This window comes from Ceratotherium simum, chromosome 17 (genome assembly GCF_057802395.1).
Source record: "Ceratotherium simum simum isolate JZ-2026a chromosome 17, ASM5780239v1, whole genome shotgun sequence".
Lineage (NCBI taxonomy): Eukaryota > Metazoa > Chordata > Mammalia > Perissodactyla > Rhinocerotidae > Ceratotherium > Ceratotherium simum.
This window is the reverse complement of record NC_141916.1, coordinates 47,560,237-47,632,325: the sequence shown is the minus strand read 5'-3', so window position 1 is coordinate 47,632,325 and position 72,089 is coordinate 47,560,237. Positions and strand designations below refer to the sequence as shown.

Below are 72,089 nucleotides of genomic sequence, written 5' to 3'. Positions count from 1 at the left end.
AATTCCTCCACCCAGAGGGCGCCTTTTTTTAAATGTGCAAAACAATGGTGTGCTGCAGCGGGCTTATTGCTGGCTTCCCAGAGGAAAGCGAACTGTGTGCATCTCTCCCCAGCGCCACACTGAGTGACATCAGGTTATAGTTTTTAATTGGCAATGATGGAAGTGTTTACACCATAGAAATCAGTAAATGCTACAAATCAGGAATTCCCCCCCGGCCCCAGTCGGTTTCCAGTTCCTGAAAAAGGCCTAGTGTAGGCTAGAATGGCCCTGACCAGAGCAGGCGCATTTGAGGCCCCCAAAAATATATGATTGGAGGACACATGGAGCTGGAAAGACTCTGTAAGTGTGTCGGCAGCTTGGAGCTGTCCACATCAAATTTCAGAGTGCTTCACAAGACAGATGATGATAATTGTGACTCAGAAACTGTTATGGGTTGCAGAGAAATACCCAGCCCAACTCTAGGAATGTCGAGGAGGTAAATCAGCTGAATTCTTAAAGCGAGCCCTGGGGTCGGAGTGGACACAACTCATTCACCTGTTGTGTAATGACACAGTGCCACGGACACTCCTGGGCTGGGAGTTGGGTTAGAGTTCAACAGTGAGCTCTAACAGGCCATTTTGACTTGGCAGTAAGATAAATATTTGAGCAGGAAAAATTTCCTGTGATCCAACAGAACCCGATCCAATCCTGCCATGCCTCAGTGCTCTGTTCGTGAGAAGGAAGCAACGCCTGAACAGCACTTTACAGCCAAACCCAACATGGAGTCAAGTCAGCAGGCTGGAAATGACAACTCCTGTGCCGACACTAGGTAGGCTTGGATAGCCCAGAACCAAACAGGCCAAAAGGCCATCCCAAGCAGACCCTGAGTTTTGGATCTTACCACTTCAAGGAACGAAGACCATACCTGCCAACACCACAAGAAAAGAAGGTATAGGATTTATGGCAAAAAAAAAATAATGCTCTTCAAACCTCAGGCGAGAACAGCCCTGGGCCCCAGCTGCCACATAAAGAGGAGAAAGAGAGCACTGAAAAAGTAAGGAAGGAAGGAAGGAAGAAAGCCCCAAAAAAGATGGCCAAGCTTTCTCGCAGAAGGAGGAATTCACACATAGGGGTCAAATACAAAATGAAAGCTGCCAATGCCTCCTCCCTTGTGAGAGCAGCCCCACCTTTTTACCACTCCAGACCAAAACAGGAAAACCCACGTATGTGCCCATGAGCCTTCTCCATGGGGCAGAGTAAGAACTCCACCTAGCACTAACCAATAAAATGTCTTTAGAGCTGAGCTATAGTAGCATCACTCCTATTCCTGGAGTGGGGCAGGGTGAAGGGGGTTAGAAGTGGTGGGGAGAAGGGAGCCTTGAGTACAAATCAGAAGCACAGAAACTAGTATAAGAAACAAACCCAAACACAACTGGGCTCTGGAGACACTGACTCATTTTGATGATAAAGGGGTACCCAGCCTGACACACATGAAGTATGAAATAGAAGAAGGTTTGTTTCAAATACAAAGGACTCATCACCGAGTTCCTTTAAATTAGTGAAATTTAGTGTTTTATAGATCATTAACCACATCATTATGTACCTGGAGTGACAGAAAAACATCAAGCTGAAGTATGCTCATCCATTTGTTACCAGATACATAAAGTGAAAATACAGTATCTCTACAAGTTAATACGTACCAATGGCGTTTTGAGTAACCATGGCTTTTTAGGAACGTTTCATTGAGTAAAAAGAGTTGTGTGCTAGTAGATGTTTAACAACTGACTCTTGGTTGGGGGAGGCCTGATTTGTAGTATTTGTCAATTTCTGAGGTGGAAATATTCCCACCATGGTTGATTTCAAGCTACTGTGTTGTCAACCAGCAGCCAAAATTCTGTAAAATTTAGAAATTGGCTCTTGCAAGCATGTATGAGCTGACTTCACACCACTGGATGACTTATCTAGTATGAGAATGGGCTATCAGGAGCCTTTTAGGTGCAAATAAAGAAGACCCAGCTAAAATTGGCATAAACAATAAAGACATGTACCATCTCACATAATAAGAGGGAAAGCTACAGTGGCTTAACAGTGTCATTCAAGACCCAGGATATTTCCTTCCTTCTGCTCTACCGTCCTCAGCAGCCTGGCTCTGCCCCTCGGCTTATCCTCTCATGGTTGTAAGATGACTGGCACAGCTCCAGGCATCACTCTGTGAGCGGGGGAGATTGCTGTTAGGAAGTCAGCCAACGAGATCTCCCACATCAAATGGAAGCGGTTAACTATACCTGGAAGAAAGCAAGGGATCATCAGTAAACAAATCACTGAGCTTTGGGAGAACTCGCTAATTCCAATCAAGGTGATGTTGGTAGAATCTTAAGAAAGCAAACCTGAATGTTATATAATTTATTAAGCAAACCAATCATACCCTCTTTGGAGAACATATGACTAGATGGAGGATGATCAGAGCATAGACAATGGAAGCCCAAGGAGTCAGAAAGTGGCAGAGCTCATTCAGCATGCTTCAGGAGAAAGACAATAGGACTGGGTGGACAAAAATCTAGTCGTCAGAGAGCTTTATGCAAATGCGGGGCCGGGATGGTTGGTTAGGTCTTTCCAAGCCCTCCATGAAATATATTTCAAAATACTTTAGTACTGTAGAGGCTGATTCTAAAGTTTATATGGGAACATAAACTTGTAAGAATAGCCGGACAAATTCTGTAAAAGAAAAATAAGGCGGAGGAATGAACAACCCTACCAGATATTAAAACATTGTACAACTACAGTAATTGAAGGAGTTAGGTACTAGTCCATGAATAGGTGGATCAAGGAAACAAAAGACAGTCCACAAATTGTTGTAAATACACTCGGGAATTTAATGTATGATTAAGGTTGCACTTTAAACCAGTGGAGAAAAAAATGTATTACTTTTAAATACACTGGGACAACTGGCTAGCCTTATGGAAAAGATAAGCTCTATCTCCCAGTTTTAATAAAATACTTCTTTCCTTTGACAAAATAAATTCTAGATGACCCAAGATTTAAACAGTCTACAAAGGAACTGTAAAATATTAAAGAAAACATGGGAAGTGGAAAAAAAAAATCAGAGTGGGGAGGGGATTTTAGGCAGAACCTACAAGACTGATAAATTTGACTACACAGAATAACAATGTCTGTTCGTAAAAAAATACCATAACTAAGCTTTAAAAAACAAATGGTAAAATGGAAGATATCTGTTTCGCAATGACAGACAAAGGGCTAATTTTCTTAAATAGAGCATTGTGGTTTCCAGGTGGCAGGACTGGTTTAGGGAGGGAAACATGATCCAATCAGGCCAGTCAGAATCAAGGAGACTCAATTCTGCAACTTTTGTGAGCTCTCTAGGAAGCGAATTTGCTCTTTCCTGCTGGACTCTAAATATGAAAAGCTAGCTATTAAATAAGGGCTAGGGCTGCTGCTCCCATTTGCTCCCACTAAAGTTAAGCCAGTGCAAGGCAGAGCACGGAGAGAGAACCATCTCTCTCATTACATTGTTTGAGTCTCAAATCCAGTTATGCCTGAAGCTCTGACCCAAGATTCTTAGTTACGGGAGCCAGTTCATTCCTTTTTTGCTTAAGCCAATTGGAGTCTGTTACTTAAGATAAAATGTGACCTAATATAAAATTCAGTACTAAAACAGGCAAAAGACATAAAAAAAGAATTGCTTTCAAACATAAAAAAAATTATTTGACCTCACTCATAAGTAAAGAAATGTATATTAAAACATGAAGATACCTTATATCTATTGGTGAAGATCAAGTTAATAAAGGTTGAACTGGTAAGTATGGGGAACAGTTATGCACATATGCTATTGGTTAGAGTATGAATCCAGCTGCCATTCTGGACGTGCAACATTTTTTATTGATGTCTTAGTCGTTTATAACATTGTGAAATTTTGGCTGTGCATTTTTGTTTGTCCATCACCATATACATGTCTCCCTTCACCCCTTGTGCCCACCCCCCCACCCCCACCCATTGCCTCTGGTAACCACAGTACAGTTTTCTCTGTCCATGTGTTGGTTTATATTCCACATATGAGTGAGATCATACGGTGTTTATCTTTCTCTTTCTGGCTTATTTCACTTGACATAATATCCTCCAGGTCCATCCATGTTGTTGCAAATGGGACGATTTTGTCTTTTTATATGGCTGAGTAGTATTCCATTGTGTGTATGTATATATATATATATATACCACATCTTCTTGATCCAATCATCAGTCAAGGGACACTTGGGTTGCTTCCACTTCTTGGCTATAGTGAATAATGCTGCAGTGAACATAGGGGTGCATAAGCCTCTTTGGATTGTTGATTTCAGGTTCGTTGGATAGATTCCCAGTAGTGGGATAGCTGGATCATAGGGTATTTCTATTTTTAGTTTTTTGAGGAATCTCCATACCTTTTTCCATAGAGGCTGCACCAGTTTGCATTGCCACCAGCTGTGTATGAGGGTTCCTGTTTCTCTACATCCTCTCCAACATTTTTTATTTTTTGTCTTGGCGATTATAGCCATTCTAACGGGCGTGAGGTGATATCTTAGTGTTGCTTTGATTTGCATTTCCCTGATGATTAGTGATGTTGAACATCTTTTCATGTGCCTATTGGCCATCTGTACATCTTCTTTGGAGAAGTGTCTGTTCATTTCCTCTGCTCATTTTTTGATTGGGTTGTTTGTTTTTCTGTTGTTCAGTTGTGTGAGTTCTTTATATATTATGAAGATTAACCCCTTGTCAGATATATGTTTTGCAAATATTTTCTCCCAGCTTGTGGGTTGCCTATTCCTTTTGATCCTGGTTTCACTTATCTTGTAGAAGCTCTTTAATCTGATGAAGTCTCACTTGCTTATTTTTTCTTGAGTTTCCCTAGTCTGAGTAGGTATGGCATCTGAAAAGGCACCTTTATGACCAATGTCAAATAGTGTGTTGCCTATATTTTCTTCTATGAGTTTTATAGTTTCAGGTCTCATGGAGGTGCAACATTTTTGAAAGCAAATTTGAATAACATCTATCAAAATACAAATGCACATAACACTTTGACCTGGCAACTCCACTTTTACAGATTTAGCCATAAGATATACTAGCCCTTGTGTGCAAAGATATATGTATAAGATGTTTATTGCAGCATTATCTGTAAGAGCAGAAGAGTGGTTACAACTTAAATGACCACTAATAAGGGACTGAATAATTATGGTACATCCTTATAATGGAATATAATGGAATAATGGATTAAATTATGGTACATCCTTATACTTTAATCCCAGTCATTAAAAAGAATATCCTGGGGCTGGCCCCATGGCTTAGCGGTTAAGTGTGCGCACTCCACTGCTGGTGGCCCGGGTTCGGATCGCGGGCGCGCACCAACACACCGCTTCTCTGGCCATGCTGAGGCTGCGTCCCACATACAGCAACTAGAAGGATGTGTAACTATGACATACAACTATCTACTGGGGCTTTGGGGGAAAAAATAAATAAATAAATAAAATTATATTAAAAAAAGAATATCCTAACAAGGAAAGATCCTTAAGATATATCAAGTAATCAAAGCAAAGCACCAAATAGTTTGTATATGTTCTTCATTGCATTTTTTAAAGGTTGTAGTATGTGTATATATATATTCCTGTATATGCTTTTATATCTGTAGACTATTTCTAGATTCATAAGGATTTATTTTTTTAAAAAACTAAATAACCTTTACTTCTGGAGAGGGGGACCAGGAGACAAGAGGCTTAATATAAGAGAGAGATCTACTTTCACCACATGTCATTTTGTTGGCATGGTAGACAGCTCCTCAAATGCTTCCTGCCTTGTGTAATCCCCTCCCCTTGAGTGTGGGCAGGACTTGTAACTTGCTTCTGACCACTGGAATGCAGTACACTAGTAGTAATGGGCTGTCACTTCTTTTTTTTTTTTTTTCCTTTTGTGAGGAAGATCAGCCCTGAGCTAACATCCATGCTAATCCTCCTCTTTTTGCAGAGGAAGACCGGCTCTGAGCTAACATCTATTGCTAATCCTCCTCCTTTTTTTCCCCAAAGCCCCAGTAGATAGTTGTATGTCATAGTTGCACATCCTTCTAGTTGCTGTATGTGGGACATGGCCTCAGCATGGCCGGAGAAGCGGTGCGTTGGTGCGCGCCCAGGATCCAAACCCGGGCCACCAGTAGTGGAGCGCGTGCATTTAACCGCTAAGCCACGGGGCAGCCCTGGGCTGTCACTTCTATGACTAAGTTACATAAGAGAGTGACTTCTGTCTTGCTAGGAGACTCTGTCCCTTGATGGCTTTATGATGCAAGCTGCCATACTAGAGAGGCCTGTGTAGGAAGGAGCTTAGGGTGCCCTCCAGCCAACAGCCAGCAAAGAACTGGGGCCCTCAGTACAATAGCCCTTGATGAATTGAATTCTGACAACAACCACATAAGCTCTGAAGCAGATCCTAACTCAGTTGAACCTTCAGATGAGACCCCAGCCCTGGCTGACACCTTGACTGCAGCCTTGTGAATTAAAGGACTTAGTTAAGCTGTGTCGATTCCCGACCCACAGAAATTAGGAGATTAAAAAATGTGTGTTGTGGGGGTGGCCCCGTGGCATGGTGGTTAGGTTTGGTGCACTCTGCTGTGGTAGCCCAGGTTTGCGAGTTCAGATCCTGAGTGCAGACCTACCTCACTCATCAGCCACGCTGTGGTGGCAACCCACATACAAGGTAGAGGAAGACTGGCAATAGATGTCAGCTCAGGGTGAATCTTCTTCAGCAAAAAAAAAAAGTATGTTGTTTTAAGGAGATGTAATTTGTTATGAAACAATAGATAACTGATACAACCGTTTCATTTTTTCCTTAAATATAGATTTCATATTCAATTTATAAAAATAAATCAGTTTAAAATATCTTTGAAAATAACACCAATGAGAGCAATAGCGACCTACATTCCTTTTTTTCAGATTCCATATTCACCAGGCAACTTCCAGATTAATCCTCCAGGTTCCCAATGATGATTCCAATACTAGTAAGAATGTGCCCTGAATAAGTCCTCTAAGCATTCTGGTCATTGGGAAGGAATATGCCCTCTTGTAAATCAACACATGGGCCCTCGGGTTAACATACTCCAGTCTCCTATGAGGGTGACTAGGGGGAGGAGAGTCCACCGTGGTCTCTCAGATCAACTCTGCGACAGGTGAGGCCAGTTTGGGATCCTCCACTAAGATCATTAGCAGTTCCCCGAGGCTGGGTGATGAATGCCCGTCCATCCATCCTGGGGCAACCTTAGTTGCCAGGGGGCAGGACCTCCCTCTCACCTTCCACGAGCTGTAACAGCTTATATAAACCAAAAAAACTGAAACAGGTGTTCTTCAGAGCTCCACCTAGTCTATTAAATTGAGTTTTAATGTGTGGCCTTCTTTTGTTGAGGGTTTCTTTAAACCACAAAACCCATAATCCTCTTAAATATAAGCAGTATTTTTCCCCATTGTCCTCCAAACAGTATACTCATATGTCTTCTCTTAAAAAAAAAAAAAAGCCATAGAGCATTCTGTTAGTCTAAGTTTTTCATCAAAATAAACTTAAAAGTTCCTGACAGTGTTTGTGGTCATAAGTTTGAGTCTTTGTTTGGCTTTTCACTGTGTTTCTTTCCCCTTCCACTCCAATTACCAAAGATTTTTTTTTTTTTTTTTTTAACACTTTGACTTCAGTTTCACTTAGATCTGTTTCCAGGTTAGTATAATTCACTTATGGTTTAACTGAAAATATACAATTGGTACATGTTTTTAGCTACATAGTTGCCTAGAATTAACTATGGCCAAATTAAATCCCATTTCATTGGTTTTTCATATTCTACTAGAATGAATAGTTGAATTAAGTCAAAACTGATTTTTTCCCCCATCAGTTCTCTCTATTGTATAAGTGAAAATTCCAACAGAAAAGTGCTAATAAAATCTACATTCTCAAGCATTTTGTGTATCCTGATTTTAGACCATTCCTTCTTAAGAAATATTTCAATGGGGGGAGAAATTACCTTTGGGACTCTGCTACCTACCTCCCTTCCATTCACGTTCCTGCTCCCCACTGTTCCTTCCACCTTGAGTCTGCAGAATCTTAGCAGAAGTAAGAAGCTAAAGCAGAAACACCATGCCACAATTTGAGAGTGATATTAACAACCTGTTTCTACTCGAGTTAGCACATGGCAATAGGTGCTAAGTAACTCAAAAGGTGCAAACATTCATTGGATTAGCAATGACTAAATTAATAAAATAACAATAGATAAGCTTTATTGAGGGCTTCCCATGTGTTCTTGAATGCACTGAATGATTTACATGGATTTGGGCTCATTTTATTACTGCAACAATCCTATAAGAGAGGGTGCTGGTTAGTCTTATGTGTCCATTTAGCTAGGCTATAGTACCCAGTTATTTGATCAAACACTAATGTTGGTGTTGCTGTGAAGGTATTTTGGTGGTTAACATTACAATCAGTTAACATTACAACCATTAGATGTGCTTAACATCTGCAATCAGTTGACTTTAAGGAGATTACCCTTGATAACATGGGTGGGCCTTATCCAATCAGGTAAAGGCCTCTAAGAGTAAAAATGAGGTTTCCCAGAGAAGAACAAAATTCTGCCTCAAGGCTGCAACATCAAATCCTGTCTGTTGGCCTGCCCTACAGATTTCAAGCTTGCTAGTCCCCTCAGCGAGCCAATTCCTTACAATATTATCATCTATCTGTGTTCTATTGGTTCTGTTTCTCTAGAGAGCCTTAATAAGGTGGACACTGTTATGTTCCCCATTTTAAAAATGGAGAAGCTGGGGTTTGAGACTAATTTGCTGGGTTAATAGGTGGTAAACAGAACCTGAACTTCAACACAGACATTGACTCCACAGCCCCTGAAAGCAACCATCATATTATTTGTAACTAAGGAACACTTTGCTGGCTGGATTTATCACTGGAGTTTTGTGCCTAATTTTTACTAATTTGTAAAAGGTCATGAAAGAACAGTGCATTTGTCTGGAGTACCAGACAGCCCAGAAGTTTAAATGAATCTAGACTGACAAACAGAGTGTAAAGCCATTCTTCTCAGCTACTGTGCTGCCCATCCTCTCTACCACACACTTCTTCAGGTCTGCTGTGTTGCTGTCCAGGTATCTGGGCCATGGTCTTCCCCAGCACATTCAGGGGCTTATGAGCAGAATACGGTCTTCTTACAGAGACTGTTCTTTGGAAGACACAGCAGGGAAGCAGAATAGAAAGGATTCATTCAAAATTCTCTTAAAGGAGGTTTAATCTCCTACATCTAGCTGTTGTGGGCAAACTGCTGGAGCTGCTTTCTGGACTGTCTGCCTGCTGAAAACCAGATTATGTTCTCGAGCTTCCAGACCTTCACCACAATCGTGAAACCAGATACACATGCACCGTCACTGCAGAGCCCAGCTCTTGCCGGGGGTCACTTTCCTCCAGAACTAAAATCACACATTCTTCAAATTATAGGTGAACCCTAATTGTATAGCTCTAGGGATAATGAAGACTTTTCAAAGCAATACTTTTAAAGAGGCTTCTTCTGAGAGAGAATACAGAGTTTTTGAACAGAAGTGTTCAGTTGAGCAAAAAGTTGAGAATGGCCCAGATCTCAGGGCCTCAAAAAATTAAAGAGGGTCTGAGGGAAATGAGACAGGTCTAAAATAAATTTAACTGCTTCCTTCCCAGGAGCATAGGAACATTTGCTTTTAGGGAAAGTCTAGGTTACATTGCTATGAAAAGGTCCATGAATTCTCGATTCAAATGATAAAAGGAGCAGAAAAGAGAGAGAGAGAGGCCCTGGTAAGTGTGGCTGCACTACCGCCAGTTGGTGGTCTGACGGGGTTTTTTGAAAATGATACCATTCGTAAAATGGGTTTAAAATAATATTTTGACTAGTGATTTCAAGTCTGTAAAGGGTATTAATTATTTTGGAATTTCCGCCAGTGTTTAGAGGCTTCATGTTTTGAACACACTGATTGATTAGTTAATCTACAGCTGCTTCTGGGTGCTCAGCGATTTCCTCTGTCTTGTTGCTATGAGATGAGGACTTCTCTGGAACCGCCAGTGTGACGGGCATCGTGAAGAGGCAGTCGGCTCGGCCTGCTAGCCACAGTGCCATCAAGCGGTCATTCTGCAAAACAGTTAGACAAAGAAGGTTTGTGTCGCCACCGTTCTCTAATTACAGCGCTCTAAGGTTGTCTCTGTTCCAGATGAATTAGCAGGTTAAGCGAACAGTGGGGAATTGTTCACTCTCTTCATATTCTTCTGCACACAGTGAGGATTTTTTCCCTCCAATAAATGAATCATGGCACGGCAAGCAGGATGGCGAAGTTAAAAGAATGATGGACTGGTTGGCAGAGGTATTTTAGTTTACCCCTCCTTAACCTCTCTTGGTCTTAATTTCCTCTTCTAAACAATGAGGGGCTTGGGCCACGTCTCCCAACGTCCCTTCTACTGTAAACGTCTCTCATTCTTTGCTTCTTTTAAGTGTGGTTCTCACAGAGGAGTCTAACCTCGAAGCTGATCCTGGTCCAGCAGCTCTAACAGATCTTGGTGATATTGCTTCCAAGTGAGTTTGAGCAAGTGGCAGCAAGGCTGGAGGGAGGGTGGGGTGAAGGGAAGGACTGTGCCCACCAGGAGAGGCAAAAGCACCAATCTTATCTGGCAAAGGACTCTGCTCCCCACATGCTTGGTGGAGGCCCCCCCTGCCGAGTAAAGTTGTCCTTCCTGAGCTAGAACTCTGGCCCAGGGAATCAGCTCCAGGCGTCTTGGGTAATCCTGACGGAAGGTCCACAGGGAAGCCATCTGAGCAGGATGTGCTGACTGACTTTCAGCAGCAGGCTGGTTGCACTAATGCTTTCACTGGAGATCAGAAGAAAGGGAGAAATTGAATTCCACCTCAAAGGATGCATCCCTGTCCCTTCCTCTGACAGTCTATGGGAACATGGAGCCAGGGAAGAGAAATGCCTCTACTCTGAACCCTGTCCTCCATTGTCACCTTTCTTCAACTCCTGTTTGGAGGCTCCATGAATCCAGACTCATGGTGCACCTCATCGTGTACCTGGTGAGGAGACTGGAGTAATTTTCTTATTCTCTCCAATAGCCTGCCTCCCTGTGACTTAACTCTGGTTCTTGACGGGTAAATGTGAGTTATGGTGAATGTTGTTCTTATATTATGCAAATCTCCATGAATCTGTGCTTTATATCCAGTTTCCTCCAATTTCAGGATCAAGTGAGACAACAGCAATCCTGAATATTAAACTAAACTCAACAAAAATACAGTGAATTATCAACATGCTGAGAGAATATAGCTGAATGAGACTTCAGGCTTCTCTCAATTGTGATTTGATTAACACTTTTAATTTGTTGTGATTTGAGGGATTTTTTAAAAAACTACTTTCCATAACAAGAGTTTGGATGAGATTGTCTCACTGAATTTCCAGCTACTGGGGTAAACTCACAGAACACTAAAGGCAGAATGGAACTTAGTAATCATCTAGTGTCTTTGAATTTAAACTGAGACTTAAAATATATATATAAATAAAATGGAAATGAATTAAATTTAACTTTAAAAAATATTTCACTTAAAAGGGCAAAAAATAAAACCACCGCAGAAGTCTTTTCTATTTTTTTTAACAAGTCTGAACCATAAAATTCAAGGGCCCAGTGAGATAAACATCTGGCTCATTTTGTCCTTTTAGAGTGCCATTTGCTGATGTGATGAGTAAGAATATGAGGAAGAGAAAGAAGGATGAAAAATATGAGATATTCTTGTTATGTTTTGAATTTGTTGATTGAAAGAAGCACCTCCACTTAAAAACATCAGCTCTGTAGGTGTTTTGTAGATGGGAATGTCTTATTGTTGTTGCTCCTTGCCCCAAATATCAAACCCAGTCTTGCTTTGTTTTCCTGGGTCTGCGATGTGGGAATGTACAGGCTTCTTTCTATATCTCAGACATTCAGCACCACAAGTCCAAGGATCTATCCACAGCTGAGGAAAAGTGAGGGCCAGCTCATTAAATTTCATCTCAACTCCTTTTAAGAATGGCTGGATTCTCTTAGACATTAGACTTCCACCCAAGCAGCAGCCAGGTGGCCTGGATGGCTTTGGCCACTCACGTGTTCTCTAGAGAGACATCTGGAATGTCAAGGAAAGAGCAACAGACTTGCTGTCAGGGGACCTGAGTGTGAACACTAGCTCTGTCACACTCCAACTTGGGCACGTCACATAAGTTTGAGTTCCAGTTTCCTCAGCTATAAAACAGAGATGATAATAAGTACATCACAGAATTCTTGAGAGGATAAAACGAGATAATGCAGGTAAAATTGCTGAACCACTGGGATTATTATTTGCAGCTCTTATTAACAAGGATGTGAAAATGCACACCAGTCTTATCTGTAAGCCCTTTATGTTTAAATAAGAACATTTGAAAAATGTGCTGGTCCTAGACTTGAAATAATGGAGACCTGGCAACCAGAGAAGAAAACTGGAGTCATCACAGGCAAAGAAGAGTGTGAGCTTGGCAAGGGTATCATGATGTATCCTGGAGAGAGATGAGGGGCAGGAGGCACTGGCTGGAGAGATGGCCTCATGTCTGAGTCTCTACGAGAAAGACGAAGGTGCTCCTCGCCCTTACTATCCTAGTGCAGAGGGGTAGGGCCGGGTAGCCAAAGGTCTCTGCCTGAACGGCAGAGCACAGAGAAATGCCATCTGCCATCTCTCCCTTTGGCATTTTCTGGCCTTGCCTAGCAAAAACACCTGCTCATTTGCTTAAGTTTAACTCAAAGAAGGGAAGTAAACATCTTAGGCACCGCCTAGACGGGACACAGATGTAAGAAAAACATTACGTTGACTTCAAATTTTTCAAGGCATCAGCAGCTGCTTAGGTTAAGAGAGAATGAAAACGAGAGAGAGAAAGAAATTAGGCAACTCTATAGCTTTCTTTCCCTAAGAATCCTGATTAAAATTCAATCACGGAAGACTGCCCAGCAAATTCCAGTATATGGAATACTTTCCATAGCAGATCTGGACAGTGGTTACTTGGAAAAAGGTAATGTAAAAACACATACAATATTAACACTTCCTAAATGTGCTTAGTAGGAGAAATACACGTCTCTGAAATGTGTGACACAGGGATTTCATTTGGAATAGAAGCCCATAGTTATAAAATTTCAGTAGGAAGGAGAAAAAGGAAACAGAATAAAACTAGGCTGAGTCATTAATCAAAGACTGTGTGTACGGTTTATGCTTTTTGGACCGAATGGTAAATAAACAGTAGGAAAGCATTCTCTTTTTTATGCATGTAACTAATATAGTAAAAAAGGACTGTTGACTGAGGCTCAAGGTGAGTGCTCCCCTAAAACAAAAAGCAACTAAAATAAAACTCGAATCAATAAGTGAATGCATTTTAACAAACTAAAACGCTTCCCTCAAAAAGTTGATTGAAAAAATATATCAATACTGTTTTTATAAAGCTTTTTAATCTCTGGCGCATAACAATAACTGAAAGAATTCTGAGACATTAGACAAAAGTATTTGGTGGATTTGAATTAATGGGCCAAGCAAGCTTTTTCTCCTTGCTTTCTCTGTCAAATGAGTCATAGATTGAGTCTTTGGTTATAGTTTTGGCCGTGGCAGGGATTTCTGAAATGCCAACGTGGTTTTTTTTGGCCATCCTTGAACTGGTTGTGATAGTATAGGCATTGCTTCGGTAACATTTCATCGAGGACATGCAAAAAGTCTCTTTCATTCCTCTTCTAAAATTGGCATTATAAATTGAATACAGAGTAGGTTTGGAGGCTGAAGAACTAAAGGATATCCATGTGATAGCTGTGAACACAAGGGAACTTTTCTTATAGTCTCTTTCATGGGGGTGCCACAGCTGAGCTACATGAAATGGCAGCCAGGAGAGCAGAAACAACAGGTTTAAAATGAGGAACATCTTGATAGTTTTCACTTTCGTCCTTGGGACAATGTTCATTGTCCTCCTCACTGTTCGGCCATCAGTGCCTATTCTCCAAATATACTTGATGACCTTCTGGTAAAATAAGATTATGAGGACAGATGGAATCACAAAGCTCACCAAGAAATGGATGACAGAGTAGGCAGTTCCTTGCCAAGAGGAAGGGAGGAAATAGTTACAATGGTTGTCCCAGTTGGAGCCGTAGAAAAAGAACACGGGGGTCACAAAGGCTGCATCAAAGATCCACGATGCTGCAATCATTTTCTTGGCCTTTTCTCTGGATACCTTGAAGCTCAGAGGATAGACGATGGTGTAGAACCGGTCTATGCAGATGGAGAGCAGAACATAGATCTGGACGCCTGGGGTGAGATACTGAAAATATCGTACAACCTTGCACATTGCACTGCCGAGCATCCACCGTCCAGTGGCGAACTGAAGCAGGACGAAAGGCGTGCTGGCAACGCTGATGAGAAGATCAGCACATGCCATGGAGACCACAAAGTAGTTGGTGGTGGACTGAGTCCTCCTACTCCTGTGGATGACCAAACACACCAGGGAATTGCCAAAGATAGAAAACAACCACAGGGCCCCAAAGAAAATGCTGGCTGTGGCCACCTCCCCGGGGGTCCGTCCATATTGCTGGTCTGTTCTGTTGCTCCTCCAACCGTGCTTCTCGTAGAATTCCATCAGGTCATGGCTTGGCAGAGGTGTAGCTGTTTCAGTGCAGCTGTGGCTTTGGAGGGGCACCAGAAGCGTAGGAATAACCAGAGGCAGCTTGCTGTTATCCATTTTGTGAGCAAAAACCATTTTCATTTTTTTCCTCTTATTTCTGGATAAGAAAAGAAGAATGAGGCCTCCTGTTAAAATGGTGTTATACAGATTGACTCCTAAGGCTAACAATCTTATTTGACACTTAGATTGGTTGTCATTTGTCAATGAGTAGGACTTGTACCTTGGCAGGAAAACATGTCTACTATCCAGTAAAAGCTCTGGCCCCATTTCTCTTTCATTTTAGGAGTTGTTTTAGCTGAGCCCAGCTCAAGCTCTCTCTGGCCTCCTCCTCTCTTGACCCTTGGTCAAATGTGGGAGAACTCATACCAAGCCCCACTCCTAAACATATCCTTGTTCCCTTCACTCACTGGGGATCACGGAGGGTTCGGGAGCTCAAATCTGGCTCATGGTAAGGGTGTTACCCTCAACTGAAGAGCTGTTGGAATTTTGGGCAATTATCTGAGAAGTTCCTGAATGTCGTAACACTCAAGTAATGAGGCTGCAAGAGACGAAAACGGGCAGATGGAAACATACAGATGGCAGCTATGGAAATAGCTAACAGGAATCTGTGAATACAGACTGGCTGGCTACCGGGAAGGGCCCTGTTCTTACTTACTGCAGAATTTCCACGGCAGAAGCATTATGGAAGCACATGGAGCACCATAACACTTCTGCATGACCCAGAAGTAGCTCCTAATTTAATGACATCTGAAAATAGCTTGCTTTTTCCAAAAGATGATGTGGTTCATTTGCTAATAGCTTGCCACCTATCAGTGACATATTTTGATGCTATCCTGCTGTTATTTTTTCATAAAATGACATACTAACTGGAGAACATACAAGATGTCCTCTAAAGAATGTAACTGGGTTACTAGAAACCTTATGGCATTCAGATGATTAAAAACAACCAATTAGAACTGTTACTCAGCAACTTTTTAAATGCTTATGATCTTTAGATATAAAAGAATATTATAAAGTTTAGCATTTATTTTACCTTTTTTTTTGGTACCGAATGTGATAAAAAAAGTTATATTTTTTAATAGGTAAAAAGACTGTATAATTGTGGGCCATTCAATTAAAATTGAGGTGACTTTGGTCGCAGTTAGATGACTAAGGTTTAATTTGGTCTGAATCTATGAAACAGAAAAAGAAAGCACAGCAGTTGAATCCATAACAACCAGAGCAATTCCTTCTGGCCTGTGGCACAGGGGCAGGGCGTTCCAGCAACAGGCTCTCGCGGGGCCAAGTGTCCCTGTGGGTGGGCTCCTGTGACCACCCCTCATAAAGAAACGTTTCTGAAGTTTTAGAGGTGGTATTAAAGAACAGGTCTTTTTCTTTTTTGGTGAGGAAGATCAGCCCTGAGCTAACATCTGTCGCCAATCCTCCTCTTTTTGCCGAGGAAGACTGGCCCTGGACTAACATCTGTGCCCATCTTCCTCTACTTTATAAAGTTTTTTCTTTTTTTTTTTTTAAAGACCAATTCTTAATGAAAGACCAGTTCTTAATGAAAGAACGGTTCTTAACAACCCATTTTTCCTCGAAGGATTTTCGCATTAATTTGTGGTAGGGAGAGGAGTGTTAAAATACACCCTCCTCACCAAGAAACCACAGTGAATAAAAGTTCAGAGCTCAGGGCAACGTGCTGAATGCCAGTTCCATGTTACCTTCAGGCTTTTTTGTTCGTGAGGCAGCCCTACTTAATTTCTCAAAGAGAAATGCAAGATAATTAGACATTTTGACTATGAAAAGACCTTTAAGCCTGACTGGCCGGTTGACAGTCAATCGTAAGAACAGCAACCACACTTTCCATATAAAAAAATCAGGATACAGTCTGAAAACAGAACCTAAGATCTAAAATTAGCACTGTCCTAGAAAAATCTGGAACGCATGACCCTTGTACTTACTAAATTGAAATAGTCTTCTCACCTTCATATGTGTAAAACCTACAAAATGCCAAAAAGATTTTTTTTAAAGATTTAAAGTTGAAAAATAAAACAGACGAGCAATTTTCCCAGACAGAAAGAGCTGTTCTAAACTTTTTAGGGATGCCTGTGACCTAAATAAAACAGAAGTTGGTGGCACGCACATTTTTTTGTATTCAATACACACACCTTAACACCTGTGAACTTCCTTCTGTTTCTCTCTTCCTCTCATAGCAAAACTCTGCAGATGAAATTCCTGCTCACCTCTACAAGGAAAGCGCTTCAAGGCCTTCTTCCACCATTTCCTCCAGCTACTTTACTTCCACCAGTGAGCATGTCTGCCGATTTCTCCAGCCCCACCACTGAAAGCAGAGGATCCCGATGCTCAGACATGGGACAAGGGAGCCCAAGGAGTTCCTGAGTCTACGTCTCCCCTGATGATGGCATGACTTTTCTGACTCGACCTAAAATTGCTGCAGCTCTGTTTATTCATTCAATAAACCAAGACACTGTACTAAGAAAATAAAGATAAGTAAGGCCCAGAAATGGGTAAATGTAAAAATAAGCTGTCTGCCATATTATAACTAAATTCCATAATTATTATAATTAACTGCTAAAAACAGACAAGGAGCTAACAGAGAAAAACGGGGACCCAGTTTTGCTTGGGATAGGAGGAAGAAAAAGTCTTCAAAAAGGAGGTGAGGTTTCAGCTGGGGCTTGGAGGATGACTAGGTCTTCTTCAGGAGACAAGGGAATAAAGAAAAAACATTTCAAGGGAGAGAGATAGCATGTGGAATGAATTTGGAGGTCATCTTTCTGGGTCCATCTTTTTGGGGCCCTTTTCCCCCGAGAGACATAGTTTCCTGCAGACCACACCTCCCAGATATATAGTTTCTAAATGCCCTACAATCAAACTGACCTAAATTTTTCCCATGGTTACGCGAGGCTATATTTTTCGCATTCATGGGCTGAACTGTGGTCAGACAGTGGATACAAATACAAGCATATCCAGAATGGTTGTGGTATCCTTGTTCATACAGCACTCTGTTAGTCCTTTCCTGCAGCATTTTCCAAGTTTCTTTTGCTTTAGAGCAATGGTTCTCTAGCTTAGCAACACATCGGACCCTCCCAAGAGCTTAAAAAAATACTGATGCCTGGGTCCTTCTCCCGGGCATTCTAATTTAATTGGTCTAGAGTGCAGCTTGGGCCCTGGGAGGTTTCAAAGTTCCCCAGATAATCCCAATGTGCAGCCAAGATTAAGAATCACCAGTTTAGAATTACTTCCATGTTTCTGTCTTCCCCAACTAAACTGTGGGCTCCTGGGAGGAGGGTGTTATTCTTTTTCCACTGAAGTTCTTTGCATTAATAATTGCTTATTAAATATTTACTGAATTGAATCCATAAGGACAGAACTGAAATACATGACTCCTACTCTAGGTGGCTCTGCTAGGAGAATTAAATGCAGAGCTAGAAAACCATTGTGTATTCTCAGGGAGTGTAACACTGGTGGCCATGGAGACGGGAACACAGGACTCCTGATGAGAGCAGGTGAAATTCAAGTCACCTAGGTCAACTGCTACGTGAAACAGAACTCTCATTTAAGGGAGAGTGAAGGGAGTTTAGTGTCCTTACACAGGCTCCAGCACCCCTCCCAGAAAAAATAGTCTGCCATATTATAACTAAATTCTAGGGTCCCTAAGTAAGATTTCAGAAAGGTCTCCCCTGATCCATTAATTTGGAAAGAAATACATCTTCAAGGGAGAGTTTCTGAAATTAGTAATTTAGTCTTTCTGCTTAATTAGTAATTATGTTTGGGTCACCCATATGCAGTAACTTTAGCAGCAACAGGAAAAGACATCCTCACCTCTTTCCTGCTCCATCTCTCTCTTTCCAACCAGCTCTGAGACTGTCATGTGATACTCCACTGGGTTGAGTATTGAAGGCCTTTATTAAAATATATCTCTATCAAGATATTATCTAAGAGAGGAATCATTCATCTGTTGGGCCCTAAGAGATGTGTTTTAATACACAGGTGAGGACAATGGTGGATGGGCTGACATGGTCTAGAACTAAGGGCTGGGTAGACCTCTGTAATGATGGGATCCTGGGCAGCCAGGGAGGGAAATATGTCTTATCACTTTGTATTGTAATTTTTATTTTGAATGTTTGTCTCCCCCATTAGGTTGAGTTCCTTGAGGACAGGGACTGTGTCTTTATCTCTGCATCCCTGGGGCATAAAGATATTAAGAAAGGTTTATTGAATAAATAAATGGATAGATGCGTCAATAAAAATGATCCAATATTTGAAAATAAGGCAAAAGAGAGTATAGCAAATCTTTTTAATGTCATGCTAGGACATTGTTAAATGGGCTTCCCCAAGGATTATTTCATTCTCTGGGAGAATGTATCTGTGCTTGATTTTGTTCTTTACTATATGACTAGAGCCCAGACACTGTGAAGTTACATGTTAACGTGCAGATTTCTGTCTAGCAGAAAAAATAACCCTAAAGGTTATGGACTTATTGCCCTGTAGGACATTAACCAGTTTTGTGTCTACCTAGCAATCTTATGCTGACATTCTTTTTTTTTATAATTTTATTTCATTTATTTTTTCCCCCAAAGCCCCAGTAGATAGTTGTATGTCATAGCTGCACATCCTTCTAGTTGCTGTATGTGGGACGCAGCCTCAGCATGGCCGGAGAAGCGGTGCGTCGGTGCGCACCCGGGATCTGAACCTGGGTCGCCAGCAGCGGAGCACACGCACTTAACCGCTAAGCCACGGGGCCGGCCCGCTGACATTCTTTTTAGAAAAACAAAACCGAAAACAAACCCCACACCCATTTCTTCAAAAGCTCTTGGAACCAGCCTTATTATTTCATTGGCACTTTTGGTAATAAGTTAATAAATCCTTGACATACGTTCATTCTGTATTTGTACGAGAGTCATAATTTTAACTTTTTGAAAATCATACTTTGACGGATGGGTGAATGTATGAATAGATTGGAAACTAACGAGAGGACCACAAAGAGGAACAGAGGGGCACAGATGACAAACTTGGTTTACTTCACAGTTCTGCCAGGGGCTATTCCTGGCTATGTGCAGCAACTGCTGGGTAGGTTTCTTCTATACTCAAAAAACCCTAACAAATGATTTTTCCCCCTTCTGAAATCATAAAGATTCACAGACATTCTCATAATGTAGCAAGACCGTTTTTATTTCTGAGATTTGTTCAAAAACTTAATGTCAAACTAGAATTTTTATAATGTTGAATTTTTACATAATTTGGTTGGGAAAAACAACAGGAACATTTTCCGTAGAATGGGAAGTATCTGCTGGACCTAAATAGATACATAAGGCTGTTTATTAACGAGCAGTAAGATTACTTACAATGATGACAGTAGTTATATCATTAATCCTTCCAAGAGTTGATACTGATTTTGTGCTTACTATGTATCAGGTACTTCATATAGCCCTTTGAGGTAGGTAATATTATTAGCCCTGTTTTACAAACGAAAAAAACTGAAGTTCTTCCCCAAGGTCACACAGTTGGAAAGTGGTCACCACAGGATTGCCTCACTCCAATCAAAGCCCATGCTCTTAACCACCACTGGGCTTCGTGCCCAGGGAGGCCATAAAGAGCTGGATCTGAATTCAGAGGGTCAAACTGGCTGCACATGGACAGGTTTTTCTTGACTTCTCAATCAAACACAGGAATATAAAGTTATTCCCCCACAGCCTCTTGCCTACCCACAGATACATCTGTTCAATATGCTAGCTCAGAATAAGTGACACAGTGAACATTTGGGGGAAAAAATCACTCCCACCGTATACTGCATGGAAGCTTAGCATCAAAAGTGCAGTAGACATGTTGGTCTGGAAATACAGCCTTTCTTCAAAATAAAGAATAGAAGAGAACTGGAAATTCATTATGATGGATAATTAACTGTTGCCTTTTAAACATTAAAGAATTAATTTCATTAAAGAATGAAAGTAGAGCTCCAGACTTCAATTTGAATTGAAGTGAGGAAACAGTTTGATCAATGGTGTTACCCCAAGCAGAAAATTGTCTCTTTTAAATTTTAATTGTTATAATTTAGAACATACCATGGTGGTAGATTTCTCTTAAACCTTTCATTGTTATGTAGGCTTGATTTGCCTACATATGAAAATAAGAAATGCCTGGACCAGTGGTGGGCTGGGCTGGCTTGCATGGGCTCTGCAGAGCCACTTGTGCACATTTCTTCCCAACTCCAAGTTCAATGACATGAGGTTGGTATCATGAATCGGCCATGGTAGGAATATTCACACCATGGAAACTGCCAAACACCACAAATCAGGTTTTTCCCCACAAAGCCAGTTGTTAAACATTTACCAGCCCACCACTTCCAGTAGGGCAGGGTTTACAGGGCAACCTATCCCGAAGTCCTGAACTTACACACATCCGTGAATTTACAAATGGCTAAGGAGGCCACATCGGCTCTTCGGAAACTTCTTGAGTGGCTATCTTGCTTTCTGGCCCTGAGCGATGGCTCTGCTGTGGACCCTGAGCTAAGTGTTTTATAGAACCACATAAGGCCCAGGTAGCCACCAGCATGCCCATGGTGGGGGAACAGGAAAACCAGAGCGGGTGAGACATGTTCTTATAACGTGCCACCAGATAGGGTCGCCAGATGAAATATAGGACTCCCAGTTAAATGTGAATTACAGATAAATAATAAAGACTTTTTTAGCATAAGTATGTCCCATGCAATATCCCATACAATATTGAACTGGTGTTCTGTATTTTTAGCTAAATCTGACAAACCTACATCCAGAACATAATCTTCTGCTGAAAACCATCTAGTTTTCATGTCACGATATAGGAATAGTGCATAGTGGCTATGTATGTAGGCTGTGGAGTCAGATAGCTAAAGTGTGAATTCTACCTCTGTCACTCACTAACTAGCTGTGTGACCCAGGACAAGTCATCTAAACCTCTTCTGCTCCAGTTTTCTTATCCAAAATGAGGATTATAGTCCCTATTCACTTGATTATTATGAGGATTAAATGAGATAATATATGCACAGGAGTTAAATGAGTTAATACAAGTCAATCTGCCTGGTACAAGGAAAACACTCAATATGTCTTATCCTTGTGTAGTTCTAGAAAACATCTAGCTCAGTGTCTGCACATGGCATGTGCTTAAAAAGTCACCACTCTGCAATAAACAAAAAATTAAAAAAAAGAAAAAAAGAAAAAAAAAGTCACCACTCTTGGGGCCGGCTCAGTGGTGTAGTGGTTAAGTTCTCGTACTCTGCTCCAGCAGCCTGGGGTTCATGGGTTTGGATCCTGGGCAGCGACATATGCACTGCTTATCAAGCCACGCTGTGGCAGATGTCCCACATACAAAGTAGAAGAAGATGGGCACGGATGTTAGCCCAGGGCCAATCTTCCTCAGCAAAAAGAGGAGGATTGGCAACAGATGTTAGCTCAGGGCTAATGTTCCTCACAAAAAAACCCCCAAAACACACACACAAAAAATTAGCACTCTTACTTCTGTCAGCCTGTGAAAGTCTTATAAGCCATATGACAAGCAAATTTTAGTAACCACATCACACATCACACACTCTGGCGATAATACAACATGAGTCATATAATTTAGCTTTGTTAAGGGTGATTGGCTTTTGCGAAGGAGCCTGGGCACCCAAGCATCATTCACAACACTGTTTTTAGGGGAAAACCACTGAGGTCCAAACAAATGAACACAACCTGTCTCCAAGTTAGGGATGATTTTTTAGTGACGTATCAGCCAGAGATGGATACTTTTTTCTATACCCTAAACCAAAATAGGTAATATAACTGAATTGAATATGTCTTTCTCAAAAGTATGTAGAATCTATTCGGCTTAAATTATTTCCATTAGATAATTTTGAATAATTGCAAAAGAACCTCCTACTTTTAGTGAAAACAGTTGCCCCTCCACCATCTGAGACTCCTAGTATCACAGGCTTATAAGCCTGGAATTTTCTCCCTAATCCCCTCTTCCCTTTCCTCCTGTTATATCATATATATAAATATTCCTCCATAATATTTCCAGCTCTGTGCCTTTCAACCTGTTTCCCAACTGGGATCAAGCAGTTTCCTGAGATCAGACTGGGCACACCTTCTTTTTCTTTGGATATTGGTTATTCTTTCAAGGGCACCATGATTTTCTAAACAGAGAGGAGTTTTCAAAATAGCCTCTTCTAACTTCTCAAGATAGCCCATAACAGCCAGTGAACATTTCTGGGTCAGAAACTCTAAATATCTATATTTAAGGAACTATTACTCTTCTATCACCTTTACCTTTCTTTGTCCTTCATATGAATTCTAAAATATCAGAAATAAACAGAGTCAACATCCTTGGCATGATTTCTGGAAACCAGGAAGGCTTCCATCCCTCCAACTTCTCTTGCCATTACAGCATCATTCTTTTAAAGTCAAGGTCCCTATTCAAATGTAAATGCTTCTTAAAGGGTAAATATTTTTACATATGATCAGTAGAGTAGTGATCTCTGAGACTCCTTCTATCTCTGAGGTCTACGATCTTAGTGCAAGTGAAAACAGAAGAGATGCCAAAAACAAAAGCCATGAGGTCAGTCAGTATCAGAGAGAATGAATGTGGGGGGCCATTATGGGAAGGGGTGGGGGAAGGGGGAAGGGCTGAAGGTGAGGGAGATCAACTTCCCCTACTGGACAGTTCTGTGCAGGGATGGCTAGTATCGGAACAACCCTACCCAAAGGAATATACCAGAAAGGAGCCCGAGCTTTACCCTACATGCAGGTTTATGCTGACCAGGAGCTGCAGTCCCCCCAAAATTCTTTGCAAACCATGTTGCAGGAGGAAATGCCAGGTGCCACAACGTTGGCACCTCTTTGGGGGTATGTACAAAGGACACCGTCCAATATCTCTCACCCAACTGCACTTAGTAGAGTTCTATGCAGAAGGGATGCAGAGCCAGGTTTAACAATAGTGAACCTCCCTGTCTCTCTGCTGTTCACACAAAATCTGTCAAGTCATATAAAATGGAAAAGAAAAAGAGAAATAAACACCAAGAAACTTCACCCTAAGAAATGACTATTTTGTTACGATGGTATACGCAAAATAGTCTTTAATAACACATTTACCCAATATTTTTTATCACTTAGTATGAGCCAGGATTGTGCTAATTGCTGGGGATACAGAATTTAACTAAACAGACAAGGTCCCTGCTTTAATGGAGCTCAAGTGGGGGAAACAAATAACAGCTAAACAAACAAATACATAAATAATAAAGAAATGGTTAGTGCTATGGAGAAAAATAAAGCAGAATGAGGGACCAAGAATGGATGGGAAAGGGAATAGCAGATGGTTGGATGGTTACCCCATGGCCATTCCCAACTCCTCCCTTGCCTTCCTCTCTCAAGACGCTAAAAAGACAAGATAATCACTTCCCGCCCTCCCTTGCAGCTAGGGGTGGTCACAGCAACATCACCTACTTCTGGCCACTGAGACAGGGGGAAGTCTCCTGGCAGGGTGCTGGGAGGCTCTTGGGAAAATATTTCTTTCTTGATAAAAGGAAAGAGGCATGTGGGGAGTGTTCTCTCTTAGGGGCCTGGGTGCCGCTCACTTCTGCATTTGTAAACCATCGTGTGAAGATGTCAGGGCACTGGGTGGTATCTTATGAGGTCAAGGGAAGTGCTGAGACTCACAAAGATGCCAGCCGGTGCCCTGACAAGGTGGTGCTGCTGGGCACCCACCTCCAGACTTCTTATTAAACAGGCAGTAAGTTCCTTTAGGCTTAAGCCACTTTGAGTTTTCTGTTACTTGCCTCTAAAAGCCTCCTAACGGATACAGGGTCTCATTTCAGAGGGAGCGGTCAGAGAAGGGTTCTCTGAAGAACTGACACTACAGCTGAAACCCCAATGGCAGGAAGCCAGCCACATGGAAATTAGAATAGAATTCCAGGCAGAAGGAACAATGAGTGCAAAGACCCAGGGGCAGGAAGGCGCTTGTTATGTGGCTGGAATATATGAATGTGGAAGAAAATGGTTCCTGATCTAATCAGAAAGGTAGGCAGGGGTCAGATCACCTATAGCACTGTAGGGCATGGATGCTATTCTTACTGCAGTGAAACCCACTGAAGGTTTTAAGCAAAGGAATGATATGAGTATGACCTGACTTATGTTTTAAAAATACAACTTTAGTTGCTGTGTAGGTGGCTGAGAGTAGAAGTGGGGAGACTAGTTAAGAGGCTATTACAGTCATGTAAGCGACGATGGTAGCCAAGACCAGGGTGGTAGCAGTGTAGGTGGAGAAAGTAGATGATATTGAAAATATTCTGGAGACAGAGCCAGCAGATTTGCTGATGTGCGATGGGGTTAGGGGAGAGGGCCGACTCTTAAGTCTGAGGGTCTGAGATGGGGGGAGAAAAAGTTTGGGGAGCTGGAAATCAATAATTCTATTTGGCATGAGTTAAATTCCTATTAGATATCCAAGTAGAGATATCCAGGTGGCAGTTGAATATATAAGTTTGGAGAAATGTCTATTCAGGTTCTTTGTTCATTTTCATTAATTCGTTCATCATTCCGTAAATATATATTAAGATCATACTATGTAACAGAGTGTACTGTGCTAAGAACTGGACATACAATGGCAAACAAAACTGTGTCCCTACCTTATGAAGATCATCGTCTAATTAGTTCTAGTGGGGTGGAGAGAAGAGTAATAAATAAGCACAAATAAAGACAGTAAGTCCTATGACAGAAAGGAGCAGGCTGTTCTAAGAGAGCATGGTAGGAGGGCTGGGTGGTCAGGGAAGCAATGGAAGCAGTGTAAGCAGAGACAGAGAAGAACGGGGTCATCTAAGATAGACTCTCTAGGCTCCTGCCGCAGACAAATGACATGACAAGGAACCTGGTCACCAAGCTGCCTTGGATCCCCAGTCACCTTCCACGTTGTGAACAATGTTCCTTGAGGTTCCTTGAGGCCTGGCATTAGGACTGTTCTTGTGATGGGCTGCTCTCCTTGAGGCCAAATCTTTGCAGGCAAAATGAACTATCACATGGGGGCAGGGAAGAGAAAAAAAGGGGTAGGTGGGGCCTAGAGGGACAAAGCGCCTTTGGAAACCCCCTTCCACTCTTGTGCTAGGATTGGTTCCCCTATTTTCCCATCCTACTCCACACCATGTCCCCCCTGGGTCCTTTAAGCTGGGAGGAAAGAATACCTTCATTTCCGCTTGGAGGAGGAAGGAAGCAGGGGAAAGGGAGGTCTGACGCACGCCCCTGCAGGTCGCTGCTCCACGGAGTCAGCGGTTGCCCCCGAGGCGCCACTGGAAGACTCCCCTGCCTCCCACAGAGGCAGGATGCGGCCTATCCTATCCTGAGAATGAACCCCCACCCTGAGTGCTGCCTTGTCTTAGAGGAGAGTTGTATCACTGGGCCTGAGATAAACCTGTTCCCTTGGCTTTTGTTTTCTGGAAGCCGCGTTCCCTGAGAGAATTTCCATAGAGAGGAGGAGGGAGAAATGAGAACCTCTGAACCAGGAATGTGGCTCTGCCCCCTGGAGCCACGCCAAAGGTAGGACTGCCTGGGCACAAGAGATCTTTCTGAGATGATGAAACTGTTCCGAAATTGGATTATGGTAAGGGTTGTACAACTCTATAAATTTAACAAAAATCTTTGAATTGTATATTTAAAACGAGTGAATTTTATGGTATGTAAATAACACCTCAAAAAAGCTGTTTCTTGGTTTTGTTTTTTTAAAAGGTAGGCCTGGGACCCTTGCCTCACTTCCTCACTGTGCTCCAGGTAAGTGACAGGTGGTAATGGAGGAGTGCAGCTGGGAGGCAGATCCAAGGCATAGAGTTCCCTCCCTGGGAAAAGAATCCACCACCCCAGAGGTGTTCCCAAAGCAGCATATCCACCAGCCTTCAAGGACCCGCACCAGCTCGGACCACAACTACATCTCAGCTATCATCAGAGGCATCCAAGGCTAGAAGGACCACCCCATATATTTTGTTGTAAGTAAGAACCCCAAGACCTAGGAAGAGGAAGAAAGTCCCAGTAATGTTTGTCACCGACTTTCCTACTAGCCTGGTAGGATGGAGCCTTGCCATTATTTAAAGAAAATAAGGTGTGTAGCAGGCAGAATGGCCCTCCAAAGATGTTCGCCCCCTAACATCTGGAACCTGTGAATATGTTATGTTAATAGCAAAAGAGACTCTGCATATATAATTAAGGTTATGGAATTTAAAATGGGAATATTATTCTGGATTATCTAGGTGGGCCCAATCTAATGAGTCCTTAAAACAGAAAACTTTTGGGGCCAGCCCGATGGCGTAGTGGTTAAGTTCGCGTGCCCTGCTTCGGCAGCCCCGGGTTCACGGGTTCAGATCCTGGGCACAGACCGATGCACCGGTTATCAAGCCATGCTGTGGCGTCCTCCCATATAAAGTCGAGGAAGATGGGCACAGATGTTAGCCCAAGGCCAATCTTCTTCAGCAACAAGAGGAGGATTGGCAACAGATGTTAGCTCAGGACTAATCTTCCTCACCAAAAAAACAAAAAAAAACGAAACCCAAAAAACAGAGAACTTTCTGTGGCTGGTAGCAGAGAGATGCAGCAGCAGCAGAAGTCAGAGAGAGATTCCAAGAAAGAAAAGGAATTGACAAGCTGTTGCTGGCTCTGAGATGCAGGAACCACATGCAAGAATCAGGGAGAGGCCTCTAGGAGTTACGGGTGGCCCCCATCTGACAGCCTTCAAGGAAATGTGACCTTAGTCCTACAACCACAAGGCACTGGATTCGAAGGGGAATCATCCCTGGAGCCTCTAAAAAGGAACATAGTCCTGCCAACACCTTGATTTTGGCCTTGTGAGACTCTAAGCAGAGAAACCAGCCAGGCCCACCCAGATTTCTGACCTGCAAAGCTAGGACATAACAAATGGCTGTTATCTTAAGCCGCTAAATTTCTGTTAATTTGTTACAGCAAAAATAGAAGCTAATTCAATATAGCATTTCTTATATAATTGAGTGTAGAGACTGAAATTTATACCAGCCTAAATTTATAAAATATATAAATTTTAAATTTATAAAAATATAAAAATTTATAAAAATATAAAAATTTATAAAAATATAAATTTATAAAAATATAAAATTTATACCAGACTAAAATTTATATTATCACTTTCCATTACCCAACCAGCATTTAGAATACTAGAAACTCTGAAAAGCTTAAAGAGTGTAGTGCTTTCTACTTCCCCTTAAACATTGGACTGGGGGCTAATAAACCTGAGTTCTAATTCTGATCATAAGCATTGAACAGCAAGTCAAGAGAACCAAGTCTTATTTATTTTTATTTTTATTTTTGGGTGAGGAAGATTTGCCGTGAGCTAACGTCTGTGCCAATCTTCCTCTATTTTGTATGTGGGTCACCGCCACAACATGTCTTGACAAGTGGTGTAGGTTCACGCCCGGGATCCTAACCCGTGAACCCGGGCCACTGAAGCAGAGTGCTGGACTTAATCACTACGCCATGGGGCCAGCCCCCCAAGTCTTATTTTTAGCAGCAGTGTAAGGACCTTAAGTAAATCAATCTCCTTGAATCTCCGTTTCCAGGTCTACAATATGAATGAGTTGGTCTAGCTGATTTCTAAGGTCGTTTTAGCTCTATGAACTAAAACTGACAGGTAGACCTTATTACCTGGAATGAGCAGCACACATTCATTTAACTTACAACCCACCACTTTCCCCTAGCAGAGAGCTCATCCGGAGAGTGCACTTTGATTGGAGGAGAGGGAAGTTATTTAGGGCTGCTGGGCCCAGCGCCGCGAGCCTCTGACACCCCAGGTCAGCAGTGTGGGTCTCCAAAGGAGAGATGAACTTTACCTAGGGGCCAACCAAGCCCTCCTCAACAATTATCCCGGACGTGCCAACAATCTCTTACTGAGGATTCCTTACAAGAAGTGGTCTGATCAAAGAAGTCCTGCCACTTGTGTTTGCTCTCCATTCTACCTACTATCAAAGCTCTCCGAGGGGAGGAACACTTACTAGAACCCCTCACTGTCCTCTACCGATTTTCCACACCTCTCTTCCCAGGACGGGGTCTTCTGGATTCTGAAGAAAACAATTGGGTCAAGGAATTTGCTCCTCACCAGACTCAATTTAATTCAGTACAACAAACATTTGTTGAGTACCTGCTGTGTGCTCATTGAGTTACAGTAGAGGCAAACAGTTGTTTGGAGGTAAATGATCAGTTTCATTTCCAACCTCTGATTTCAGTGTCAACGTCTCTAGTAGTGTGATTTAAATAGGAAAGAGGTGGGAAGGCAAAGACCAGTTTCACTGCACTCAGAGCAAAGAGCTGTACAGTAGATGTGACTTACAGCTATTTGAAAAGGACTCGTGAAGAACTGAGTATAAGCACTGAACAGGGAGTCACTAAGAACTCTGTTTTACAGAAGCATTTACAGTCCGTCTCACATCAAATTCACATCAAAATTCTGGGTAAATTTTGATCTGTACCACTATCTTCAGTCAGGGTTTTCCAAGAAAACCATCTTCAAGTTCATAGAGCAGAAGTTAGATTTGAATTTGCATTAATGTGTATTTTTCATGGACAATTTATGCAATTATATGTAATCAGATGTCATTGAAAATATGGTTGGACTGGGCAGGCACGGTGGCGTAGTGGTTAAGTTTGTGACCTCCGCTTCGATAGCCTTGGGTTCACAGGTTCGGATCCCAGGTGCAGACCTAGGCACCACTCATCAAGTCATGCTGTGGCGGCGTCCCATATCAAGTAGAGGAAGATGGGCATGGATGTTAGCCCAGGGCCAGTCTTCCTCAGCAAAAAAGAGGGGGATTGGCAACAGATGCTAGCTCAGAGCTAATCTGCCTCACCAAAAAAAAGAAAAAAAAAAACAAGAAAATATGGTTGAACATGTATTTGCATGTTTCATGTGGTTAATATATAGTTTAGTGCCACATATTTTTAGACATTTTATAAGTTAAAATGCTACTGCTATCATTTCTCAGTGCTTCTCATTTTAATCCTTTCCGCACCTCAGCAATTGTTGACCTCAATCACCTAGCAATTTTCAACCTTTCTTTTTCAGAGACAGACATGACAAATGTGCTCATTCATGTGACACACTCCCATGGATGTCCAGAATTATGTGCCACTCTAGGAGCTCCACCTATAACTCCAACACTTAATCTTCGACCTAAGAAATCACGTTGAAAAGAAAATAATTATATAGATACCCTTAAATTTGTTCTAATTAATTTTTAAAAATAAATCATTGGCAAACTTTGGTACTTTATTTATTAGCAAGCAATTATTGGCAACTGTTTGGGACATATTTTGACACTGTGATTGATAAGCACTGTCCTGCTCTATCATAAGTGTACACCTGAAACCTGAATGCTTGAAGGCTAAGGGTGCCTGACATAGAGGATCACAGAAAAGGTAATGTGAGAGAGAAACACTGGACAATGGTGGGATACTATAAGCCTATTATAAAAGTCTACGAATGAGCACTTTTCTGGAAGTAACTAATCTCCTACCTATGATCTATAAAGCCATAGACATTCCAGGAAGGTTTCAGAGCACCCAAATGTGAAGGTGTATTTCCTTCTTTAGATGCAGAAGAAAATAACTATATGTACATTTTAAATATGAAGAGGTTGTATAATGCAGTGGTTGAGAGCATAGGCTCTTGGAGCAGTGGTTCAGAGGTCATTTTGCCTCCCAGGGGACGTTTGACAATGACTGGAGACATTCTTGGTTGTCAGACTTGGGGAGGAGGGTGTTACTGATACATGGTAGGTAGAGGCCAGGGATGCTGCTAAAACATTCTACAAGAAAGAAGACAGCCCCCCACAACGGAGAAGTATCTGGTCCAAAATACCAATTGTGCTGAGGTTGAGAAACTCTAAAGCCAACCTGCCTGGGTTTCAAATCACATATTACCTGTGTAGCCACTGGCAAGTTACTTAACGTCTTGTGCTTATTGAGTGTCTTTACCAGTAAAATTAGGATAATAGTAGTACCCACCTTATTGATTTGTTGTGAGAGTAAAATAAAAGATACAAGAAAGGAGCTAAGAACAATGACTAGAACACAGCAAGCGCTCCATGAATGTTTGCTTTCATTATCGTTATATTCCTTGAAAAAGACCGAGAAGAAATACACCAGAATTTTAATAGTGGTTGTTTCTAGGTGACAAGATCATGATTGATTTTTATTTTTGTTATACTTTTATACTTCTCTATATTTTCTAGAACTGTATTTGTATTTTTTAAGACACCATACATTTATTTATTTACCGCATTTACTTATTTTTGACATGGATCTTTTTTTTAGAACTATATTTGTATTAATCTAATATCCAAAGATATATATATTTTAAAGAACATAGAGGAAAGAACTTCACTTGTGATAGAGTGGAAGGAGCACAGAATTAGAAAGACCTGATTTTAGAGCCAGCCCTGTGGCTTAGCTTAGGTTAAGTGTGCGCGCCCCGCTACTGGCGCCTGGGTTCAGATCTGGGCGCGCACTGACGCACCGCTTCTCTGGCCATGCTGAGGCCGAGTCCCACATACAGCAACCACAAGGATGTGCAGCTATGACATACAACTATCTACTGGGGTTTTGGGGGAAAAAAATAAATAAAATTATTAAAAAAAAAAAAAAAAGAAAGAAAGAAAGACCTGGTTTCAGATCCTGGCTCTACTTGCTGTGTGTGACTTCATCTCGCAGGGTTTACTAGCAGCGGGCAAGTTACCGTATCTGAAAGGCAGGATCCGGGCATCACTTTGTCCTATCCTTCAGCCATGCTCATTGTCCCTCTTCTTTCCTCTCTCATTCCTAGCCTCCAAGTTGAAAGTGTACTTGGCAAGGCCTCTCCCCAAGGAGAAGCCTCTGCACTTTCTCTTTGTGTTCTATCTTTTCCTATTCAGCTGGTTGAGTAGGTTGCCCACTTTTAGATTTGAGAGGGAGGGGTAGGAAGCCCAGCTAGGCTTCCAGATCCAAGTCTCTTGTGTGCACTAGCCCTGTCCGTCCGAGAAGTCCTGAGTGAGCGCAGCGGGCACGCAGCACCTGCCTAGCTGCTCCATGCTTCCTGCATGGCTGTTTCTCTTGCACAGCTCACTCAGCAGGCAACACTGGAGGATGAGTGGATAGGATTCAAGGACCCACACTCTATCCACAAACCCTGCTCTTCCTCTCCTTAATACTTAATTAGATGGAAAAAATAATAGAATAGGTTATATTTGTGTAAACTATCAGGAAAGGTGACTATTCTAAGCCTAGTTAGCCTGCTAACCTGAATTCAAATCCTAAGCAAGCTTTCAAGATTCCCTGAGACAATCTTTTGCACCCAGGTCCTAACTGCCATGGTTGGGGAAAGGCAGTCTGGCGCCAACTCATGCTGACACTGAAGATCCCAGCGTTCCCCAGGGAGGAGTCCTGTGGTCCTGTGAGCTCTTGGTGCAGTGTTCTGGGGACTGGGAGCCATGATTGAGTAGGAGAGGACTGCGTGGGGCAGGAATCGACATTTCAAGACGTTCACTCTCAACCCAATGAGAGCTGCTTCAGTGTTGGGAGATGGTGTCAGTCAGAGGAGTATGAGACTGTTTAGGGGTGCCTCCATCTCCATATAAACAAAAATATCAGGAGAACTTCATTCTGAATATAAGTAAAATGTCAGGGGGATTGGTAATCCCCAGGAAAGACTTTATGGATATTTCTTGAACTCCAGTTTGCTACTGCTCCAGGGTCATGGACTAGCATATATAAATTTCAGGCATAATTTTAACTGTTGCCAAGTTCTTTCTTACTACATATTTACCTCCTCACCATCCTCCCTCTAAACACATGCAAAGCAAAACAGGCATGGGCCCCCAAATTGGCTCCATCAGAATGCCGTCAGAGTCTTGAGTCTTCCCACTCTTCATTTGCAAATGCATATTGAGAGCTTACCATAAAACAGGCCTGGTGCTAAGTAAGATCTGGAAATTCAAAGATGGAAGGATACAGTCCCTTCTCTCAATAAGCTCACATCAGATAACTATAATACTGTAAGAGTGTTACTCAGGGATCAAAGGCTTATTCAAAAGGACTAAAGTTTAATATTGTAGGGAACACAATTACTCTTCAAATTATTTTTCAATGAAACCCTGAAGGGAAACACCTCATTAATGAAGAATTTTACAAGTTTTAGAGTCCTATCCTTTTTCTTTCTCTTTGTGTTTTAGACCTAGTAACGTCTCTTAATTTTCCCACAGCATATAAGAATGAGATCAGTCATCTTTTATTGTCAAGGGCCAGAAGGGAAACTACACAGACCAAAGGGAGGAAATCCTTATATATCAGAAATTTCCAGAAGTTAAAAAAAGCAAAATTCCTCTTTTTCTCTTAAAAACCTAAAATAATTTGCAAAGAGAGAGATCTATTTCCTTATTTTAAAGTATGACAATATTATTTTAAAACAATAAATCTAATTGGTTTGAGTTATAGTTTGTGTTCATAATTTTATTAGTTTTTAATCTATTTATTTTATTTTGAAAACCAGGTAAGTGCTTTTAAAGACAATATGCTTGGGCTGGTCTTGTTACTAGGTTCTGAGGATGAGAGAATGTTTCTAGGTTCGATTAAAAAAAAATCAACCATGATGCAATTCTAGATTTTTTTTTTCCTTTAGACAACATCTAATTACCATAGTAACACAGTGTTTTACTACCAGATATGTATACAGCACAAGGAGAAGAGAAGAACAGGCAATTACTTACTGGGTTATTTGGGGGTACAGAACGTGACCACTGGGACTATTGGGATAATTATTGGGATAATTCTATAATTGGGATTATTGGGGAATTACTGGGATAATTCAAGATTAAATATAGATTTCACTGGGGACCTGTTTTAGCCAGGCAAGCTGAGTCAATCTTCTAGTAGCGTCAGCTGAACAAAACTTGTAGCCAAATCAACTGTTGACATCATTTGAAATAACATGAGCAGGGAAGCAGCGTAGTTCAGTGGTTAAGACCATGGGCTCTGGAGGCAAGCTTCTTGGATCCAAATCCTGTTTCTACTCTTTGCTGGCTGTGTGATCTTGGGAAAGTTTCCTAACTTCTCTGTGCTTTAGTTTCTTTATCTCTAAAACGTGGGTGGTAATAATACCTCCCTCCGAGGGTTAATATAAGGATTAAATGACTGATTATTTGGGCTTAGAATGATGCCTTGCACACAGCAAGAACTTTATAACTATTTGTTAGATAAAGACCAAATAAAATTTAAATTTGCCAGCTCCCCTCTTTGTGCTTGGTAGAAATTGTCAAAGATACCAAGATTTGAGTGCATGGCAGATTATTTTAGCCTGTAACTTTGGAAGATCCCTTTGAGAACTTCCTGGGGGCCTTCTTAGGAGTTATTCTATAAGATTTGGAATTCGTTGCCAGTCTACTGTCTTAAACCAGAGCTAGAAACAGTCACAAGCAGCCCGGGTATCAGAAACATCAGAAGGAAGACAATTGCACAGCACAAAGAAAGAGCACACCTGCCCACTCACCCTCCCTAAGCTACTGTCAGTAACCTCCGGGAACATGGGCACAGAATAAGCAGCTGAAGAGGGAGGAAACAGAATTTCATTGCAGTGACAATAAAATCTAGTTGGTTTCAGTACTATTTTTTTCCTCTTTCTGAAATTTAAAGAAAAAAATATGCTTTTCATCAATGAGTCCTTTGTTTCATTAATTATCACAATACACAATTTCCATCTAATTTTTCTTCAACAGGCACTTATGCTGGTGAATTATTCATTTTACAGAACTACCTAGGCATTTTTTCCGGACCTGTAACAAATCTAAAGCCCCTAACCAGCATCTAAGCCAGGAGAAAATCTCCAAATTGCCTGGAAAAAAGAAGATATTATGTCCTCTGAGCCGAATTTCAGCCACGATATCTTGGGATCTGTAGTACATACCTTCATCTGGACTTGATTTCAGAGATGGTCTCCTTGGGTCTTCTTGGTCAGGAATAGCCCTTGCATAGGAGTTTGGAGAATGCCATAAACCACCAGAGAAGCTTGGGAACACGTTCATATCTGTCCTCTGCCTTCCCCTTGGCTCATAGTCTGCTTCCTGGTAGGAAGACAAGATGACGCTGTGCAGGGTTGACTGTTAAACCATCTTTCCGCCCCCAGCCCCACTCTCTTGGTGCCCCTCCCTTCTCCTTTCCAAGGCTCTGGAATGTGTCACATGGGAAATGGATCATGTGGCTCAAGGGGAGAATGTGGCCATCTTCTCTCTCCCTTCCCCCACTTTTCCTTTCAGGAGCAAAGCAGCAGAAATCTCCAACCTGATTGGCTCTGACCAAAAATCTCCATATGAAAAGGAAAAGATTCAACCACCCAAACTTCCAGCATTCTCCTTCTCCACTTTTTTTTTTGTTTTATTTTTCATCTGAACGTTTTATCCTGAGCATTCAGAATTGCTTAGTAGGAAGGGAAATGATGCTTTCTCCCCAGCCCCTCTCTTTCTTTCTTATTATCAGTACCCTAACATGGCAAGGTGTTCCTAACCTCTCTCTGGAGCCCTCTTGGCACATCTGAGACAATAGAGTGTTCAGCACCACGGACAGCATTACACCCCCTTCAGTGCTCATTAAAGCCATTTGTCTATTTCACTCTCAGGTAAATAAAAATATTTTAAAAATATTTCCTTGAGGTCTTGTATCTAAATACAAATCAGGCCATATATTTAGGGCTCCAAATTCCCCTATTATCAACTTACTGTTACTTTTAAATACAAATGTAATTTTTATATATCATTAAACGCAAAGACCATCCCACGCCTACCTCCCTGTCCCTATCCCACCACACAGCCCCACCCTTTAAATATGCTCCACGTTTTGGGAGGAGGGGAAATTCTCATAACGTAGTTTACTATATGCCCATATATCTATGCTCATGGGCAAAACCACAGAAACACACAGGATTTCTTGAGTGTGCATGTCTAGATGTCTTTAGCCCCATCCCTAGGCCTCAGGCAGGGCTGAATGAGAGAGGCAGGGAGGGAGCCTGGTAGCTGCTGTTTTGTGCAGGGTCTCTCCAGCTTTGCTGACGTCCTGGTTGCCATGGTGCTAGGTAACTGCCGAAGGGGATGATTTCTTTCAGAACCGGTCACCATGGGACCCTGCTGACTGAAGAAAGGAAGAGGGAAAAGGGCTGAATTGCTTAGGAGGACTTTCAATTAGCATTTTCAGAGCCAAATTTACCTAATGGGCCCTTTCCTTACTGAATTGTTGCTGACCCTAAATCTTCAAAGGATTCTAGGAATTAGCATGGACACTGTGATGGTAACTCCCTTCATCCTCCACTGCTTCTCTCCTTAAAAATCTATTTAGGTGCAACTGAATAAAAATGCCAGCTTCACAGAATGACAGTGGAGTACCACGGCAGAGTGGTGGGAAGAATAGGAGAAACGTATTTCTCTTCAGGTTGGGGCTTCTGACTTCTAACAGCCTGAATTAGGAGATGCTTTAGAACCACACCTGATTGTTGACACCAGAAACAATCTGCGAATGCTTTACAGTTTTATGGGAGAAAAGATAAATATTTGTGAATGTGAATTGCTAAATTATCTTAAATAAAAATAAATTTGAGGGCCGGCCCCGTGGCTTAGCGGTTAAGTGCTCGCGCTCTGCTGCTGGCGGTCCGGGTTCGGATCCCGGGCGCGCACCGACACGCCACTTCTCCGGCTATGCTGAGGCCGCGTCCCACATACAGCAACTAGAAGGATGTGCAGCTGTGACATACAACTATCTACTGGGGCTTTGGGGGGAAAATAAATAAATAAATAAAAATAAATAAATAAATAAATAAATAAATAAATTTGATTAATAAGCTCAATCCCTTGAATAGCATTTGGACTATCCCAAATCAGGAATTTAAGCTAGCTACACATTTGTCTCATTAGGCTGGCACATAACTGATTGTTTCTAACTCAGAATCCTAACCATGGCAATTCCGAATATTTACTTTTTGGGGGAGAAATGCTGACTTTCAATGTGCAAGAATGAAAACTCTGTAAGAAAAGAGGAGCATAGGGGAGCTGCAGTATAATTTCAAGAAACTGAAGATTCTTCCTGGCTCAACATCCACAACTTAAGACATATTTACTTCTTTTATTTTAGGAAAGGAGTCAAGTTAATTCTAGTTTTTCTATAAGACTCACAGGGACATTCAACTTTGTTAATTCTAACACTTGCCACTTCCAGAAAATTCATTTTTCAGGAAAGCTGGAAATATGTTTGAAGAAATTCTTACAGAGCCAGCAGGCTGGTGACTTAGATATCATCTCTCTTCTCTTAGTCAATAACAACAACATAACCGCTAACATTTAACATGTGTCAGGTATTTAGTACACGATGCCATTGAATCTTCCTATCAAACCAAGAGACAGGTACTATTATCAACATTCCTGTTGTACAGATGAGGAAACTGAGGCTTAGAGAGGCTAAGGAATGTGCCCAAAGCGCACAGCTAGTTAGTGTGGGAGCTAGGATTTGAAACTATTTACTCTGACTCCAGAGCAGGCACATTATACTATACTCTTCTGCATCATGAATAACAGACTAGACTAAAATGACGTGTCAATTTAATGTGATGTGATTCAGTACTACGGGCCTTTGCCAGGAGAAATCAAAAAGATTGCTTTAAATTATTTAAGACCAAAAAAAAAAAGACCAAATAATTCATTTATTTTGGGATGATTGCATGTGTACATCACAACTTAATGATAAAATAATAAAAATAATTTTATAAGGAATCATAATCCAGAATATTATTAAGAATGGCTATAAAACATGTAACATACTAATTCTGTTAAAAAATATTAAACTTGTAATCACCAAACTTATTCCTGTCCATTTGGAAGAAAATAGACAGTTGTTTTCCATCCAAACCCATAAATTCCCACACGATACTTGTGTAGCCGGCGTAATACTTTGAAAATGATTTATGTGATTTTTTCTCCTCTGCCTGAGGAATCAGTTTGCCTTGAGGATAGGGAGTGTGACACTGTTTAGAAGTTACAAAATGAATGGAAAGAAAGAAGGAATTAACATTCAGCTTCTGAAATTCAAAATAAGAGTGTGTAGAAAGTCAATAGGCTTGAAATCCAGGCTACGGTTTTGAAAGCCATTCTTGAAATTCCTTTATTTCTGCCCTGAATTGTCATCAACCAAACGTGGAAGGCTTTGCTCAGAGTGTTTGGTACTGCAGAGCAAGTCTTCATACTGGGGCAGGCAAAACTTTCAAAGGGGTCCCAGAGCATGCAGACAGTTTTATGGGAACTAATTTCTAGATCCTCAGCTTCTGCAAGTATGCTTTCTAACACTGATCTCCCTGAGAAGTGGTACAGTCAAGATGTCATGCTGCCTATTGGTTCCCACCTAGTTGGTTTTCTTCCTTTTACCATAGAATGGTGAATCTCTCACCTACCTGTACCTCAAATCCTACAATGGTGCATTGTCTGGATTTAAAAGGCTCCTGGGAACCAAACAAAGGAACAACTGGAAATATTATGGATGCTATTGAGATATTAGTGAACGGCTCCAATAATTGAGTAACAGATCGTTTTAAAAATCAGGAGCTTTACAGTTGCTTTAAATAAAATTGAAAGCAAATCACTATCCAATTGTCCACTGAGAGATTCATTAAAATAGTTTTATTAAAAGAAAGTTCCTTTTAGGGGTTGGCCCGGTGGCATAGCGGTTAAGGGAGCGCGCTCCACTGCTGGCGGCCCAGGATCGGATCCCGGGCGTGCACTGATGCACCCCTTGTCAGGCCACGCTGTGGCAGCGTCCCACATAAAGTGGAGGAAGATGGGCACGGATGTTAGCCCAGGGCCAGTCTTCCTCAGCAAAATGAGGAGGATTGGCATGGATGTTAGCTCAGGGCTGATCTTCCTCATAAAAAAAAAAAAAGAAAGAAAGAAAGCTCTTTTTACAGAAAAATGCCAGCTAATAAATGCAAAATATAATAGAACACCATTTTTGCAGCCCCCAAAGAAATAACTGATTCAGGCAAGGACCACAATGTGTATTCAAACTATCAAATGACAAGTGTTGGGAACAGGTTTGTAGATTGTTTACAAACTGAAAAGGGAAATGTGTCATTTTTCAATGGTGAGACTAGGGGCAGGGGGTCGCCATCTTAACCAAATGATCAAATTTAGCATCACTAACAGTGGGACAACCTGATATTATGTGCCTAACATGAAGCAATGTGACCTACTCAACATTACTAATGAAGTATTCTTTCTAAAAATGTTTAAGCTGAATCTAATCAAACCTGTATACACAATATCTGGGTTTTTTTTTTTTTTTAAAGGCAGGAGTCGGAGAAATAAGTTATAAGACATTATGAGGAAATAATCAGCCAAATTGAGAATATAGAATATTCTACAAGAGAACTAGTTTGGACTTATCAAAAAGTCAATGCCATGAAATAAAAAAATGTGCCGTTTGAAGGATGTGCTGTTACAGATTAAAAGGGACTAAAGACAACAATTGCAAAGCATGTGATTTGATGAGATGCTGACTGGGGAGGAAGAGAGAGTTGGCATAAAAGAGCTACAAAATATTTTGGGGACTACTGGGGAAATTTGCAGTGTGAACTGAATATTAGATGGTATCATGGAATTGTTATTTATATTAGGCATGAGAAAGCAATTGTGGTTAATAGGAGAATTTCCTTATTCTTAGGAGATGCATTAAGTATTAGGGATAAAGTGTCAAGAAGAATGTACGTTATCCTCAAATGGTTCAACAACGACAAAAAATATGTATGCAAATATACAGGAAGGGGAAGTAAATATGGCAAAACATTACCAATTGGAAAATCTAGGAGAAGGGTGTAGGGGTCTTTATTGTACTTATCTTTCAACTTTCTTGTCTGAATGAAAATGAAAAAGTAATAAACACTGCTCTTTGGTGGAACAAGGACATGCCACGTGGAAAGTATGAGTCTGCCCTTCTCTGGCTCAGGTTTAGTGAGAAAGACAGAGAGAGATAAAGGAGAATAAAGCAGTCAGTCACTAGGCCTGACCACTTTCTAGGCCAAAGTCAGATATGAGTATATTCATTTTCTAATGTGGCTGTAACAAATTACCACAAACTTAGTGGCTGAAAACAACACACATGTATTATTATCTTACAGTTCTGTAGGTTAGAATTCCAACATGGGTCTTATCGGGCTAAAATCATGGTGATGGCAGGGCTGTGTTCCTTTCTGGAGGCTACAGGGAGAGAATCTATTTCCTTGCCTTTGCCACCAGCCACCCACATTCCTTGGCTCGAAGCCCCCTTGCTCCGTCTTCAAAACCAACAACTGTGTATCTCTCTAACTATTATTCCATAGTTACATCTCCCTTTGACTCTGACCTCAGACTGGAAAGGTTTTTTTTTTTTTGGTGAGGAAGATCAGCCCTGAGCTAACGTCCGATGCCAATCCTCCTCTTTTGTGCTGAAGAAGATTGGCCCTGGGCTAACATCTTTGCCCATTTTCCTCTAGTTTATATGGGATGCCGCCACAGCATGGTTTGACAAGTGTGCATCGGTCCATGCCTGGGATCCTGCAAACCCTGGGCCGCTGAAGCAGAGTGCGAGCACTTAACCGCTACGCCACCGGGCTGGCCCCTGGAAAGGTTTGTTTAAGGACCCATGTCATTAGATTGGGCCCACCCAGATAACCCAGGATAATCTCCCCTCTCAAGGTCCTTAACTTAATCATATCTACAAAGCCCCTTTTGCCCTGTAAGGTAACATACTCATAGGTTCCAGGGATATGGACGTGAACATCTTTAGGGAGCCGATACTCTGCATACCACAATGAGTTACCTCCATGTTGAGAGGAGCACTTGGGCAAGGGTTCTCTGCCTTTGCTCCCTTTTTGAGACCACTGCCAAGGCCCCTCATACCTCATTCCCTGCGTTTTCCATGGCTGTTCAGGCTAATGGCAAGTCCCCAACAGTGTGGTCAGAGATAGAGCAGACAACAATCACAAGCTTTTCCTGTTCCCTTGAAGCATGGATGCTGAACAGCCAGGGGGCCTGCCACGGCCAAGTGAGGTGACTCCATAGCAGGGGCTAAGGGAAGGCTGAGACCCCAAGGGAAGGTGGCCAATACTCCCTAGGAGATTTGCTTAAAGCCAAAAATGGGCCATGGATTCACCAGCTGCAGGCTTCAGCATCATAGGCCAGGAGGTTCCCTAGCGATCAGGCCGACAAGGGGTATCATGCCAGAAACCTGCCAGTGCACACTCTAGGTCAAGAATGAAGCCAGGGAATACCCTCCCTCACCAACGCCACAAGGATGTGTATGATAGCTCTCCAGACCCCCCATGCAAATGGATGCTATCTTCAGAGAAGATGATAGGACCTCCTTGGGAGGCATTATGAAAGATAAAACATTTTTATCAAAGGAGACATACTACTTAAAGGAAGTGTTTAAGTAAGAAAATTGAACTATATTTGAAACTGGATTGGATACTTTTTTTCTGTAAGCTAACAGTTGTGGTGGTCTTAAAATATGTTCATAAATTCTTTCCTATGCTTCCCTTGAAATGGTGACACCTAATACTACTCCCCTTGAATGTGGGCCAGACTTAGTAACTTATTTCCAACGAAGAGAATGTGGCAGAAGTGATTCTCTGTAACTTCTGAGGCTAGATCATAATAAGGATGGTTTCTGCCTGGCTCTCTCCCTCCTGGATTACTCATTCTAGGGGAAGCCAGCCACCATATCATAAGGACACTCAAGCCGTCTTGTGGAGGGGCCCACATGTAGAAAACTGAGGCCTCTCACTGACCAGCACCAACTAGCAACCAGGTGAGTGAGCTGCCATGGCAGCAGATCCTCCAGCCCTAGTCAAGTGACTCCAGTCCCAGACAACATCCTGACCGCAACTCTGAGAGAGACTCCAAGCCAGAACTGCCCAGCTAAGCTGCTCCCAAATTGCTGACCCACAGAAATGATCAGATAATGTTTATTATTGTTTTAAGTTACTAAATTTGGGGATATTTTGGTAACGCAGTAATAAATAACTAATACACTGGCGAAAACTCTAGAAAAAATGAGACCTACTTTTTCTTGGCATGTCTGAGCTGTAGTGAGTTAAATAAGTGTCCTTGCTATGTATGTGTGTGTTCCCAGTGTGGAAAGTATGTGGTTTTATTAGGCCAAGAACATTAAGAAAGGGAGAATACAATTAGGCACATTACAGTGTTGTCTAAGGGAAAAAAAAGAAAGCCACTAAGGTGGAGGTGGATTGATTATAAAGACTCAGAAGAACTGCAGGGAACTCAAGAACAGGAAGCCGCAGCTGGCCCTGAGATGGAACTGAAACAAGGGACCAGAAAGCTGTCAGAGCCAAGACAGCCACTGCCTCCATCTCTTCCTCTCTGAGGCTATGTGGCCTATTGTCTCGGATTCTCTCTCTCTGTTCATTAGCTGTATTGACCTGTTCTCTTAGAGATCAGCTCGTTCTGCTTTATATTGCATTACTGGCCCCCAAACGACTGCCCCCAAATAGCGGCCTTGGCTTTGACCTTACAAGTTCAACGCTCTTATCTAAATGACCCAGTCTCAATTAAAAATAGAACTATCAAATGATCCAGCAAACCCACTTCTAGGTATATATCTAAAGGAAATAAAATCACTATCTTGAGGGGCCAGCCAGGTGGCGTAGCAGTTAAGTTCATGCGCTCTGCTTCTGGCGTCCTGGGGTTCGCAGGTTCGGATCCCGGGTGTGGACTCACGCGCCACTTGGCAAGCCATGCTGTGGCGGTATCCCATATAAAGTAGAGGAAGATGGGCACGGATCTTAGACCAGGGCCAATCGTCCTCAGCAGAAAGAGGAGGATTGGCATCAGATGTTAGCTCATGGCTAATCTTCCTCACACACACACAAAATCACTATCTTGAAGAGATATCTGCATTCCCATATTCACTGCAGCATCGTTCACAGTAGCCAAGATATGGAAACAATCTTAGTGTTCGTTGATGGATGAATGGATAAAGAAAATGTGATATGTACACCCACACACAATGGAATATTATTCAGCCTTTAAAAAGAAGGAAATCCTGCTATTTGTGACAACATGGATGAACCTAGAGGACATTATACTAAGTGAAACAAGCCAGACACAGAAAGACAAATACAGCATGATCTCACTTATATGTGGAATCTAAAAAAGCCAAATTCATAGTAACAGCAAGTAGAATGGTGGTTACCAGGGGCTAGGGGGTTGGAGGAAATGGGGAGATACTGGTCAAAAGGTACAAACTTTCAGTTATAAGATGAATAAGTTCTGGAGACCTAATGTACAGCATGGCGACTATAGTTAATAATAATGTACTGTATTCCTGAATTTGCTGAGAGTAGATTTCAAATGTTCTCACCACACATGCAAAAAATGGTAACTATGTGATATGGATATGTTAACTAGCTTGATTGTGATAATCATTTCACAATGTATATGTATATCGAAACATCACACTGTACACCTTAAATATATACAATTTTTATTTGTCAATCATACTTCAGTAAAGCTGGGGAAAAAAACATGACCCCGTCACTCAATGTTCTGATCTAAATTCTTAGGAGGCAGAGTCTGTTTCACTCAGCTTAAGTCAGATATAGAGCCAGATCCAATCAGCTGCGGGCACTGGGATGGAGAAGAGCTCCCGCACTACCCTCTCAGCACTCTCTAACAAATCAGCAAATTTTATAAAAGGGAAGGGCGAGGAGAGGAAGGAAATGATTGATGGAGGAAATGACTGGCATCTTGGTGTTTGTGTTATGTGTTTTTTAAAAACTCCATTAATGTTCCACTGGTGAGACTGCCAACAGCCCCACTGTAACCTCCACAATATCCGAAGCCTCCATTTCACTCCATTTTAATCACTCACCAGAATATGCACGCCCTTCCACATTGCTCGTAGTTCTCCCACATACACAACATGCGGGTTCACGCCTCCACAGTCTAGACTTGACAGTTTCCTCTGCCTTGTCCACCTTGGGAACACCCATTCCTCTCTCAAACCCTGCTGGCTTTTATCTTCTCTGCAGTTCTCTGTCCTTCTCACCCCCACCCCCTCCAAAATCAATTACTCACTTCTTTTTTACTATAGTACTTTAATTTTCACATATACTACTTCTATTGTTACTTCTAACATTATCATTAATATATATATTTTCACATATATCATATTGCATTGTGTTCATAGATTCTTCTAGGGAGGAAAGTCATCCAATTCATCTTTATATCTCCAGGATCTAAAAAACAAAATAGGGGCTCAAGAACAGTGCTCCAGCACACTGAACAAGCACGATGTTCAGGACTCACTTAAAGCAACTGAATTTTTTATTTTCCACTGTCCCTGTGAAAACATTCTGTAGAGGTTGGTTCTTCTCCCAACGCTGAATGAAAACTTAGGCAGTCCCATTCATTTTTCTGGTCACTTTTAGTTAAGAGAAGTTAGTAATTAAAATATCCAGTCCTGCATAATAGTCAAAATTTGCCACTTGACTGAAAGGTAAGGCTGTTCTCCCTTCTCCCAATTTGTACCTGCTCTATAAGGGAAGCTTACATTTAGGGAAGGATGTGGCCACTTCTCTCTCTCCCTGACTTCTTGTCTAACAGCACTGCAATAACTCCATTCAAGCATCCTCTTCAAAATCCCTTTCCCAGTCTTCACCTTGACTTTTCTATGCCCTTGCTATGGGTGACAGTGTAAGAGCAGTCTAATCAGTTCTCACCTTCCCACATTTTGCTCAAGTCCTACAATCAGTTCTTACCTTCCCACATTTTGCAGAAGTCCTACTGAGTCGCCTGTCATAGGATCTCAGGCAGCACTCTTATTTTAACACACTTTTATAATCGTTTAACTAAAGTGTCACCACTTGGGGTTTTTCTATTCCTAACTTTCAACCTGCTTCCCTCCTCACCCTGAGTCTCCTCTCCTCCTACCCTATTCCACTACTCTCTTCTGTATAATCTGCTACTCACCCTCTTCAGAAGCTCTAGTTATCAAACCCTGCAGTCTCTGAATCCCTTGTCTCCTTCCCTAGCCAACAACGTTCAGCCATTTCACCAATGCTCTTGCTAGGGACTACACAAACTAATGTGCTTCTCAAGAAAAGGGAAGCAAAGAAAAAAAAGAAAAAAAAAGGGATCCAATTAAAGACAGGTTACCCTCTGTGGCAGATTATATTCCTGGCCATTACTGCTACATTTGAGTCTTGGCATCCAGTGATTGAAGTAGTATGGTGGCTTCAACTTCTGAATTACTTATATCCCTAGAAACCACAGTTGTCCTACTAGAAAGCATCTTGTCCCTTAGAAGCTCGAATTTCTGACCCAGACATGCCATCCCTCCTATTCCAAGTGATTCTCTACTCACTGACAGGCTACAAAAACAGGCTCAGACCACACCTGTTCATCTGTTAGTACCAACAAAACCACTTGTGTAGTCAACCCTGACAGGCCACGGGAAGAGGCTTCATTGTCAACAGCCTGCTGCACATGCATTCCCACACGCACCCCCCCCCACCCAAGAAGATCATCCACATGCATACACTTCAATGATGCCTTGATGCCCCTCCCCAACCAATGGAGCAGAGCAGGTTGTAAAAGTTTGCGCCACCCCAAGATTCACCAAGTGGTAGAGCAATAAAGACATCAACATCCATGTTGCCTGTGCTAGACCAGAGGACCAGCTTGGGAGGCTCAAATGTCTCCTTTTCTCTAGCAAATCCTGTATATTCCCGGGACCTATATTAATAACCTCATCACTGACCTTTCCCAAGCCAAGATGCTTACCACATTCTTATCATAGTGGCCTCTCCTGAATATAACTCACCATGCCCTACTCATCTGTCCTTCTCAAGCTCTAGCCTTTATTCCTCCAGAAATTTTTCAAATATATAGGTATCCAGATCAGGTGGTTTTAACCACAGGTCTATTTCTTTTTTCCTTATTCTAGAGGGCACTCTTAGAGTAGTGATTCTCAGCCTTAGTAGCAAAACGAAGAGCTTTAAAAAATATTGATGTCCAGGCTCCACTCCCAGAGAGTCTTTTTTTTTTTTTTTTTTGGTGAGGAAGATCAGCCCTGAGCTAACATCTGCCAATCCTTCTCTCTTTGCTGAGGAAAACTGCCCCTAAGCTAACATCTGTGCCCCTCTTCCTCTACTTTACATGGAACACCGCCACAGCATGGCCTGACAAGCAGTGCATCGGTGCACGCCCAGGATCCAAACCGGCGAACCCTGGGCCGCAGCAGAGGAGCGCACGCACTTAACCGCTGCGCCACCGGGCCGGCCCCCAGAGATTCTGATTTAATTGGTCTGAGGTGAATCCTGGGCATTCGTGTTTTTTAAAGCTCTCCAGGTGATTCTAATGTGCAGGCAAGGTAGAGAAACTGTCTTAAAGCTCTCTAAAACAGACAGACTACTGCTACATAGAGCATCCACATTTGATGGGTAGCTGGCATGCATAAATGTGGTGGGAGGCTCAGGGAAGAAACTCTCATTTTGTTGATCATATACTATGTATCAAGTTTGATGCTGGTAACTCATGTAGTCTCTTCAACAGTACCTCATTTCATCTTTATAATCATCCTATGAGGTAGGCACTGTTATCCTTATTTACAAATAGGGAAACTGAGGCTCAGAGAAGTCACATAGAGTGATTTGCAGACCCAGAGTCAAACCCCAGGTCTGATTCCCAATTCCACACACTTTCTGTGACATCATACTGATATGTCATGCCTCTTACAGCTGGATGATCCCACTCCCTCAAACAAGACACCCAGGCTTCAACCCAGAAATCCTATTGTGTTGCATCCATGGATTTTTCCTGCAACATTTTCCCATGAACTCCACACATACAGCCCAGCTACTAGGCTACACTGTACTTTAGGCTCCCAAACGAAGTGACATGCTTCAGGAAAAACTTCTTGATAGGAGACTACCATGTCTGGATCTTTATTGAAGTATTTCCATTCTATATATTAATACCTAGATTCTTCTCCATCACCGCTAGCTTAACTCCTGTGGCTTTCTATATTTACCTTTTCTTGCAAATGAAGCTATCTTGCTTACCTACAAACCACTCCTTTCTGGTCTAGTAAAATTATGTACTCTATCAGCATTCCTCTGCCTTGTACTCCAGATAGGACACAAAAAGTCAAAATATACTGCCTAAGTTGCATAAAATTGCTGCCAATATCAAGATGGACTTTAATACCTAGTGAACTGGGAGGCTAGAGGCTAGAAGTATGTACTTTTATAATGTGCCAGTGGTACATCTAAGTGACTTGGTAGCTAAATTCCATCATTTCACTCCATGAAATCCACATCTCATTCTGGCTGAGATACAGCGTTGGTGGGAAGTGGTCGGGACCAGGGGACTCATTGGGAGAGAAAACTTCAGGTGCTGGGTGGTACCTTTAAGATGTTACAGGACACAATGCAATGCTCATGCAAGGTCCTATGTATCCTGAGAGAGAAAGAGGTCATGTTAGCCAGTTCTTTCAAGACAGTTCCCAAATTTCCCGGACCCCTGTTACCTTAACTGTTCTTCCTAATCCCAACCTCAGCCCTTGCTCAAGCCTATGGCTTTAGAATCTTCCTTGTTCCACTCACTTAAGGACTTCCCAATTTTCACCTTACACATCCTGGACTAAATGTGTGGCATTTCTGCCTGTTTACAAACACGCATTGGTTCACACTATTTTAAGGCAAACTTTCTGTACTGCCAAGAGTTCTTTCTGGTCTCACCTCTCTGGTGTGCTATACTTTCTGCCTTCATTTACCTCTCAAATTTTCCCATCTTCTCCTTCCCACTGCATTACCTTAGTTCGCACTCACATCCTCTCTTGGTCTCCAGTAAAAGAATAAAAAAAATGAAAGAAAATTACTTCGCCCCTCAGATTTATTCCTTTATGTCGCTCCCAGTTATCTTTCCAAACACATAAAACTCATCACCCTTATTTTAAAACCGTGATGGGCTCTCCCACGCCCACTCCTTTACTGCTTGATTCGCTGTAACGTCCTCCTCTCACGGAGTTCACGGCCAACATATAATGACGGAAAGAAGGGGCGACCCTACAAGCATGTGGACTTGTGACTGCAAAATCGCGAAAAATGTAGTGTTGTGTGCTTGAATCCACCGGATCAACGCGAATCATCAGAGCTTCAGACCTTTCTCAAGGGTCAAATTTGGTTGACGATCACGGGGCAGAAAGTTTCGAAATTTATTCGCGCTAAAATGATTAGTCATACGCATGCGCAGACGTACACTTCCGGGTTCCGCTTTCGGCTCAGGCAGATCTCGCGTTGTTTGGGGAAGCCCGGAGAGTAGGAATGTTTTTTTCTGGCGTTGTAAGGTGTTTTTTTTTTCCTTCCCTCCCCGCAACCCCGATGGCTGAGTGCTGTAGTCAAATAAAAAAGATCACGACTCCGCGGCGAGAACAAATGGGACCAGGATAACTAGACCCCGCGCTGGCGGCGGTTCCCTGGGGCCGAGGAATTCCACGAAGGACTTCTCTGCGAGGCCCCGAAGTCCGCACAAGTTCTTCAGGAAGAAAAGCCAGAAATACGTGAAAATAGAAAAAGCCAACTAGTTTAGCACCTTAGGACGCAGTGTTTTGTTTTTCCACTTTTCACTCGACGAGAAACCCCATTGGCTCCCAACAAACCAGTTTACCCTCCTGCCGCCTTTGCGCCTGCGCAGGGGGTTGTTTACTCCCTCGGGCGGCCGCTCGGTCCCGCTGTCCCGGCGCGGGCGCTCACTGTCTTGATGTGTAAGTCCTCGTCAAAATCGGGTTTTCAGCCAGGAACACGCATTGGAGGTTAAGAACAGGACAGTTTAAGTGTAGGTCCGAAACCAGTGGAAATACCAACAGTAATGAACACTCAGAAATCGTTGCCCTGTCAGACCTGTCGTGGAGGATCTTGATAATGAACGTGGCGAAGATGATAGCACCACTCTAAGCATAACTAAGACGTGGTAAGCAGCAACAGTAGACCCGAAAGTGTAGGTAGTATTTAGGGACCTATTTAAAATATGGATTCTGTGATGGAAAAGACTCAAGTAGCTTAATCCTAAGGCCATCTTGCTCAAGCACACCTCGAGCAATACCGGCATGATTAAGACTGACTTTTGAAGCAAAGTCAAAAAGGTAACCATGCAAATTTGGAAACTAAAAAGAGAGATGACTCTAGAATCAATAGCCAGAAAAAGCACAAACCAACAAGCAAATTAAAAGTGGTTTTAAGTTCCCTTCCAAGTCAGTTTCAGATGGCTTAGAAGGCTACTTAAAAAACGAAAAGATCGGGTAGAATTGTGTGTTATAGATATGACTGAATCTATTTGAAAAAAACGAGTCAGGCAAGCTGATTTTTTTTGAAGAAGTATCTTTATGGAAGAATTTCTAGCGATGCGTTTTAATGTGCTTAAAAACAACCTTAACTGGTAGATTCGGCTAAAGCTAGATCTTTATCCTAGAGTTGGATAAAAACATACATGTTAACAACTTGGCAATTTTATTGGACTCTGTTAGGTTTTAAATGATGAATTTGAAGACTTGAATTTGTAACAAGACTTTCTACAAAGGAAGGTGAGATTTTCAGGTAGCGTGAAATTAAGTAGAGAATGTATAGACGTGTGCAAACGGGGCCAAATTTTGAAGGTTCTGGACCCTTCTGGCATGGTTCACAGAGAGCCTTCACCTTAAAAATTAGCCTCTGGATGTTTATGTTCAATATGATAGTAAAATTTAGTAAATCTAGCGATTTGGATACTTAACTTTTAAGGCAGATTTGTACCAAAGCCAGAAGGGACTTTAAAATCCTGCTCCGTTATCTAGAGGTACACACACTCCTTTAGTTGAGGTAAGATGATAACCGGTTTTGTAAGCCAGGGTTGAGTTGACATTTTCTTCATGAAGGAAAAGAAATGCAGATAAGGTGAATTGAGTCCTTGTTTACCTTAATGATTAAGACTGACTCATAAAGAAGGCTTACTTTGTCAAGGCAATCAGCAACTGGAAAGCAAACAGAATACTTTTGTTGCACATGATGAGATGGCTCTAATGAAAATTAAGTATAGGAATTGGATGAAGAGTTGATAAAGAGCTATGAATCCTTTGAGACTCCAGCTTCATTTACATCTGATGAAAATGTTAGTGTAAGACTGGTAAGTGGTCAAATAAAACTTCATTGTTGTTCACTGAAAAAAAATTCCTTTGATGAATAAAAGAAACTCACTAGTGGATTGGTTACCAGTTCAGTCTGTCATATGACTCAGGAAATATACTTACCCAAATCTCTACAATCGGTAGCTAAAAAAGTTATCCATTTCATTTCTTTAGTAGCATTCTGGACACACTCCCCTGTAATTACGCTGACGTCGTAAAGCAATGAAAAACTGCTGCTGTTTGTATCCATATATTTATGTGAATCTGGATTCTTGAATTATTGTGACCCCAAGACAAATAAGAAATTGCTGAACAATGAATCTGATATGCATTCCCAATTACCCAAAATTGGTTGAATCAACACAATATAATCTTACTGAGTGACAGAACTTTTTTTCATGATAGGTAACTTGAAACATTTTTAAAAAATATTAAACACATATATTACAACCAAATTGCGGTGTTTGTGCATCCTTAATGATAAATAAGGAACTTCAGGGGGCCGGCCCCGTGGCTTATTGGGTAAGTGTGTGCGCTCTGCTACTGGCGGCCTGGGTTCGGATCCCAGGCGCACAGCGATGCACCGCTTGTCCAGCCATGCTGAGGTGACGGCCCACATACAGCAACTAGAAGGATGTGCAACTATGACATACAACTATCTACTGGGGCTTTGGGGAGAAAAGGGGAAAAAAAAGGAGGAGGATTGGCAATAGACAGCTCAGGGCCGGTCTTCCTCAGCAAAAAGAGGAAGATTGGTATGGATGTTAGCTCAGGGCTGATCTTCCTCACAAAACAATAAATAAATAAGTAAATAAATAAAAGAAAGTTTTTTTTTTTAAAAAGGAAAATTGCTGCTGCTTCTGCACTCTTTTAAGTGTTGGGAGTAATTCCGGTACTCTTGTCATGCCTAAAGGAAGAATGTTCCAATCAGGTGGAAGGAAATCATTTGCAGTGGGGAGGGGGGAAATGAGGGAGAAAAGGGTGAACTCTGTGAATATAAAGCAATGCCCATTGAGGATATCTTTGATGAAACACTCTTCCTTCTGTTAGGGAACTCTGCTCCACCTCTATATTTGCTTGGCTGGTTTCTTCATTGCATTTACATCTCTGATGCAGGAAGATGCCTTTCTGTACTGCCATCCTTAGCTCCCTAGCTGAGAAGAAGGCTAAGAAAGTATGTGCAAGGAAAACAAGTATGTTCTTTAAAATGCTGCACTAAAATAATAGGACTTATGGGAAATATAGGCTTAGGAGCAGATCTCTCAAAACCTATGCAACTTTGTTACTTTTATTAGCATAAAAGTTACTATGCTAATAAAAATACTACCACAATTAAATCTCCACTGATATTTGTACCCAACATCACAGTCATCCTTTAGAGCTATGCTGTCCGATATGGTAGCCACTAGCCACGTGGGGCTCTGGAACATTTAAATGTGCTAATTCAAACTGAGATGTGCTATAAATGTAAAATAGACATAAGATTTCAAAGACTTAGTATGAAAAAAAGAATGTAAAATATCTCCATTAATAGTTTTTATATTGATTATATATTGAAAATATTTTACCTGTTTCTTTTTACTTTACTTTTTAAAAATGTGGCTACTAGAAAACTTAAAATTGCATGTGTCCCGTATTTCTACTTTACAGTGTTGCTTTAGAACCTTAACTCTGTGCTTCCCGCCTTAGACACATAGGTCCTTGAGGGCATTTGCTTCCAATTAAAAGCAGTTTCATCAAAATTAAAAATATGATTCAGGATTTAGCCTTCTTGAGCTATCGGTTCTCCTCCCCTCCACACACAGGAGAAAATGGTTTCACACCGTCATTTACACCGTGCAGCTTCACCACATAACTTAATGTTGTGAAAAGCTTAAAGGTTCTTGAAGCCACCAAATAAGCCTCTGTTTACACTAAAGGGAGGCATTCCTGAAGAATTCTCTTTTTCTTAAAATATTTATATTGTTAAAGTTTTCTGTTTAATTTGGACAAGGCTTGCCCCTGATCACTTCAAAATGTAAGTGTGCTAGGAGAAATAATGAATGAAGCGATGAATTATATTGACATTATTTCCCCGTTTACCAATTGCGTATGAGTTAATAATGACTACATCTGGCATATAAAGCTTTTGTTGTAGGAAATAGGACTGCCAGTAGGCAAAAGGGAGAGAGAATTCCAATCCTATATTTTTAGAGGGTTGGTATAAGATTATGGGCTATCTTGGACAGTGTCAGTGAACAATTACAGGGGAATAAGATGACTCTTCTAGTTACCAAGTTAACATTTAGTAAATCGTCCCATTTGATTTAACTCCCTTCTGCCAGTTAAAATCCACTGAATTCTTAACACCCTTTTCAAAAGCAACTTGTGACGCGTTCCTTGATCTCCCCTCTAGAACTTTTATGGCTGATGGCTTGTACCATCTTTTTAAAGCACACATATCTGGCCTTGTAATTAATGTTAGTCTCTTTGTTTAATTTTTATATATAGAATAAAGCTCTCCCCATTGAAGACAGTGATTGTATTTTTTTCACTTTTCAAAATTCCTATAGTGACTGGCCTTATGGTTAATACAAATTAGGCATACTTAAGTATTTGCCTAATTTTATTTATTTATTTATTTATTTATTTATTTCCCCCCCAAAGCCCCAGTAGATAGTTGTATGTCTTAGCTGCACATCCTTCTAGTTGCTGTATGTGGGACACGGCCTCAGCATGGCCGGACAAGCCGCGCGTCAGTGCGCGCCCGGGATCCGAACCCGGGCCGCCAGCAGCGGAGCGCGCGCACTTAGCCGCTAAGCCACGGGGCCGGCCCAGTATTTGCCTAATTTAATTGTGCTGTATCTTAAATAATAGAATATTTCTAAAACTTAAAGTATGAGTTGATATTTGACTCATCACTTTAGTGCTTAAAAAAAGTACAACAGAACCCTCTGCATAGAACAGTATTAGAAAACCAAACTAAACATGTTAGAGTATGTACTGGTGGATTTTTAATTTTTTATTTATTTATTTTTTTCCCCCAAAGCCCCAGTAGATAGTTGTATGTCATAGCTGCACATCCTTCTAGTTGCTGTGTGTAGGACACGGTCTCAGCATGGCCGGAGAAGCGGTGCGTCGGTGTGCGCCCGGGATCCGAACCCGGGCCGCCAGCAGCGGAGCGCATGCACTTAACCGCTAAGCCACGGGGCTGGCCCATACTGGTGGATTTTTAAACAACTATTTTAAATGATTATGACTAAATTCACAGTAAATATAGACCTATGATAAATCTGAAACCATATAGTGATGACTCATGTTTTAAAAGATTCTGGTTTTCTGGATATCTCTCCTCCCTTTCCTTGATGCTTTTTCCCTTTCCTCTATTTTAAACTCCTTATGTTTTCTTTACTTCTCTATTTTAATAATTGCTCAAAACAAGAAATCAGTAAGAGATGTCTAACTTTTAAGTGTAACGCATCATAACCACATTTAAAAAATCCTGAGAAGCCAGTATTCATGTTAAGTAACGGTCATGACGAACTTGGTAATTATTAACCCTGTGCATCTAGTTACACCATTCTACACCCCAGTGATCAAGGCACTGAAGGATGATGATTTAATTCTGTTCTCAACTTTTCACTTGCGTATTCAGTGTACTGACACAAATCTCATGCTGACTGATAAACTGGACTTGGGTAGAAGAGCTCTATTAGAATGACTTACAAGCAAAAGAGAATCTACCATTTAGGCAATCAGTATACAGTTTCCCTAAATATTCTATAATTTGTTTCCATTTTTGTATGATCTGGGAGGTCCTCAAATACAGAGACCTTGTCTTGTTTGTCTCTGTTGCTTATTTGTCTCTATAACTCCAGCAACTACATAATGCCTGACACATTGTAGGTAATCAATAGATACATAATGAGTGAATGAAGTACAGCTTTGATCAACAATCATGTTCCATGTGAGCTTGGTTGGGATTAAATGTGTGCTTATAATGGTTATGGAGAGTGTCTGTGGGTGGTGGTTGGGTAAGGTCTTTTGGTTGTAAGGTACAGTCTCATTTGTTACCTTGAGTAATGTGTGGAATGTGTGTGCATGTGTGTTCACATGTGTGACAGGAATCTTAGTCATACTGCCAAGTCTTTAGAACATGGAAAGCCAAACTATGGGGCTTTGAAAGGGTCACATGTAAACAGGAATCAAAAGTTCATTTGGAATGTTGGGAGTTCTAGACACCCTTGCCATGGAAGTCCATGAACCAGCATTCCAGCACATAGTGCCTATGCCAGTCCCTACATGTCTTCTCTCTGCATCTGTCTGTTGTCTTTTCACAATGACCTTCTGGTACTTACTGTACTTCCCAGTTCTAATTCTCGAGTGAGAGTGTGCGACTGGATTAGCTAATAACCATCTTCCTTCTTTTGGGTAGAGCTGTCTGTACCAGGCCCCAGCTCTTGGTTGGGAGCCCATGCCATGGTCTGGGAGTGGGGCACTTTCTCTTGGAAGGGGCTGTGGATTTGATGGGTTCCATGACTACTGTGACTAGGACCCCTAATAGAATGCAGTAGGGGCTATCTCTTTGAGCTTCATTGGAACTGTTTATTTGCCAATAATATCTATTGCGTGCTACCTACTTTGCATTTATTTTCTTTAGAGGATTGAAATTGGCCTCACTGGAGGATACAAAAAAGGTTAAAGACTGTAGATTTATATCTGAAGTCAAAGTGAATACGTCATGGAGGCAGTGTACGTGTTTGTATGTGTTTGGGGGGTGTCTTTCTGAAAAAGCTAAGTTTAATGGAAAAGGATCATGTTTAGGTTGTTATCTTGACTTTGCACCTAATTGTGAGGGACCATAGACAAGTTACCTTTTATCTTTATTTCTACTTCTTCACTTGTTAAGAGTTATAATACTTACCTTGACTGCACAGATAATTATTAAAACACTCTGCTGTGATAAAATAAATATTAAATTCAGATTATTATGTGAGTAATGTATGAAAATGATCTGAAAATGTTTAATAGGTAGAATCTATGCAATTTTAGAGTTCAATTAAATTTGGTGGGGATTAACTCTCGTGTATGCACTCAAAAAAGATTATAAATATGGTTGTGGTTTGGAATATTTGCGGGATTAGGGCTGACAGTTCTGGCCTTGTGCTGCCCTCCTGTGCTATTTAAACAGTGCAGCAGGTCAATTACATTCCTGCTTCATGAAGGCTCTGTGGGGGAATTCTATCTTATTACTTACCCTCTTCTGTCCTCATGTGGCCACTGAGAGCCTAACTATTCTGGATGTTTCTGTTTCGTTAGTAAAGGAAGAGATGGAAAACTACTCTGAAACATTCTCAGCCAAAAGATCTAATCTTGAGTTAAGGAAAAAGGCAACAAATTGCAAATTGCATTTGACACTGGAGATATAATTGGTCCACTGATACAGGCAGGGCCTAAGCAGATTATTGAGGTTTGGAGAAGAATACCATTATGACAGCATCAGGAAAGGCTTTTTGTCAAGAATAAATAGAAATGCAACTCACTGCCCTTTTAATATGCTAAACATTTATAATAAAGTCTTACACTGTTTATTTGGTAAAGAAAACAGTCTGTTATGGTGGAACAGAAGATGCTGTTCTACAGTGATTTTCTAAGCAGAACATTAGCCAGTTGAAATATGAGACTCACAAGCAAAGCTAATTCCGTGCTAATTCTCTTAGCACAGTCTCTAAAAGTGATTCCTTTCCAAGGGGTTTAAGGTAATTTGTCGACATGACAATTTTTAGGAAGGTTAAGAAAAGATGTTGAAGGAAGCATTGTGAAACCATACAATGAAACAAGTAGGGAATGTAGTCAATGGGTGGCACCTTTTTAATGTGCTTACTTCCCCATATGCCAATGCCCAGACCTCACCCCTGGCCTGCTTCCAGGCTGGTTTCCTGCTATTAGAACCTAGCTACCCACTGCTTAGATTAGGTAGATGCATGCATATTTTATTCATGTGGGTCTACAGCATGCATATAGATGACTTTCTCCCCTTTTAGTTCACTCCAGTCAGGCTTTCATATCCTCCACTTACCACAACTACTCTTATTAAGAACACCAGTGACCTCCAAGGCCAAATCAAATGGTCGGTTTTCAGTCCTCATCTTACTTGACTTATCAACAGCATTTGAACCATTTTTGATCTCTCTCTCCTCCTTGAAACACTTTCTTTTGCTTGGTCTCTGGGTCACCTCTCTTGGCTCTCTTCCACTCCATCAGCAGCTTCTTTCCAGTCTCCTTTGACTAGATCCTTTTCATCTTCCTGATTTCTGAAAGTCGTAATACCCTAAGGCTTACTGCTCAGGTCTCTTCTCTTCTCTGTCTAAACTCACTCCTTTTGTGGTCTTATCTAGTTCTATGGCTTTAATATCATCTAAATGCTGAAAATTTCCAAATTTGTATCTCCAGCACACACCTCTCTCCCCTGAATTCCAGACTCATGCATACAACTGCTTACTCAGCATCTGCATTTGGCTGTCCATGGATATCTCAAACTTAACACATTCAGAGAAAGATTTGTTCATCCCTCAGTCAATCCCATTTCAGTAAATGGCCGAACCTTTCTGAAGTTGCGTTGGCCAAAAAGCCTTGGCGCCATTACGGAGTCCTCTCTCTGACACACGCTCTATTTCCAATCCTGCAGCAAATCCTGCTGGCTGTATCTTTAAAGACACATCTATCAACTCCACTCTTTTTCTTCTTACACTGCTACCGCCTGGTCTGAGCCAGCATGGCCTCTTTTGGGATTACTGCAGTGGTCTGCTAACTGGTCTCCCTACTACTCTCTTGCCTCTTTGAAGTGCTTCCCACTAAGCAAAATGATCAAAGTTAGCCAAAGTCAGATCAGAACTCTCTGCTCAAAGATAGCTTACCTTGATCGGAATAAAATCCAAAGTCTTTACCATGGCTTGTAAGGTATACGTGATCTGGGCCCCTGCTTTCTCTCTGCTTTCATCTCCTACCTCCCGGCCCCTCCTTACTCTGTTTCTGGCGTATTAGTTCCCTTATTGTTCTTCAGCCATCTCAGGCACATTCCTACCTCAGAACACTTGGGTTTGCTATTTCCTCTGCCTGGAACACAGAAAATTACATAGCCCATGCCCTCATTTCATTCAGGTCTCTATTCAAATGTCACTTTATCAAAGAGCCCTTCCCTGTTAATATAGCATCTGCCTTCATTACTCTCTGTACCCTTAACTACTTTATTTTTCTTTTTAGCATTTATAACAACATGACATACTATGCTTATTTATTTGTGTATTGTTTGCTTTCCACATTTGAGTGTAAGCTCCATTCCAAGAAAGGAGGACTTTGGCTATCTTTGTTTTCTGCTGTGTCCCCAGAGAGTCTGGCATCTGGTAGGGGCTCATTAAAAATTTAATGAAGGAAGAAATGAACAAATATATTCATGTGAACAATTATTCAGAGAGTAGTCAGAGAGCAGAAAACGAGCCCTTTCCAATTTTTTTTTTTGTGAGGAAGATTAGCCCTGAGCTAACATCCATTGCCAATCCTCCTCTTTTTGCTGAGGAAAATTGGCCCTGGGCTAACATCCATGCTCATCTTCCTCCACTTTATGTGGGACACCGCCACAGCACAGCTTGACAAGCAGTGCATCAGTCGGTGCCTGGGATCTGAACCCGAGAACCCCAGGCTGCAGAAGCAGAGCACGTGAACTTAACCACTACGCCACTGGGCCGGCCCCCATATCCCATTTTTTTTTTAGGTGACAGTTTGCACAAACTGAAGACTAAGGTCATAATCAAGAGAAGTTTTCTCCTTCAAAGAATAGAATGTAGTTGAAAATGGTTGACTTGGTGGTAAATATGTTTATTTTTCCAAATTCCATTTTCTAGTCACAGAGGTTTTCTACTTATGTTTCAGTCATGGAAATTAAATCATGTATGTGGTTTGAATCCAAGTTTTGCTATTTATTTCCCATTCTTATGAAACCAGCAATACTAGTAAACCTGCATTAGCTTACTACATTTTATTTGAAAATGAAGATTTTTCTCTAAGTAAAAATGCCTGATGCATTTTTTCTTTAAAATCTGACCCCACCAGATCAGTTTGAAACCCTTCTTGAATCCAGTTTCTTTAGTAGTAGTAAAATAGTATCAAAGATACTATTTTTTTTTTTTTTTGTGAGGAAGATCAGCCCTGAGCTAACATCCATGCCAATCCTCCTCTTTTTGCTGAGGAAGACCGGCTCTGAGCCAACATCCAAGCCGATCTTCTTCCACTTTCCGTGGGACGCTGCTACAGCATGGCCTGACCAGCGGAGTGCGTGCACTTCACCACGCCACGGGGCTGGCCCCATCAAAGACGCTATTTTGCTCTCCAGAAATTTGAATCTCATTTTCCCCAGAACCTTCTTTTTATGAATAGCGCATTTTAGGTAAATTAAGCTCATGAAGCTTCAGTGATAAAATTTACGAACACACCAAGTCATTGCATCTTCTACAAGAGTTGTCACAGTGGACTCTGGACTCGGCTTCAGAAGAGCAGGCACACTAGTCCTAGTGCCTTCGCTGCTCTCTTTTGTGGCTTTGCAACACTCTGCCTTCTCTATCTCAGGGCTTCACCTGCAAGAGAGGATAATAGCATTTGTCTCGAAACTGTGGTCTTATGAGGGTCAAATATGATGACACCAGACAATCTGCTTTCAAATATGTAAAGTATCGTGTTCATCAGGGATGTCTTGGGTCAACTAACAGAAACCTATAACAAACCAGCTTGGAGGAAAAGGGGGGAAATTGTTTTATAAACACAGGGCTGTCCCAAAGAACTTAAGTCCAGGGAGTGGGACCTCATGAGCTGCAGGATCCAGAACCTGGGGAGTGTTTTGTTGCTGAGGGTCATCTGTCTTTCTAAAACCCATGGTCTCTCTTCTCTGCCTCTCTTTGCATGTCCTTTTCTTTCTTAGGACATGCTACAGACAGTCTTTTTCTTCATCTCCATCAAATGTGGGCCAAAGAAAGCTTTCTTAAAACACCTCTTTCAATTCAAAATCTATATTACCTTATTAATTTCTAACTTACAATTTACTAATTGAAGTTTCTGAGACCTGGTTCCAAATTTTCCAGAGAGAGACTTTGGTTGGCCAAGTTTCGGTCAGACAGACACCTCCTCTCCCTCATCTGGTCAACTTCAGGAAGTGAATGGGAACAGCATCATATAATCTGCTGTCCCTCAGCAGAAGAGGCTAACGGAGCAGACTCTCTGAGAAGGGAGCGTGGGACAGTGAAGAAACAATGTGTGTTATACACCTCGAGTGTGACATAAAAGTACTGAGAACATCGCATGTATCCTTATTCCCATGTCTTTGTAATCTTAAATCTACTCAGTATTGAGTTGGCCATTAATGGTGTATTTGTAAATATGGATGGGTCTCAGAGAGCCCCACCAACCATGGTGTTCCTTCACATTGTGTGTCAGATTCATGTCTCCCAATATTGTCTCTGTTGCCCTATTAAGGAACATCACCTATCATTCTTTCTTTTCTTGGAGAAACAATTAATTTCAATGCATATACTAACTGTATCAAACCAAATTCTCAATCTTCCCTATTCCCTCTCTCCCAAGCTTTCCTCTCTGTATTAGGTAGGATTGACTGTAAAATGCTATAACAAATGGACCCAAAATGTAATGGTTCAACAAAATAGAAATCGATTTTTTCTCTCAGGTCAGGTCAAGGACCCAGTTTGATGGTGGCTCTATCATCTTCAACATGTGGCTTCCAAGGTTGCGGTAGTATTCACCTTTACACCCCATGGGAAAGGGGAAAGAGAGAGGCAGAAGTAGGGGGGTCATGTGACAGGTTTCTATGCTGTAGGCCTGGAAGACACATATCAGTTTTGCTTACATTCTGTTGGAAAATACCCAATCACAGGCCACATATAACTGCAAAGGAGGCTAGGAAATTCAGTGTAGCTGGGCAGCTGTATGCACAGTTATAATTCTGATACCAAGGAAGAAGGCAAGAATGGATTTTGGTGGACAGCTAGCAGTCTCTGTTACATCCTCCTTCTGTGTGACCTCTCTTAGTTAATGGCATTATTCTCTCAAATACCCAAGCTTGAGTCCTTAAAAATCATCCTCCACTTCCCATCTTTCCCAATGCCCTTATCTGTTCCAACTACCTAAGCAATCCCACATTCATTCTTTGCTTTCCATTCCCTCCTCCACAGCACCGCTTAAGGCCGTCGTATCTCTTGCTTGAGCAACTGCAGTCAGCCTCCACAATTACCTCCCTGTGTCAGCCTTTCCAGGCCCATCATACTCATTCTTTACTCCGCTGTCAGATGTCACTTCTGAACACAAAGATCTGATTGTCCAAGACAGCTTGGGCCCCTTAGCAGTTACCTCTCTGCTCACCATCAAGGCTGTAAGCACCGCATGCAAATCATCTGCAGCTATGCCTCTGTAGCTCAGGAGATCACACCAGCCTGCCTCCTACTCTCTGTTCCAAACCCTCTCATCCTGGTCTCATGGCCTGTGCTTCTGCCCTCCTGACTCACCCCTGTGCTCTGCCCAAGAACTAGCTCCCTTTGGATTAACACCATAATGGGACTGTCTACCCAGCTTTTCATTTAGCTGTGCCCCTAGACACTGTCTCTCAGGGCCCAGGCTTGCTCTTGTTCAGGAGGCAAGTTATGGACAGTGATCATGTTCTTCCTTTCACCAAAAGCTCCATCAGTTCCCATTGTTTACTGAATAAAACAGATGTTTTTTTTCAGCATGCCATCTATGGCCTGCCCTGTCTGATCCCATCTCCCAGTTACTACCCCTACCAACACATCTTTACAATCTTCTTGACATTTTTCTCATTCTTCAAGATCTGACTCATATATCATTTCCTTGAAGGCTTTCTCTTTCTCCCTGCTTTGTACTCCATCATTGTACCATGTTCTTCCATGGATTGCTTTCTACTTCTGTGGTTTTTTTTTGTGCATGTGGTTGTCTCTCCATCTAGGGTCTATATTCCCTAAAGGCAGGGACTGTGACTTAGTCGTCCTTTCACTCCCCACTGAGAATGCCTTGGGGAATGCTTTACACATGGTAAGATCACATCAAGCCACTGGGCAACACCTCCTAGTGTCCCAGTGACTGCCTACATCACTCAGTCAGTGATAAAACCCGTACAGTGGCCTACATTGTCTTGTATGATCTGATGTTCCTGCTACCACTCTCCCCTTGCTCCTTGCTGTTCCTTGAATACATCAGACAAGATCTCACTTCAGAGCTTTTGAATTTGCTGTTCCCTTTATTGAGATACTCTTTCCCCAGATATCCACATGGCTCACTTTCTCAAGTCCTCAGGGCTGCTCTCCAAGGTCGCTTTCTCAGTGAGGCGCTCCCTGACCACTCTGTTCACACTGGGACCTGGAAACAGTCTCTTTCCCTCTCCCCTGTTTGTTGTTTCTCCACAGCATGTATCACCTCCTTACATAGTGTATCTTTTACTCATGTATTACTGTGTTTATTTTCTGTCTCCCCTCCCCCCACGAGAATGTAAGCTTCTTCCCAGTTTTAAATCTGTTTACTTCTGAATCCCCAGAGCCTGGGATATTGAAGACACTCAATAAATATTTGTTGAAAGAAACAAAGAATAAGCAAGTTAATAGAGGGTACTCAATAAATATTTATTAAACTGAGTGAAAGCTGTCAAAAACAGATGACAGTGAAATTTCCAAACTCTAAAAATATGTCGGTTTAGGAGAATAGTGAAATTGAGAGAAGCTGCCTCGTTATAAACATCCTCAAGGAAGGATTAAAATTGTGTGCTTGTGGTGGGAGGGGCAACTGGGCAAGGAAGTGTGTACCTGTGCAGAAACATTAGGGGCTGTATAACTCCCTCCCCGCACCCCCCACCCGCCGACTGCATCTGAGGGGCGGGCTTGCCCAGCCACTCCATTCGGACACTTGTCTACCACACAGGTGTTTTCTTTTAAATTATTTTGGTCTTTGCCTATCCCCCCAGCTTGTGAAGAACACAGAAATCTTGGGTGTCTTATGTGACACTTCTCAGCTCTCAGCAGGAAACTACCAGGAGTGAAAACGACAACGAAAACATCACCCAGGACTAGATTCTGAGTCTTGGGGAAGCAGAGCCCATTTTAGAGCAGTGCAAGTGGAACGTTCTGTCTTCTACCGAAGCTCCGCCTTCACACTGTTTATCTGAAATTTTTCTCCCTGCCTTACTCTTTTGCAGCCGCCTACTTTCCGCAGGAGGATGGCGCTCTGATCTCCACGTTCCCTCTTCCCTCGGGGACTCCATAGTATTTTTTTCACGCTTCGTTGCTACTACAGCAGACGCCTGCCTTCTCATTATTTGCTGTACAGATCTCCGGTGTCTTGACTGTAAACAAAACACTTTAGATCATAGCAAGGTCGATGTAAGCACAGCCTTTCAGCCGGCAGCCAGACGTCTTAAGGTGGCGTGCTCCACTTTTCAAGATTTAACAAAGCAACAAAATGGTGCTCCTACACACCAGTTGAAGAAAGATTCAGGGTGTGTAGGGGATAGAAGTACTAATTTTCTACTTTTATGTAAGATATTAATTCCATGAATAAAATCAAACTTTTGTGACAAGGTGTAATACTCTAGAATATCTCCATTTACATGGTAGTTTGTGTATTTATGACTGTGAATTTATGCTTATATATAACATAGAATTCCTGTGTAGTCTAGGACTTATGTAAAAATTTCAACAATGATCAGATTTCAGGAATAGGGTATAAATTATGGTATTGAGGCCTACACTAATTTTCCTGTTCCTCTCCCCCTCTTCTCCAATCCAGTAAATTAAGTGGGGCATTAAATGTAGAAAAATTAAGATGAGACATCTTACTCTGATCGCAGGTGAAATATTTTCTATTGGTCAGGTAGGAAGTCCCGACTTTGAAACATGTTTTGGGCACTGCCTCCCTCACTGCTCTCTGGCTATCACCTCATCCTGGAATCTGCATTTTAGTTTAACTAGTGTATAGTGATACCAAAGGCTAGAGACAGCTGCCTTTAAACATCAGTGACCACAGGCCATATCAAGGAGACATGTGCAGGCAGCCCAGGGCAGGAGAAGGAGCCATTTTGAATCATTTATAAGAGAGGAGCACTTGCAGAGGACAGCACAGGCGAATCCAGACAAAAACCTGAACCCATTGGGGCCATCAGGAAGGAAAGGAACAGAAAATGAACCAGCCTGAGAGTTAGGAGACCTCTGTCTAGTCCTGGCTGTGCTACCAACTGGATATGTGTCCCTGGCTAGGAAGCCTCTCTGAGTCTCAATTTCCTCAGTGGCAAAAAGAGAGGGTTGAACCACAGGGTTCCCAGGGCCCCTCCCAGCTCTTACCTTCTGGAGAGTATGAGGTGAGGCAGGCACAGAGAGTGGACAAACATGTGGTGAAGAAAACAAGTTAAAAATCAAACTCATCTGTAGCACAGATGCACAAGAAAACATTGTTGCTGTGTACTATTAGAACTGCAGGAGATTACTTTCCAGTAAAATGTATTAACCTGGGCCCAAACCAAGATTATATGTATTGGGGATGGGGTGGGGAGGCAGTTAAAGACCCTTTGAGCTCTGTCTCAGATATCATAGCCCTGACCATCCCGTTTTAACTTCCACCACCGTGCTCAAGATTATATGGACAGGTAAATTTCAAGTTGCAAAGGGGAGCAGAGAAATGTCCACATAATAATATCAGAAGTGAGGACATGGTGTGGTGATTTTATAAATCACTTCATAATCTGGAGTTGCAGATTGTTGTCACCCTTCAACGACTTGGAGGCCTCGAAAAGCACTCACTTGCATCTGAATGTTGTTCTGGGTGGGTTAAAGCAGCGAGTCCGGGGGGAGAGAAAGGTAGAGGAAGGAAGGAGCTGTTGTATTTGGCGGCAGGACTCAGGTAGAGGAAACTGCTACAACTCGGGAAAGAATTGAAACATACAAAGAGGAGACGAGTTCCCACACGCAGCCCATGTCAACGGCCTTCACTGTGCTCGGGAAGCAAGAAGCCGGGCCAGGGGTGTAACCTCGTTTTGAAAACTCAATGTGTCTGAGACGGCTACGGGACTTGGGAGACCAGGTTTTGATCTTGAACTCCCTTCTTATTTTTATTGAGGGAGAGCTTGGGTTTAGAATACATTATAAATGCTGCGCCTACTCCAGGCTAATTTATAGAAAGCCGTTCGCCTAGGCTTCTTCCCTAAGCCCCCTGCCTCCCCTAGAACAGCTGCGACTTCTAGGTTAAGGGGGAGCTCACCACTGCTCATCCCCAGCCAAGTCACCCAGGCACGGGGCTCCCAGCCCCTCAGGGAATGTTCCCTGCCTCCCCCCCCAGTGCCAGAGGTTGGGGCCACGGCTGAGAGCCCAGCTGGGGGCAGAGCTCCCACCGTCTGCCCGCACTCCCAGCTCGGCGAGCGCGGGGAAAAGCTTCGGAATCATCTGGTCCAGCCCCTTCATTTCCCGAGCGAGGAGCGGGAGGTCGGGGCTTCCGAGCGGCCGCGCGCCAGGCAGCGCAGCGCCGGGACTAGAACCCAAGGCCCCACCGGCCCCGCCGGCCCCGCCGCCCAGGCCCCTCCCCAGCTTCCCGGCCGTTTGGCTAGTTTGTTTGTCTTATTTTTAATTTCGCCGAGGCCAGCCAGAGCAGGTTTGTTGGCAGCGGTACACCTCCAGCAATCACGCGACCAGCCAATCTCCGGCCGGCGCTCTCGGAGTCGGCGCGCGGGGAGGCGGGGAGGCGGCCGAACCGCGCCGGGGCCACCTTAAGGCCGCGCTCGCCAGCCTCGTCGGGGCGCGGCTCCCGGCGCCGCAACCAATGGATCTCCTCCTCTGTTTAAATAGACTTGCGGTGTCAATCATTTTCTTCTTCGTCAGCCTCCCTTCAACCGCCATATTGGGCAACTAAAAAAAGGGGGCTCGTCTTTTCGGGGTGTTTTTCTTCCCCTCCCTGCTCCCCACGTTCTCGCCGCTCCACGGCTCGGACGCCGGCAAGGTTTGGACAGGCGCTCGGGGCGCGGGACCCGCGGGCTTGCAGCGGCCCGGACCCGGACTGGCTCTGCCGCCCCCTCCGCGCCGCTGCGCTCCCCGCCCTCCCGCTCGCCCGTCCGCTTGAGCGGCGGCCGCTCGCCGCTGCCTGGCCGGGGCTCCCCTCGCCCCCTCCCCCAGCCCGGCGCGCTCCTGACGCTCGGGCGCTCTCTCGGGGGTGTTTGTTGCTCTCCGCTCCGAGGGCAGTCGCGGGGCTCGTAAGAGGGGTCCGGGCCGGGTCGGGGCGTCTTGTTTTGTTCGGTTGTGTTTCCCGAGAGCGGCGGTCGTCAAGACCCGGGAGGAAGATGTCAAACGTGCGAGTGTCTAACGGGAGCCCGAGCCTGGAGCGGATGGACGCCAGACAGGCGGAGTACCCCAAGCCGTCCGCCTGCAGAAACCTCTTCGGCCCGGTGAATCACGAGGAGTTGACCCGGGACTTGGAGAAGCACTGCCGAGACATGGAAGAGGCCAGCCAGCGCAAGTGGAATTTTGATTTCCAGAATCACAAGCCCCTGGAGGGCAAATACGAGTGGCAGGAGGTGGAAAAGGGCAGCTTGCCCGAGTTCTACTACAGACCCCCGCGGCCACCCAAAGGCGCCTGCAAGGTGCCGGCGCAGGAGAGCCAGGATGTCAGCGCGAACCGCCAGGCGGTGCCTTTAATCGGGTCTCAGGCAAACTCAGAGGACACGCATTTGGTAGACCCAAAGACTGATGCGTCCGACAGCCCGACGGGCTTAGCGGAGCCGTGCACTGGGATCAGGAAGCGGCCTGCCGCCGACGGTAAAGACCCTGCAAACGCCTAAATGTCTGTCTGTCCGGGGCACCGCTCTGCCTGCTCGAGGGTCTTCACCTCGGCTTTCTTTTCAGCGTATTCTGATGTAGCTTTTGGGGAGCGAACTTTCCTAATCTTAGGTTTTCAATGCTATCTAGCTGACTGCTGGTCTGTTTACGATTAAGTCAGAAGCCTGAGATTGCCTTATCTGATAATTTCTCTAACTGAAACCATCGCAGTCCCCCCTGGCTAGCCAGGGGTAGGTATGTGACAACGATGGGATGTTTATCAACGGCCTCCCCTTCGCTATGGAGAGCAAAAAGCTTTGGGGCGTAGAAGACACTTTCTGTTATGTGAAAACAACCTCGTTTTGTGCCCTGCAAGGCCCCTGGGAACGACGGATCCAGGATTGTGGGTGGAGGTGGTGGGTTTTTCATGCCCTGACTATTGTGCCAACTTCTGTCAGCCATTGTTTTTTTTCTAATAAAGATTGTGTGTGTTCTTTTTAAAATTCCTTCTTGCCCTTAGATTCCTCTCCTCAAAACAAAAGAGCCAACAGAACAGAAGAAAATGTTTCAGACGGTTCCCCGAACGCGGGCTCAGTGGAGCAGACGCCCAAGAAGCCGGGCCTCAGAAGACGCCAAACGTAAACTGCTCGGTGGGTTGATGACTAGGAGCAAATAACTAACACCCGAATTGGACTGCAGGAAGTCGTAGGCTTTCAAACCCCAAGATACCTGATCTTAGTGGTTGCTGGCAGATTAGAGCTTGCGGGTTTCTGTTTTGTTTATATTTTTTGAGGTCAAAAAAGCAGGAATGGAGAAGGCTGAGACTCGCTGTGGGGTTACTGTAATTCTTCACAGTTTCTACGTCTTGAGGTCATTTTCCCTTGACACACACAATTACTAGAGCAAGTGTCCCAGACAAGTACTTGTAACCAAGGCCCGGTGGGTAGGAAGGTCAATTCCCTGAGTCCACTAAAAATGTTGGGAACAAGAGGTTCTTTCCCCATTTGAACAAGAACTGGGGTATGCCTCAGTCCCACTTCATGAGAATTCATTTCCCAGAGTTCAAGTTGAGTCAGTAACAGATTTTGAGCCATACATGGAAAAATGGCAAATAAATTTAAATTTTGAGGGAAAAGTTAGGTCCAGACGGCTCATATTTGGTTAATCAGACGGTTAGAAATGTGAATAGAGAGGTATATCGCATTCTTTTATCATTTTCATAAACTGTTACTTTCCCTGTTTTCTGACAAGTTTTGGGGACAGAGAAGGAAGCTGTGTATTTAAAAAAAGCAAAATGGAAAGCTCAAAAATACTCAAGTTCCTACAGAATTTCTGATTACACTGAAGTTGCAAAGCAGAAGTTAAATTAACTCTGCCAGAGTAAGCAATCCAGGAACACGTCAGCATGTGTATGCTAATCGCACTGTAACAGGATGATTTGGATATTTGTAGGGGAAATGGATAGTAGTTATCAGGGCTGGCAGGGTAGGTCTACCCCGCACAAGGGAAGTGGAGATTTTTCCATCTACTAAAATTTGATCAACATGAGTAGCTAATTTGAATAATTTAGCCCCCAACTTTACTTGGATTGGCTATCCATAATGATCAAACTACATATATTAATAGCTTGTAAACTTCTTATAAACAAGGACTGTGACCTCTTTTTTTCCCCAAAATACACTCATAGCCTAGCATATAAAGAGATTTTAATAGATGTTGATAATAACTTAAGTCCTCATTTATAAAAATTTAAAAATAAAGAACGTAGGGATTTGTTGGTTTTGTTTTTAACTTTGTTGTTTTGTGTTTTTAAGTCGTAATGTCATATATATGACTTCACATACATCTGATATTTTTCAGAGCTTATACAAAATGGCACTATAGAACCTCTATATTACAGCTGTAGATGAAGTGGGAAGGTTGGATGAAAAATTTTCCTGAAGCAACCTGAATACTTGCAGCTCTTGTTTTGTTATGACTTGTGGCTGTTCATCAGATGAGCCACAGTGAATCAGACCTACTGGATTTTGATCTGGCCCCATTTTGACATACAGAGAAGCATTTGTTAGTCAATATTGCCAGTTCAGAGAAATACTAGAAATAGTAGTAAGGATCTATTTAAAAGTATCCATGTGTATATTCTACATATGACTAAGAAACTAGAATATTTTGAAAAAAAAAATAGAATTTTCTTTGGAGAGCCTTTATAAGTTACATTTCCAATTACTTTTCAAATTTAGACAAGTTTGAAAATTTTGGTACTCTTAAGTGTTTCAGTTTCTTAATTTTCCTCCTATATCTGTTCTTTCTTACTATTTTTGACCCCGATTCTCTAGACCAGGGTTTCTCAACCTCTGCACTCTGACATTTTGGGCCGAATACTTCTTTGTTGTGGAAGGCTGTCCTGTACATTGTAGAATGTTTGGCAGCATCCCTGGCCTCTCGCATTAGATGCCAGTAGCACCCCCCACCCCCAGTATGACAACCAAAAATGTCCCCAAACATTGCCAAATGTCCCCTGGGGGGCAAAATTGCCCACTGTTGAGAACCAGTGCTCTAGACAAAACTACACAACACAGAGGAGAGTAAAAATCCAGTGAAGTGAACGTTGGATGGAGATAACTGTAGTCATCAACTTTTAGTACATACTTTCTTTTCCATTGCTCAGGTATTTCCCAACTAAGACAGTGACAAAATAATTTCTGTATTTTAATGGTAATGTTACTCTAGTGCTTTTCACCTAATTCTTTCTTGTTTCTTTTGCAGAATTGAGTATGTTTCCTTGTTTATCAGATACTTCACTGCTTGATGAAGCAAGGAAGATATAAATTGAAAAATTTAAATACATATCGCTGACTGAATGGACATCTTATATAAGCACTGAAAAGCAACAACACAATAACACTAAAAGTTTAGGCACTCTTAAATGATCTGCCTCTAAAAGCATTGGATGTAGCATTGTGCAATTAGGTTTTTCCTTATTTGCTTCATTGTACTACCTGTGTATATAGTTTTTACCTTTTATGTAGCACATAAACTTTGGGGAAGGGAGGGCAGGGTGGGGCTGAGGAATTGGCATGGGGGGTATGAAGAGCTTGCTTCGATTTAGAGCAAGGAGAAAAATATTTGACTTGCATGAAGAGAAGCAGTTTTGGGGAAGGGTTTAATTGTTTTCTTTAAAGATGTAATGTCCCTTTCAGTAAGAACTGATACTTCATTTTAAAAATCATCCAAATTTCAACACTGGCTACAAGTAACTGCTATTTATTTTTACATGAAGCTTATTCTCATTTGGGAGCTGTGATGATTCCGTTAGGTAGCAGCAAATGGCTCTTTTTTTTTAACCAACAACAACAACAAACTATCCTTCTCAGTGCTCCCCCCAAGTCCCTGTTAAAATTGTAATTTACCAGTTAATTGTTCACCAGTTAGGTCATCCCTCCAGGTAATTCTGGACAAAAATTTGGGGTGTATGGGGGAAGTTCTGCATGCTCAAAATTGACCAGCTAATTTTTATCAGATTCGTTGGAAAAATTTCTTAATTTTCTTTTTATTTTGGGCTTAGTAGACACAGTCAAAATAATTCTAAATCCTTGGATATTTTTTAAAAGTATAAGTAACTTCACATTAAAAAAATGAAATAATTTTTAATTTAAAACTTCTCATTCTGTTTATTTGCCCAAAAGAAAGTGGTGTTTTTAAAGGAAAGTGCGTGTAGAGAAAAGTACATTCGTGGGTTAAGTGAAATGGATATGACATCTTTAAACAGTATTTTACATTGCCTGTGTATGTGTATGAAACAGAACCATTTGAAGTGTACCTGTGTACATAACTCTGTAAAGACACTGAAAATTATACTAACTTATTTATGTTAAAAAGAGATTTTTTTTTTTTTAATCTAGACCATATACAAGCCAAAGTGGCATGTTCTGTGCATTTGTAAATGCTGTATTGGGTAGAATAGGTTTTTTTCCCTTCTTGTTAAGTAATATGGCTGTGCTTAAAAGGTTGCATACTGAGCCAAGTATAATTTTTTGTAATGTGTGAAAAAGATGCCAATTATTGTTACCCATCAAACAATCAATAAAGAAAACTTCCATAGCTATTCACTGAGTTGAACTATAATGTGTTTACTAGGCTTGACGTATTTGACCTGGGGGTTCTAGTCATAGTTACACAATATATATATGAACTGGTAGATACCTAGATAATTCAGGCCTGCATCTCAGATGATGTTCATGTGGGTCCGTAGTCACTATTTTCCACTTAGTTCTGTATGGGTGGACAAAGCTTTAGAAGTGTAAAGTGGAAAAGCCACATTTTCATATAAATAAGATTGTCTACATTAGTTCAGATATTTATGTCTTCTAGGATATGAATGTGTCAGAACTAAAAATTCTTACATAAGTGTAGACTGATCACACATTTGCAGGATTGAAAATGAAACTAACATGGTGACTTCTGTAAATTCTGTATTTACACATGCAAAATCTGGGGAATTAGAGCAATTGTTCAGAGCATTTAATCTACACCTCTTGTCCAAAATATTTGGATATATAGGTCCCTTAGAAATTAGACTGCATTCCACGCTAATTTAGATAGAACAGGTATTCTTCAAATTAAACTGGTCATCATACACAAATTCCACAATTTCTGAATTTCCTGGTTATAATTTACACCACCAAAAACTGGCTAATTTAAATCTCAAATCTGAGGGATTGGGGTTCCCATAGCCACATAGCAGAGAAAGATATTTTTTTATTTAAGAAAAGAATTTTTTTAATGCATTTTAAAGTCAAATTTACTACAATTCCTGTAATTTCACATTCTCTTCAAAAATGTGGTTAAGGTGTAAAAAGTAAATTATTTTTTCTAAGAATCTGCAAATGGTTAAATAGCAAAAATTTGAATTTAGGTTAATTTGTTTTCCTCAAATGCTTGTATTTACATTATTGCACCCCAAAAGGGGCTCTAAACAAGATCGTCTCAGCTTATTTTAACCCGAAGTTGCTTTTTTTTTTTTTTTTTTTTAAGCAGAGTCGACTCTTCGGCTGCTGGGGAGGGAAAAGTAGGTGTTTTGGTGGTTGGGCCACATCTTCCAAGTAGGTATTATTTTAATTAAAGACTAAAAGTGTTTTTGTGATTCTATTCAAAACATGAGTACAGGGTGTTTTTCAGGAAGAGACTGAGAAAGCAAGAAAAACCATTCAAAATAGGGAGGAAGGAGTGGAGAGTCAGGAAATGAAATAAAATTAAGGTTTCTCTGAACCAAAAAGGGTACTTTAAAAAGTGTCTTTGAGGGAAAAATCTTCTTAATTGCTACATGTTCCCCATTTTCCTTTCCTAAAGAGGCATCTTTAATGTGAATTTTTAGAGATTGCGTTTTAGGAGTGCTGGGCCAGGAAGAAGTGGATGCTCACCGCGCCAGGCACGTTTACAGGAACGCAGCCCCCAAGTCACCGTGTCGGTCCTTCACACGTCTGTGTCAAGTCTCCAAATGTATGCCCCCGATTTGGGGCGTCCTCTCCCCTACCCATACCGCGGGGTGCGCCGCGGGCGTCCCTCCGAGGGGATGCGGCCGCCGGCGCCAGCCACCTCCTGCCCCGCTACCCGGGCCACTGCGCCGTCGTCTCCCCAAACCACCCCGCAGCCCGGCGCCCGCCCGCTGCGGCTCTTGCGGGTCCGGCTGGCTGGCGCCTCGGGACGAGAAGGCCATCAAGTCTCGCTCCTCGTCTGCAACTTGCGGCTCCCGCACCGCCCGGGTCGCTGCGCGCAGTTCCCGCGCCCGGGGCGCCCGCAGGCCGTGGAGGTGGCTGCGCCTCGGGCGGCGCAGCGGGGCTGGGCGGTTTCTCAGAAAGTTGCCTCCCTCATCATCTCTCCTCCGGACCTAGAAAGAAGAGAAAGCCCCATTCCTCTCCACAAGGAGACCCTTCACATGAGTCCCCTGCCAACTCCAGAGCGGTGAGGGGAGCTGAGCGAAGAGGAGAACCTTGCCGAATTCGTGGACCCTCCAGGGCAGCAGCCCGCTCCCACCCCCACCCCGGGCTCCAATGATCCGCAGCCCCGCGCATTTCGAAAGGCTTCCCGGCTCGCCGGCGGCCGAGGAGGGCCGCAGCGGCGCGCAGGACGGGCCGAGCGCCACGGCCGCTGGCGGGGGTCGCTTCCTCCCTTACACCCGCTTTGCAAAGTCCCCGCATCTCATCCCCGGCTGCCCAGAGCGGGGGACTGGGGCAGGAAAGAACTAGGGACATGTGGGTCCAGGGGCATGATTGGGGGACGAGGGGGACTGTGGAAATCAACAGAAGGTGAGCGGGGCGGGC

General features: G+C 42.4%; 2 protein-coding genes and 1 long non-coding RNA gene across 3 annotated transcripts; 2 read left to right on the top strand and 1 right to left on the bottom strand.

Annotated features, from left to right (window-relative positions):
- Positions 1–13,475: 13,475 nt before the first annotated feature.
- GPR19 (G protein-coupled receptor 19) lies at positions 13,476–34,890 on the bottom strand. Its single transcript, XM_014791334.2, has 2 exons — positions 34,653–34,890; positions 13,476–14,805 (listed from the first exon to the last, which is right to left on the bottom strand). The coding sequence occupies exon 2, from the start codon at positions 14,787–14,789 to the stop codon at positions 13,536–13,538; it is 1,254 nt and encodes a 417-aa protein (XP_014646820.1). The 5' UTR covers positions 14,790–14,805; positions 34,653–34,890; the 3' UTR covers positions 13,476–13,535.
- On the top strand, positions 25,943–29,978 carry LOC147914795 (uncharacterized). Its single transcript, XR_015554991.1, has 3 exons — positions 25,943–26,309; positions 26,435–26,688; positions 29,784–29,978. It is a non-coding gene; the product is annotated as an uncharacterized LOC147914795 (long non-coding RNA).
- A 29,937-nt stretch (positions 34,891–64,827) lies between the features above and the next one.
- CDKN1B (cyclin dependent kinase inhibitor 1B) lies at positions 64,828–68,821 on the top strand. Its single transcript, XM_004435385.3, has 3 exons — positions 64,828–65,769; positions 66,290–66,419; positions 68,536–68,821. Exons 1-2 carry the CDS (start codon positions 65,295–65,297, stop codon positions 66,409–66,411), a joined length of 597 nt encoding a protein of 198 aa, XP_004435442.1. The 5' UTR covers positions 64,828–65,294; the 3' UTR covers positions 66,412–66,419; positions 68,536–68,821.
- The last annotated feature ends 3,268 nt before the right edge of the window (positions 68,822–72,089 follow it).

Coding starts and splice junctions, on each gene's coding strand:
- CDKN1B (XM_004435385.3), top strand. CDS start 65,295: ATGTCAAACGTGCGAGTGTCTAACGGGAGCCCGAGCCTGGAGCGGATG. Junction 65,770..66,289: donor GAAGCGGCCTGCCGCCGACG/GTAAAGACCCTG, acceptor TCTTGCCCTTAG/ATTCCTCTCCTCAAAACAAA.
- GPR19 (XM_014791334.2), bottom strand. CDS start 14,789: ATGAAAATGGTTTTTGCTCACAAAATGGATAACAGCAAGCTGCCTCTG.